Source organism: Salmo trutta, chromosome 40 (assembly GCF_901001165.1).
Source record: "Salmo trutta chromosome 40, fSalTru1.1, whole genome shotgun sequence".
NCBI lineage: Eukaryota > Metazoa > Chordata > Actinopteri > Salmoniformes > Salmonidae > Salmo > Salmo trutta.
Window position 1 is genome coordinate 4,124,884 of NC_042996.1, and position 72,089 is coordinate 4,196,972.

The following is a 72,089-nucleotide window of genomic DNA, read 5'->3' on the forward strand; positions in this document are numbered from 1 at the left end:
GATAAAACATGAACAAAGGATCCAAAACCCAAATAAGTCATTTTGGAAACGGCAAAGCTCTGTGATCCACGTCTTACACATCACACATGAAAGTGTGTCATTTCAAAGTTCATCAGCAACCTTCTATTCCATTTTGTTGGATTTGAGCAATACTTTTCCATGTGCGCATGCACAGGCTATTTATGAGCCATTTTCATCCAAAATACAGATTAGGATTTTTTTTTTTTAAGTGCACTTGTCCTTTAAGGTGGCCTGTTACGCATGATAAATGAAAAACATGGCTGTATTTAGGCTAAATATGAATTTTTTATTTTTAAAAACCATACACATTACTCGACAAGTTTCAAATGTAAATCCAATCACGATAATCATTTAAATTACTCAAGAAAAGACATGAAGTAGTTTTTATTTCCAAATGTTAAGATAAAAAAATAATAATCCATAAAACAGATGGATAAACATTCATTCCCATTATAGGAAGAATCTACAGAACAAAAACATATGGATTCTTTTTTCTTCCCATTTTACATTTTTGCAATTTCAAGCTGCTTTTTTATTTGTAAAACAAGAAACTCATTCCCAAAATATAATTGTCATTGAGCAACTACTGAACATATCCCTTTCCCCCCCTCTCGGACCCCTACACCCAGCTACGTTTGGGTGAGAGGTCTAAACAGGTGAGGGATTTAACAGAATCTGCACTCTGCTGCCGAAACAAAAACCACCCAACATGGCTGATAAGCTACTTCACAACATTAAAAATGTGGTAGTATTTTGACCACAGGCCTATATAAAAGCCTAGTCTCTATTTCATACCATTTGCCACCCTGAGAAAAATATTCTTATCAGAACCAATCACAACCCTTTTTAGTGAGTGCCCCACCCCACCCCCACCCCACCCCCACCCCAAAAGTTCCAATGTGTAATTTGTGTCAAACCCCAAAACTCTGGTTCAGTAGGTTGAAAGTTATCGTCTGCGTTTCCATAAAAATACAAAGGTACAATTTGTATGTTGTCTGTATAAAAATGTTCCCAAGGGAGGTGTTATGAAACAAAGTACCCCCTGTGCAGTTACCAGTGTATGCCTAGTCTTTTTATTCTTAAAAAAATGTGTCAATTCTTAACTTTTTCCAGTATATCAGGTGTCAAAAATATTCTACAAACAAATCAAATGCAGCAACATTTATGACTGTAAAATGAGTCTTATTGGGGGGGGGGGGGGGGGGTGATTTTTCAAACGTGAACAAACCATAACTTAAATTTCCCCCAATTTTTCATAAAAATAAATGAAAATAATTGAATGAAATATGAAAATAATCCACTTGCTTTTATTTTTACCAATACAACATTTTACTACCTAAAGACCAAAAATGTGAAGTTAAAATGTTTTAATTTATAGAATCCGTTTAATTCAACCCTTTTCTATGCCTGAGTAAACAAATGTCAATATTGTACATTGGCAGGGACTGAAGTTTTGCTGAGTGAAAAAAAAGACAAGAAAAAACAGAACTGATTCTCAATGTGATGACCAACTGCCAAACTCCCTTTATGAACTCTTAAACGTGAAAAAAAATGACTAGGATTTTAATACCCCTCCACTTAACCCACAATTAAATGACGAACAGGACTTTTGAGCTTCCCTGTGAACGAGAAAAACGGAACATTGAAACTGCTAAAGCAATGAACGTAGTAAATATTTATAGAAATGTGAATGAATAGTCCCTGGTGATTCTTACTCCTTCCCTCTCCTGTTGAAACTCTCCACCCCCCAATGGACCTCTTCGCTATACAAGCCTTAGTGTTTATCTGTTTGGCTAGAAGGTTTCTATTTATCTACAAATATATAACAAATAAAAATTGCAGGCAAAAATAGTTAAGTTTCAATAGAAACACCCTTTTTTTCCTGAAAATACAGCAGTATCTGAAATAGTCCTCTAATTCAATGTTTAACTCTGTCCCTTGTTTTTCTGCATCGTACGTCAGGAAGCTCTTTCGTCTACAAACAGAAAAAAAGTATCTACAAACTTTGTAAACAGACCTGCTTTTTCCAAAAACATAAATAATTAAAAATATTAACAGCCAATGGAGCAGAAAAAACGTTTCTGAATGAGCAAGGGCCTAATACATAAATATACAACACCATTCAGATAAAGAGAAGCTAAAGGTCATCTTTCATTTCTTACAGCTGATCTTCAAGCCAGGAGGAGGACCCCTCCCTCATTAAAATAATATGAATAAAAAAACAGGTCACTTTCAATCTGAGTCTATATTCACCCCTCTTGCACCAAGAACAACCTAAAAGTTATCAATGAGGGAGGGGTGGAGACAAAAGAAGCCCTCGCGTTGCCAGAGGGGTATTTTTAACAAAAATAATAATTTCTAATTAAATAAAAAAAATCAAAACCAAACCCTATATTCGAGAATGTTTGCTCGTTTCAGTCCAGCACAAGCTCGAAGCTTACAGAAGACTATCCGCTCTCCCTTCTACCTCTTCTTTCCTCTTCTCCTCTGCCGTCTCCCCTCTTCCTCAGAGGTGAGCTCCTCGTCGTGGGTAGAAAAGTGGCTGTGGTGGTAGTAGTAGTGGCTGAGGGTGGGGGCTGGCTCAGAATCAGAGGGAGGTCTCCAGGCTGTGTAAGGGGCTCCCTGGGGCCGAGGGGGTCCCTGCTGCCTTGTTGCCCTCCACGTAGAGGTGGTTGTTGCCGCTATCCACTGCATTATTGTTCTGGTTGGGCGAGGGCGTCGGCGAGAGTGACGGGGAAGGAGGGGTAGGCGTGGCGTTGCGGGGGGAGGCGGAGTTGCGCTTGGTGGGGGCATCGTCCTCGGCGTCGGTGTCGTCGATGAGGGGGATGGAGGGCTCCGAGTCCTCTATCCTGAACTCTGGGTGGGTCATGAAGTTGTGGATGGAGCTGCGTGACTCTGGCTTCTCCAGCCCCTCATAGGGGGACAGGGAGCTGCGGAATGCATTCACCACCCTAATCTGTTGGGGGAGGGAGGGTAAGGGGGACACAGTCAGTCTCAACATAAAATCATACACACATACATTTTGCATTTTCAATTGTAGTTCAAACCATGGACACACAAAAAAAAAAAAAAAAAAATGGGTCAATTGCGGTGAGTTTGGGATGGGGGACATGAAAAAACACCATTGATTTTGTTGTGAAATTCTCAACAAGACGTGCAAGTATGCAGTGAGGACTAGTCCCGGAGGCTACAGTCAATCGGTGTGTCATCAAACCCTGATCACTTTTGTTACCATCTTTCCTCGGACTGAGACTGAGCACTCAGTGGTGGAAGAAACCAGTCAAAAGCTAGTGGGTCGTGGGACATGTCTCTTACCGTCGGCTTTCACACCTCAAGAAAACTCCTCTTGGCATTCAACAAACCATTCAACAAATCCAGCTCCAACCCTCAGTCCAAGTTATTCAAAATGCAAGAAAAATGGAGACATGTTCTGGGGCAATGTTCTGGATGAGAACACATCCATAGAGGACAGAAGCTTAGACACAGAGAGGTTACTTGTTTTGGTCATGCTCAGGGTGAGGGAGGTGAGGAGGGTCAGTCACTGATATTGTTGTGGAGAAAACAAAAACTGCAGCAGCCAAGCAGGTCTAAAGCTTATATATAGCTAGATACGCAACAGCACAAGAAACACTCAAACGGACTATAGAGACTGAACCCATGCAGAGCAGTGCTACCTTGTGTTCAACAGTAGTAAACCTTTGAGTATAGCCCATGACACATTTCACAGAATCTAAGGAGGAATATGGTTGGAGTCAGTAAGATTTGGGGGCTTTTTGGCTTCATTTTTGGGGGGGAAACAGTGGATACTACACACTGGCTATGAAAGAGGAATATTGAAATAAAAAGTACATCAAATTATATCAATCCTAAATGTTAAGCGTTCTCATCAGCGAAGCACCTGGAAAGAGGGTTCATCATTTAGTAAGGAGATGTGGCTTATAACCAAAGAGAGAAATTGAAATTAAAACATGGTCAAAACACTACTCCCTAGTCTCAAAGCCTCTGAAGAAACATCACATCAGTTAATACAATCAATGTCTGCAACTGCAGGTCAGCCAGTCTGAAAGAGACCAGTTGAGTTCACACAGACACACTCCCTGGTAGAGAACAGTTAATACACTCAGAACACATCACAAAGCTCTTCATCTGGGTCTCAGGAAAGAAGGTTCATTTGGGAAGGGACAGCCTTGGTTATTTGCGGGATGCCGAAATTCCATTCCGCAGAGGACACAGACATTCCAGGAGCCTCCTGCACACAGTACAGCAGCCCCCGCAATGTTCCACTGATTGTCTATTAGTGGAGCGACAAGGTGGCTAGAATACCCAGACCGACTTAACACTCTGGACTGAACTTCACCCTGGAAAGACCCTGAGAAAGAACCAGTCCGGTCTAAAAATGGGAAAGGTCATGCATTATTGGTTAGGCGGCGAACGTTGACCAACGTAACCAAAACATGGACAATATGTTTACATTTGGAGAGAGAAATAACTTGTTTATGCTCAGTTGGAGACAACCTCTGTTTTGGGGGGATTTTAAGCACTACCATCTACCGTGACCATGGGCTTATACTCAAAACATTTACACAGCTACTATAGAGGGGCCAGAGCAGCGACAAGGCCCACAAGAGCAGGGGGGGGGGCAGCCAGGGGGGAGGGGGGGGGCACAGCAGCAGACGTGACCAGACAATGTCAATCCAACGTTCCTCTAGCTCCTCCCTCAACCTCTATCTTCAGAGAATGAAGCAGAAGCAGGAACAGAAAACAAGATGTGACACAGGAAAAGCCCTTAGAACTCGTGGTGACCTTGTGGGTGTTACAGTACATCCATATACAGCAGTTATGTTACCAAGCAACATGGAAGATGTGGTTGTTTTTTGTATTTTTTGTTTTTTGAAGAAAAGGAGGGACAAGTAGGAGTGAATGAATTCAACGTTAGGCAAGAGAGTAGAAGAGGAAGATGTTAGATTTTCATGCACTAAGGAAACACACACTCACACCCCACAGTGGAAGAAGCGGTGTTGGCGTCAGTGGCAGTGGTAGAAAAGGCTACATGTGTAGGGCTAGAAACATTGGTTACATCGTGCTGTTGTTGGCTGGAGGTGGAGGGCTGCCGCCTTAGCTGGCGCTCCTGAAAGGAGCTTCCGCTCTGGAAGGCACTCACTACATCCATCTGCAAGGAATCAGAGAGGGTGACAGGAGAGGATAGAGCCCAGAAACCACAGCAAGAGGAGAGGCGAGAGAGAAAGGGCGAGAGAGGCGAGAGAAATGGCGAGAGAGGCAGAGCGAAAGAGGCGAGCGAGAAAAGGGCGAGAGAACAAAAGACCAAGAGTGGAAGAAACCAGAGAAAGGTGAAAGAAAAGGCAACAAAATATAATAGAAATGTATATTTCCCCCCACTCAGAGAGATATAGCAGTTGAGAGAGAAAGGGGGTGAAAGGCACTGATCTGAAGGTTTCTCCCCGAGCCTGATCTGACGCTTTACATTTCCTCATTAAAAAAATCATCCCATATTCAAATACCTTTCACACCTGGCCCTTTAAGATACCTGTACCTGTATTTGCGCTGCATTATGTGGTCTTCTCAGTATCACAAAAAAGGGGCTTTTCTTCATTGACCATCACATTATCATGTTCAACTTAGCTTGTTAGAAAGCCAGAAATAGAACTGGCAAAAAGGACCTTGCTTGAGCTTTCCAAAGCAAACAGAAAATCAAAGTCAAAAGAAGGCTTTTGAGGGGAACATGCCAGCTGTTCTCTCAAAGTGCTGAGAGAAAGGGAAAGGGGATGAGAAGTGCATAGAGTTAACCTCATGGCTTGTGATTCCTCTTTGGTTCGACATCGGTGGAGAAGCGGTCAAGGAGGACATTACCTGAGTCTGGATGCGGTTGAGGCCCCTGAACCAGAGGATCTGTCCACGGCGCAGCTCGCGCTCGGCGTGGTCGATCTCCTCCATTTCCTCCATGTCCTCCAGCTCCTCGTCAGGGATCTCCTGCCTCTGGGTGCCGTGGCCGGCAGACTTCAGGAACCTCAGACTTTTGGTGGGGATGGATGAGATCAGCTGGAGGGAGGAGAGGGGCAGAGGGGTTAAGGGCTTATCACAGTCCAAACCGTGTCTGCAATATTGGACCACGAATCCCATCTCTACCACAGAGGACTGACTACTAACATACAGACAGCAAAGACCCAGGTTACTGGTATATATGTAATGACAGGCTGGACTGCAACAGGTGCACAACAGGCACCCTCACACAATGTGCATCTGTTAACCAAACAACCAGTTTCCACAGGAAGTCAGCTCGGAAAAGAAATGCGACTGATGCAAAAGTAATGGGTTGTTGTCTGGTGACTAGGGTTCCAAAGGGTCGGAAACTTTTTACGGAAATTTTCCATGGGAAGTTACGCCCAGGAATTTTGCTTAAATTCATTTTTAAAAAAGTTAGCTTTATTACAGTGAACTTTTTTTGTGGGATACACAAGGCAATTCTAGGTCTTGTGGCATATTTTGGTTAAACTATCCCTAATTCAAATGGAATTGCAACCCTCTGCATGCACAGTGCATTCTTCATCACATGTACAGCTGATTCTCAAGATCTTGCATACTAATGAGATGCTATTGAGCCCACACTACTACACTGTCTGAGCCAAGGACTACATGCTTTCTGGTAAGTCTTGATTACAATACTAGTTGGGGGGAATATATTTTATATGACATTTTTGTTAACGAGTAAAATAGAAGCCTACAGCAAAGTGTGTTTAAATAATTTCTAACCTGTTAACAATTTCTGCTAGTTAGTTTTTGCTACCAGGTGGGTTTTAGCTTGCTTAAGCCTGCTAACGGAGGAGTGTTAATTCACCTGTTTCCATACAGGTTTCATTTGAAAAACATTTATCTTACAAATGAGTTTGTTTTAATTTTACCTTTATTTAACTTGGCAAGTCAGTTAAGGACAAATTCTTATTTACAATGACGGCCTGGGAACAGTGCCTTGTTCAGGGGCAGAACAACAGATTTATTACCTTGTCAGCTCGGATTCGATCTAGCAACCTTTCAGTAACTGGCCAACACTCTAACCACTAGGCTACCTGGTGCCCCATGTTTAATCTAACTTCTTAACTATTTATCTGTACATGGAATTGTATTTTTTTACAATTTTTTCCCCCCCTAATCTTTACAGGAAAATGCCACAGGCACCATCTGATGTGTGGAGACATTTCACTGCAGCTAATGTTGAAGGAAAAGCTGTGTACATTTGCAAATACTGTGCCAAATCATATGTGAAGAATGCAACAAAGATGGAGAATCATCTGGCCAAGTGCATAAAGTTCCCTCAGTGCTCACAACAAACAAGCTCTGACAAAAGTCACTCTACTTCTATTCGAGGTGAAAATGACGAATCAGACACCTTATCGATAGCAACAGCTCATGGTCCTCCTGGAATCAAAAGTTTTTTTTTTACTCAATGGAGGAACGTAGACAGATAAATGCTGATGAATGTCTTGCCCGAACTGTGTATGTAACTGGTTCACCTCTGATGCTCACAGGCAATGTGTATTGGAAGAGATTGCTGAATGTTCTTCGCCCAGCATACACCACTCCAACCAGACATGCTTTATCTACTCATTTGCTGGGTGCAGAGTTCAACAGAGTTCAAGTGAAGGTCAAGCAAATCATCGAGAAAGCAGACTGTATTGCAATCATCTCTGATGGGTGGTCGAATGTTCGTGGGAAAGGTCATCAATGACCTTGGACCACAGAAGATATTTGCACTGGTGACAGACAATGCTGTGAACATGAAGGCTGCTTGGTCTAAAGTGGAGGAGTCCTACCCTCACATTACACCCATTGGCTGTGCTCCTCATGCATTGAATCTGCTCCTCAAGGACATCATGGCACTGAAAACAATGGACACACTCTACAAGAGAGCCAAGGAAATGGTTAGGTATGTGAATGGTCATCAAGTTATGGCAGCAATCTACCTCACCAAGCAAAGTGAGAAGAATAAGAGCACCTCATTGAAGCAGCCCAGCAACACCCGTTGGGGTGGTGATGTCATGTTTGACAGTCTCCTGGAGAGGAAGTCTGCTGATATGGACAGCCCCATCAAGAGGATCCTCCTGGATGATGTATTTTGGGAGAGAGTGGTAAGCAGCCTGAAACCGATAGCAGTAGCCATTGCACGGATTGAGGGAGACAATGCCATCCTGTCTGATGTTCAGACTGCTTGCAGATGTAAGAGAAGAAATCCGTACTGCCCTGCCCACTTTACTGTTGCTCCAAGCAGAGGAAATTGCAGTTCTGAAATATATCAAAAAGGGTGAAGACTTCTGCCTGAAGCCCATTCACACTGCAGAGTACATGTTGGACCCCAAGTATGCTGGTAAGAGCATCCTGTCTGGTGCAGAGATCAACAACGCCTATGGTGTCATCACTACCGTGTCTCGCCACCTTGGTCTGGATGAGGGCAAGGTTCTTGGCAGTCTGGCGAAGCACACTTCCAAGCAAGGGCTTTGGGATGGAGATGCAATATGGCAGTCGTGCCAACATATCTCATCAGCCACCTGGTGGAAGGGACTTTGTGGATCTGAGGCTCTTTCTCCTGTTGCTTCCATCATCCTCCAAATCCCACCAACATCTGCCACCTCAGAGCACAACTGGTCCTTGTTTGGGAACACACACACCAAAGCACGTAACAGGCTGACCAATACAAGAGTTGAAATATTGGTGGCCATCCGGGCAAATTTTGGCCTTTTTGAGGCTGACAACGAGCCATCCTCAACAAGGTTGGAAAGTGACAGTGAAGATGAGGCTTCAGAGTCTGATGTTCAAGCGGTGGACATTGAGGAGGTCCAGGAAGAAGACATGGAAGCCTGAGAGGAAGACAACCAAAGATTTAGTTTCTAGACTATCATTTTACAGATGTATGTTAAAACCATTTTTGGGAGATGCGATGGATCATTGAATACTCCCTTTATTTTGTTGTTCAGTGAAATCATCCCATGTGAAGAGTCAACTCATTTAATTAAAGTTCAATTTGTAACTAAATCGTTTTCTTTATTTATATTGGAAGGATTTAATCATTTGCAATTATGCCTACTTATAATAAGGAAAAAGGTTTATGTTTCTGTCTCCATATGATATGGTAAATATATCCAATGCAAAAATATCTACATTTAAATGGTATTAATATTAATTTGCCTATATTCCCATTAATTCCCACAGAAAGTTTCCACCTCTGAATATTCCCCAAAATGTTCAACCCTACTGGTGACAAAGCCATGTTTGATCTGTGGTCATGTCCGGCCATTTACTTGCTAGGTCAGCATCACAATCAACAACATAAAAAAAACAGGAGAAGGTCAACAGGAAATTGTAATACAATAGATATCTCAGAAATAACATGACAGCGCTCAAATCAGGAATTCTAGATCCATCTGTAAAAATCATCATCCAACTAGCCATTTCAATACAGTGTGGCAATTCAGCTACCCAACACAGCCACATTGGGGCAGTAGTGTATCCCTGACGGATGGAGCCTTGTTGGAAAGTTACAGGTGACGCACTTGCAACTCACTGTGTGTGTGTGTGTGGGTCTTCTTACCTGACCCCAGAGGAGACTGCTAAAGCCCAGAAAGGTGCACCATAGCCACTGGTCGATGCTCAGGCCCACGCAGCTGAATGGTTTGCCTCCCCACTGCACTATGACTATCTGAGAGGCCGGAGAGGAAAGAAACATATTTAGAGGTCAAGCTCATTTTCATTCATGGTTTCTTGGCTTGCTGGTAATTCCATTTGACAGATATGCGTGTTACAGCGGGTTTCATGTGAACAATGTATGAATATGGTTTGGGTTTCGTTTTTCTTCATTCTTTATTTATCCAGTCGAGAGCCATTGAGATGACTCATTTAAGGGAGCCCTGGCCTTCTTATATATGGGGAAGAATCTATATTCTTCCAGAAATGGACTCCTATACAAGCGTACTACTTTTGTAGACTGCAGTCAGGCCAAATGTAGTGACCTATATAAGGAATAGGGTGCCATTTCAGACAGACCCATCTTCCCTAAACATCTGAAACCCTCTTCTAAGAGTATCTTAAATTAACCCCTAGCGCTGGCTTTGCTGATCACTACTTTAATGAGGGAAAATGTACTCACTACGACTGTGATGTGGTTGTCTCACCTAGCTATTTGAAGACAAATCCACTAATTGTAAGTCGCTCTAGACAAGAGCATCTGCTAAATGACCAAAACATAAAAATTCAAAAATGGTGTCTGTTTAAAGCAGTGAGCAACTCCAGCAAGCAGACATGCTACAGTCTGAAGACACTAGACACTAAGTGATACCTGGATGATAAAGGTGCCAAAGACGATAGAGCAGAAGATGAGGTTGTTGAAGATGCCGTCGAAGACGTTGCGCTCGCCGTGGATCTTTCTGGCGTTGATCTCGTTGAAAAGCTGCAGGAGGACGAAGGTGTTGAAAATAATGGTGTAGTGCTCTGAGGGAGGCGAGTGGAGGGGTGCGTACCGTCCGCTGTCGATGTCAAAGATCTGCTCACCTGGGGGGGGGGGAGAAAGAGAAACAGGGGGAGGTGAAGTGTTGACCCACTACCTTTTTAAAAAATCTTTATTTTATCTAGATCACGTGTCAAACTCATTTCACAGAGGGTGTCTGCAGGTTTTTGCTCCTCCCTTGTACTTGACTGACGAATTAAGGTCACTAATTAGTAAAGAACTCCCCTCACCTGGTTGTTTAGGTCTTAATTGAAAGGAAAAAACTAAAACCTGCAGAGACTAGGCCCTCTGTGGAATGATTTAAATGTCGACTCAGCGTTATGATCCAAATCAGTCAGGTTTCAAGATTGGTCATTCAACTGAGACTGCTCTTCTCTGTGTCACGGAGGCTCTCCGCACTGCTAAAGCTAACTCTCTCTCCTCTGCTCTCATCCTTCTAGACCTATCTGCTGCCTTTGATACTGTGAACCATCAGATCCTCCTCGCCACCCTCTCCGAGTTGGGCATCTCCGGCGCGGCTCACTCTTGGATTGCGTCCTACCTGACAGGTCGCTCCTACCAGGTGGCGTGGCAAGAATCCATCTCCGCACCACATGCTCTCACCACTGGTGTCCCCAAGGGCTCAGTTCTAGGCCCTCTCCTATTCTCACTATACACCAAGTCGCTTGGCTGTCATATCCTCACATGGTCTCTCCTATCATTGCTACGCAGACGACACACAATTAATCTTCTCCTTTCCCCCTTCTGATAACCAGGTGGCGAATCGCATCTCTGCATGTCTGGCAGACATATCAGTGTGGATGACGGATCACCACCTCAAGCTGAACCTCGGCAAGACGGAGCTGCTCTTCCTCCCGGGGAAGGACTGCCCGTTCCATGATCTCGCCATCACGGTTGACAACTCCAATGTGTCCTCCTCCCAGAGTGCTAAGAGCCTTGGCGTGACCCTGGACAACACCCTGTCGTTCTCCGCTAACATCAAGGCGGTGACCCGATCCTGTAGGTTCATGCTCTACAACATTCGCAGAGTACGACCCTGCCTTACACAGGAAGCGGCGCAGGTCCTAATCCAGGCACTTGTCATCTCCCGTCTGGATTACTGCAACTCGCTGTTGGCGGGGCTCCCTGCCTGTGCCATTAAACCCCTACAACTCATCCAGAACGCCGCAGCCCGTCTGGTGTTCAACCTTCCCAAGTTCTCTCATGTCACCCCGCTCCTCCGCTCTCTCCACTGGCTTCCAGTTGAAGCTCGCATCTGCTACAAGACCATGGTGCTTGCCTACGGAGCTGTGAGGGGAACGGCACCTCCGTACCTTCAGGCTCTGATCAGTCCCTACACCCAAAGAAGGGCACTGCGTTCATCCACCTCTGGCCTGCTCGCCTCCCTACCTCTGCGGAAGCACAGTTCCCGCTCAGCCCAGTCAAAACTGTTCGCTGCTCTGGCACCCCAATGGTGGAACAAGCTCCCTCACGACGCCAGGACAGCGGAGTCAATCACCACCTTCCGGAGACACCTGAAACCCCACCTCTTTAAGGAACACCTGGGATAGGATAAAGTAATCCCCCCCCCCCCAAAAAAAAGATATAGATGTACTATTGTAAAGTGGTTGTTCCACTGGATATCATAAGGTGAATGCACCAATTTGTAAGTCGCTCTGGATAAGAGCGTCTGCTAAATGACTTAAATGTAAATGTTACGATGTAGATGCAGAAAGGAAACAGTATAGTGGGTCAATTTCCACAACTACTAAGAACGTTGAAGCATAAGGCTCAACTTCACCGCTGTTTTGGTCCGGTGGCTACCACGCACTAACAGTGTTAAATCGAACCCTTGCACATGTGCAGATACTGTGTGAGAGCGAAGTGCTGCTTCGTGCTCATCAAAATATCTGTGCCACTGCTCGTGGCAGTCCCATTGAGATCAGAACACCTCTTACACATGAAATGATCAGCAAATTTCACTTAAACTTTCATATGTTCTCAGCCTTCTGCCGACTGAGGTTAATCTCACATTGGACAGTGAAATGTGTTGTTTTGCAGGGTCAACCATAGTAGTACGCGCCCCTGGAGCAAATTAAGGTTAAGTGCCTTGCTCAAGGGCACAGCGTCAGGTTCTTCACCTTGTCGGCTCGGGTATTTGAACAAGCGACCTTTCGGTTACTGGCTCAACGCTCTAAACGCTAGCCTACCTGCCGCCCTAGTTAAGGTGGTAGTAAAGGTGACACCATCAGAGAGCCAGTCGATCAAGACCGCCTCATACCCATGTGAAATTCCATGGCATATGGTAAGCCGTTTCAGCTCAGTGTGCAATTAGAGTGAGATGCAGAGAATGGAAAACACACATGCTTCTACACAGACACACTCTAGTACTTTACCTACGAAGAGCAGGGTGAAGATGATGATGAGCTGGTAGACTCCGTGGCCAAGGATGTTCTTCATCATGGTGCGGGAGATGAGGGGCTTGTTGCGGCCATACGGCTTCCTCAGCAGTAGAGACTCAGTGGGGGGCTCAGTGGCCAGGGCCAGGGAGGCAAAGGTGTCCATGATCAGGTTCACCCATAGCATCTGGACAGCTTTCAGAGGAGAGTCCTGGAGGGAGAGAGGGAGGTAGGAAAAGGATAGGGGGAGACATAGGGAAGGGAGTGGAAAGAGGAGAGATACAGAAAGGGGGGAGAGCAGGACAGAGTGAGAAAGGGAAAAAAGAAAAGGATTACTCATGCAGTCAGTACTACTTACATAACATCCTCCACACTATCCCAACGTCAGACTGTAGACACACTGCACAAATCCAACCAACGCATTCAAAGAAGTGCAGGCCATAACACGAAGAGCAAATGGTGCCTGAGCAGTGATCATTGAAAGCCAAAAGACTTCAGTAGCCCACACACTGCTCAGAAATGACACACAAGCAGCTATACAGGTGTCCACTTGCTGACTCACCAGAGCTATTCAGGCTCCAGTAAAGAGAGGCAAACCACTTCATGCCAGCAGAGGAGCTAGCGAGCTACATACACATTAGCTGCTTAGCATGCTAGCAGAGCCGCTACCTACATACATTGTGCAGCTTAGCATGCTAGCAGAGTGCCTAGCTACACACAGGTAAACACATTAGCATCTACACTAGCATTCAGTGTGTGTGTGTGTGTGTGTGTGTGTGTGTGTGTTTGTGTGTGTGTGTGTGTCTCTTGACCCGTGTGGCCCTCTAGTAAATGCTCAGCCACTCATCATCTCAAAATTACAGCACTGTTGGATAATGCACACAGCTCAGGCCCGGAGCTTTAAATAGCTGTTTGTTCCGTTTCTATTGCAGGCTCATTTACCATCGTTTTACACCTGGATGAGCACTAATTTGGTGGCTGCTGTGATCAACAGGTCAAATAGGGGCGGATGATTGCTACCTCTAGTCAGAGAGAACCTGAAAAGCAGCTCTGATCCACGGGAATACATTAGAATAAATTGGTTGCTCCATTTTGTACTGCCTTAGTCATTGTGGATACACACACAGATCATAGACTTCAGTCATAGGTGACCAATCTTGCCATTCAAGCTAAGGGAGGATAGATCCTGATCCTAAGAACCAAACCCTCTATTCCCTCTACAATGTTCCCTCTGAATGCAAATCAAATCCAAGAGCACAGTGCTTCGCTTTTCTCCACATCACATACTATGAGTCATATCAACGCGCAACAGAGCTGGTGTGCTGTGCTCTGCTTGTTTCAGCAGAAGGTGGGGGAGGGGCAGGAGAGGAGAGGAGCAGGTGTGTGTGACAGTCTGTGTGAGGCATGGAGGGAGAGAAAGTAGCCAAACCGACACGCGCTAGTTAGACAAACTTGTTGCTGCCATAGTTTATCTATCATACCATCTGGTAGTGCCCGACTTGAATGCATCAAATTGTTGTAAAGAATCTAGATAGCTAACATAGTCAGGCTGATTGAGACTGTTTTGCTGCGCTCCCCGTACTGGTCTACAACACCATTCATATTAAACAGCCTACCAGTTGGTTGATCATTGTAGCCTACTCCTTCTCATTTGGCCATCTTCATTCAGTCATTTTAATTCCATTTGGCATTGATTAGAAATGTCCAACTTCACTTGAACTTTGATTGACTAGAAGCTACACGTGAAACGGATGTGTAGGCTACATGTGAGTCGTTTTTACGGGGCACACTCATAACTGTCATAAAACTGTTTTATTAAAAAATAAATAATGCATTTTTTTTCTCATTTAACCTTTATTTAACCAGGCAAATCAGTTAAGAACAAATTCTTATTTACAATGACAGCCTAGGAACAGTGGGTTAACTGCCTTGTTCAGGGGCAGAACAACAGATTTTTACCTTGTCAGCTCAGAGATTCGATCTAGCAACCTTTCGGTTACTGGCCCAACGCTCTAACCACTAGGCTACCTGCCGCCCCAATGGTCTATCTTGTAGGCTATGTAGCAATGTCACAGACAATTTTATTTAATTTCAGACATATCTTTTTCATTATTAAAATAGGCCTATATTCTTCTTACAAATGAATACTCTCCCAAGTAACAGAATACTATCATCCGGTGGGATATCTGCATAACCATGCCCATCCCTAGTTTGTGTGTGTGTTACCTGCGTGATGCAGGCGCCGGTGAAGGCCACGATGACGGCCACTACGTTAACGGTGAGCTGGAACTGGAGGAACTTGGAGATGCTGTCGTAGACGTTGCGGCCCCACATCACCGCCTTGACGATGCTGCTGAAATTGTCGTCCGTCAGGATGATGTCAGAGGCCTCCTTGGCCACGTCTGTGCCGGCGATACCCTGCAGGTGACACACACACATTAAGTTCTATATTGAAGTTGTGCAAAGCCGTGGTCTAGTGTTAAAGCTCTCCGCTCTGGACACACATACTTCTCTCCCAGGAGACAAGGGTTCAATCCCCACTCCAAACCTTCATACCATTCTTCATATCCCCATCTACCCCTCTGTCAACTCATAACGGTCTCATTAAGAGAAACAAGAGTTCGATATTCAAGTAGTCGTAGCCCTATACACATGTAATTGCGGTGCAGTACGTTTGTTGTTACTGTTGATATGTGCCGATATGTGATGGCCATTGGTCACTACAGAGTGTGATGTTATCAGTCAACTTGATTGAACTTTAGTTTCACATCTTTCTCTCTTTTTTACGCATGATACATTCATTGTGTTGCTTTGTAAACATGCAGTAAATTACATCCATAAAGTTTACAATGCCAACATCCTTTTTGACTCCCCATATAAAAGTGCAGATTAAAGTTCCATCATGATCGTTATCTGGACTTGTGACGATATGCCTCATGGTTATCTGGACAGTATGAGATGGCATACAGTATGGGCAATCATTTACAGCCAACTAGTATCAACATGTTACTTTCTGATACGACTGGCAGAGAAATGAGACTCACCATGGCGAAGCCGACATCAGCTTTCTTCAAGGCGGGCCCGTCGTTGGTGCCGTCTCCTGTGACTGCTACTACCTGCCTCTGTTCTAAGACCGTACTGTCGATGATACCTGGGGGGAGAGAAAAGAAAATGACCAAATAACAGATTTGAAATGACAGATTTCAGGACACTGTGACTTGTGAAAATGACATTTTTCATGTTCATCCTGAAAGAGCAAAGCGAAGTACCTTTGACTAATGTGTGCTTGTCGGTGGGTGAGGATCGTGCAAGTACTCGGAGTTTGGGCCAGATCTTATCAATGCGCTCTTGTTCAATCTAGAAGGGAAAAATGAGACTAATTAGCCTACAATCCCTATTCTTCATCTATCTACCATGTTGTTAGCTTGTTCCATTAGTCCATCAGGGCCAACTAACCCTACTAGGTTTATTAACACTGAAGTACAATGTCAAACAGGGTCGTGTTCATTAGGGCACGCAATGGAAAAAGGTCTCAAACCTTTTGCAATGGGAAATAAAAATAAGTCTTTCTTATTGGACAAGCCCAGGTAGTCTCTCCCTGTTTCAATCCATTTTCTTCCGTTTGGTGATAATGAACACGACCTAGTTGTGTTTTGGTGTAAAGGCACGACAATATATTTAACCCACCTCTCCCTTCTCGTTGCGGATCCGTCGGTTGAACTCCTTGCCTTCCATGCACAGGAACTCGTCTCCGGGCTGCAGGATGCCGCACTTGGTGGCGATGGCGCGGGCCGTGTTGATGTTGTCCCCGGTTACCATGCGTACCGTGATCCCGGCACGCTGACATTTCTTGATGGCGTCCGGGACCTGGAGGGGCAGAGAGGGAGAGGTGTTAGTGTGACTGACTGGCTGCGAAATCCAGGTTTCCTGACAGCTGCAGGACTGTCCCAGCTTGCAGAGCTCAAGCCTAGGCATCAGCTCAGGGAGTGTACACAAGTCTTCAGGTCTCGGGCAAGGTCACTGTACGAGCAAACCACTTCTGTTCCATAGGGAACAAGTCATCCTCAATACGCCATCTGGTTGCAATGGGTCTTTAACCATCACAGGAGCTGTTGATAGACCATGTGTGAGGCTGACAGAGATGAACCATTAACTAGGACCCAGAGTTGTTCCTAGTCAGAGGCCTCTCTGAATGTCACATATCTATACTGATAAGAACACACTTCGGGGTCAATGGAAATGTCAATAACACAATAACTCTGACATTTGCATACAACTGTGTGCAGAGGCTTGCTTCCTTTTCACTAGCATTTTTACATTTTTGTCATTTAGCAGCCGCTCTTATCCAGAGCGACTTACAGTAGTGAATGCATACATTTCATTTCATGCATTTTTTTTTTGTACTGGCCCCCCGTGGGAATCGAACCCACAACCCTGGCGTTGCAAACACCATGCTCTACCAACTGAGCCACAGGGAAGACTAGGGCCTCATGCCCTAGAAGCCATGTGTGTGTGGTAGGTAAAGTATATCAGATTACTCCACTCTTTCTTTGCTAATGTCAGTCTGCTTGTTTTGTTTGACTGTTGTCCATAAACTGACCTCGGGTCTGACTGGGTCCTCGATGCCCACCACACATACACAGGTCAGGCTGGTGAGGATGTCATTCTCCTGGTCCCAGTCAGGCTCGCCCTCCGAGACAGGGAAGTCGCGGTAGGCCAGGCAGATGGTGCGCAGGCCCTCTGAGGCCATGGGCTCAATCACCTTCTTCACCATGTCCTCTCTGTCCCGGGGACGAAACACCTTGGTCTCGCCACTCGCCGTCAGAAGCTTAGAACACCTGGTGGTGGGGGACAGAGTGAGAGGGACAGACAGAGAGCGACAGAGACGGGTGTGATGTGGTTAGACCCAGCGATATGATAACACACAGCAGGAAGCCTGTTTCTCTGACTTCGTCCCAAACGGCACCCTAATCCCTACATAGTGCATTACATTTGACCAGACCCTATAGGTGGGTAAAAAGGAGGCGTGTTTAGAGCCATTTGGGAAGGCTTAGACTCATTTCTCCGGGCCTGTTTTTAAGAAGCTATGTTAAGGGGCTTGGTGGGATGCACTTGAACTACTTAGCGCCTAAGCCGAAAACAATTCCTTTGCAAGCCTGCCTGGCCACCTAGAACCCATGTTAAGCTCTTTGAATGCTAATTGTGTGCCATCCACTACAAAACCAAAGTTGTTCCATGTTTGTATGAGGTGATAACTTGTACACTATCGGTATATACAGTGAGGGAAAAAAATATTTGATCCCCTGCTGATTTTGTACGTTGGCCCACTGACAAAGAAATGATCAGTCTATAATTTTAATGGTAGGTTTATTTGAACAGTGAGAGACAGAATAACAACAAAAAAATCCAGAAAAACACATGTCAAAAATGTTGTAAATTGATTTGCAATTTAATGAGGGTAATAAGTATTTGACCCCCTCTCAATCAGAAAGATTTCTGGCTCCCAGGTGTCTTTTATACAGGTAACGAGCTGAGATTAGGAGCACACTCTTAAAGGGAGTGCTCCTAATCTCAGTTTGTTACCTGTATAAAAGACACCTGTCCACAGAAGCAATCAATAAATCAGATTCCAAACTCTCCACCATGTCCAAGACCAAAGAGCTCTCCAAGGATGTCAGGGACAAGATTGTAGACCTACACAAGGCTGGAATGGGCTACAAGACCATCGCCAAGCAGCTTGGTGAGAAGGTGACAATAGTTGGTGCGATTATTCGCAAATGGAAGAAACACAAAATAACTGTCAATCTCCCTCGGCCTGGGGCTCCATGCAAGATCTCACCTCGTGGAGTTGCAATGATCATGAGAACGGTGAGGAATCAGCCCAGAACTACACGGGAGGATCTTGTCAATGATCTCAAGGCAGCTGGGACCTTAGTCACCAAGAAAACAATTGGTAACACACTACGCCGTGAAGGACTGAAATCCTGCAGCGCCCGCAAGGTCCCCCTGCTCAAGAAAGCACATATACATGCCCGTCTGAAGTTTGCCAATGAACATCTGAATGATTCAGAGGACAACTGGGTGAAAGTGTTGTGGTCAGATGAGACCAAAATGGAGCTCTTTGGCATCAACTCAACGTGTTTGGAGGAGGAGGAATGCTGCCTATGACCCCAAGAACACCATCCCCACCGTCAAACATGGAGGTGGCAACATTATGCTTTGGGGGTGTTTTTCTGCTAAGGGGACAGGACAACTTCACCGCATCAAAAGGATGATGGATGTGGCCATGTACCGTCAAATCTTGGTTGAGAACCTCCTTCCCTCAGCCAGGGCATTGAAAATGGGTCGTGGATGGGTATTCCAGCATGACAACGACCCAAAACACACGGCCAAGGCAACACAGGAGTGGCTGAAGAAGAAGCACATTAAGGTCCTGGAGTGGCCTAGCCAGTCTCCAGACCTTAATCCCATAGAAAATCTGTGGAGGGAGCTGAAGGTTCGAGTTGCCAAACATCAGCCTCGAAACCTTAATGACTTGGAGAAGATCTGCAAAGAGGAGTGGGACAAAATCCCTCCTGAGATGTGTGCAAACCTGGTGGCCAACTACAAGAAACATCTGACCTCTGTGATTGCCAACAAGGGTTTTGCCACCAAGTACTAAGTCATGTTTTGCAAAGGGGTCAAATACTTTTTTCCCTCATTAAAATGCAAATCATTTTATAACATTGTTGACGTGCGTTTTTCTGAATTTGTTTGTTATTCTGTCTCTCACTGTTCAAATAAACCTACCATTAAAATTATAGACTGATCATTTCTTTGTCAGTGGGCAAACGTACAAAATCAGCAGGGGATCAAACACTTTTTTCCCTCACTGTAATATCATTGGCTATATATGCCACTTAGCAGACCCGGTTGTCCAAACTAACTTACTGAATGCATACATTTTAGTATGTGTGTGATCCATGTGGAAATTGAACCAACAACCTTGGCATTGCTAGCACAACGCTCTTTCCAACTGAGCCCCACAGGACCATAGAATCCATACCGGGACATAGATGTACACCAATTTACACTTAGTTTACCATTGATATCAATGTCTGACTAGTTAAGATTCACCCCATACTGAATACTGAGAGCAGCTTGATTTAGCTTGAAACCCAAACCTACTTCTTGAGGAGGATCTCGGAGGCTCCCTTGCTGAACATGCGGAAGCTCCCGTCGGCGTTCTTCAGCACGGTGCTCATGGACTTCCTGCAGGAGTTGAAGGTGTAGACCTTGTAGAGCTTCTCCTCAGGGATCTCGTTGCGGATGGCCTGGTAGTCACGCTTCAGGTCATTAGCGAAGCCCAGCAAGGCACATTCGGTTTTGTTGCCCACCTGGCGCGGCAGACCACCTTCCTTCTCCGGAGACTGGTTACAGAGAGAGACACACCAAGTATCACGTAAGGGTCGTGTTCAGTTGGCACAAAACGGAAGAAACCGGTACCAAAGGGAGTGCAATGAGGAGGTACCATCTGAACTTGCCCAATTATAAAAGCTTGTCTTCCGTTGTAAAATGTTTTGCTACGGCATGGCCTAATGATTAGGACCCAGGTCACGTTGGAAGCTATTAACATTCAGTCATCTCATACTAGTGATTTGTTACTGACATGACATTTACAAGCAAAACTCCTACCCCCACATTTAATCAATTAAATCGTCAACAACGTTACTCTAAACCCATCAGTGACTGCACATCGATAGTGCACACACACACACACACACACACGCCTGTGCAGTACTCCTGGACAGACCATTTCTCGAAGCAACCTCCCTCACCATAATGTTGGTGGTGTAGGCGCTGTTGACGCTGATGCCCAGGACAAGGATGTCCATGATGGCGGCGGGGATGAGCTGGGGCTCAGGCACGTTGCGGTAGTGCTTGTCGGCCACGTAGGCCTGCACCACCGTCATGCGGTTCATGGTCAGCGTGCCCGTCTTGTCCGAGCAGATGGCCGTAGCGTTGCCCATGGTCTCACAGGCGTCCAGGTGACGCACCAGGTTGTTGTCTTTCATCATTTTCTGTTAGGAAGAAGACGGGGGGGGGGGGGACATCATGAAAAAGGTAATTGAATTAAATATGAGCTGCAGAAGGTAAATATGAGCTGCTGAAGGGGGTCAAAGCCTAATGAAATAGAAAGGGACGGTTTAACTAAGCTTTTCCATTCAACAGTACTGCAGTGGCATCCTCGCATCTCTGCATCAAAAGCTGCTGTAGCTTCTAAGTCTACAGTGGTGTGAGTGGGCTGGATAACACCTTAAACACTGGTCTTCCAGGGCTAGGGTCTACTACTGATATTACTAATCAACCTGTTGGCCCAACAACTCCAGTTAGAAGGATCATGACACAGCCAACTGGCTTTAATGTATCATGGAAGGCTCTTAAAGCTACAGTTTTGGCTAAGTGAAGGGTTAACAAGCCGATGGCTAATCTACTTTGTAAGCGAATAAAGCTTGAGTTAACAAGTAAAGCTCGTTGGCAGTGCGGGTCTTTTCACACTGCTCGTGGTAAAAAGCTACACCAGGAAGTTAATGATGAATTGTAACCTTGCACAGCCACAATGGCTGGGCGATATGGCCTATGTTTTCAAACTTATTGGTGAATCATGATATGCACTATATATACACACACAAATGTGGACACCCCTTCACATTTGTGTATTCTGCTATTTCAGCCACACATGTTGCTGACAGGTGTATAAAATTGAGCACACCACCATGCAATCTCCATAGACAAACATTGACAGTAGAATGGCCTTACTGAAGAGCTCATTGACGTTCAACGTGGCACCGTCATTGGATGCCACCTTTCCAACAAGTCAGTTCATCAAATTTCTGCCCTGCTAGAGCTGCCCCGGTCAACTGTAAGTGCTGTTATTGAGGTGGAAACGTCTAAGAGCAACAACGGCACAGCCGCAAAGTGGTAGGCCACACAAGTTCACAAAACGGGACCGCCGAGTGCTAAAGCGCGTAACAAAATCAGCTGTCCTCGGTTGCAACACTCACTTACTAAGTTCCAAACTACCTCTGGAAGCAACGTCAGCATAAGAACTGTTAGTCGGGAGCTTCATGAAATGGGTTTCCATGGCCGAGCAGCCACACACATGCCTAAGATCACCATGCGCAATGCCAAGCGTCGGCTGGAGTGGTGTAAAGCTCGCCGCCATTGTACTCCGGAGCAGTATAAACACGTTCTCTGGAGTGATGAATCACGCTTCACCATCTAGCAGTCCGACGGATGAACCTGGGTTTGGCGGATGGCAGGAGAACGCTACCTGCCCCAATACATAGTGCCAACTGTAAAGTTTGGTGGAGGAAGAATAATGGTCTGGTGCTGTTTTTCATGGTTCAGGCTACGCCACTTCGTTCCAGTGAAGGGAAATCTTAATGTGACAGCATACAATGACATTCGATATGATTCTGTGCTTCCAACAATTTGGGGAAGGCCCTTTCCGGTTTCAGCATTACAACACCCCCGTGCAAAGCGGGGTCCATACAGAAATGGTTTGTTGAGATCGGTGTGGAAGAACTTAACTGGCCTGCACAGGGCCCTGATCTAACACATTTGGGATGAATTGGAATGCCAACTGTGAGCCAGGCCTAATCGCCCAACATCAGAGCCAGACCTCACTAATGCTCTTGAGGCTGAATGGAAGCAGGTCCCCGCAGCAATGTTCCAACATCTAGTGGAAAGCCTTCCCAGAAGAGTGGAGGCTGTTGTAGCAGCAAAGGGGGGGACCAACTCCATATTAATGACCATGATTTTGGAATGAGATGTTTCGAGAAAATTGTATTTTTTTCATCAAATAAGCTTTGTTGTCAATACACTGCATTTCAAACCGTCAGGAATAATCTAATGATACCTAAACTAAATATAAGCCTTCCACAACCATAACACCCACTAATTATTTAACTTGCTTTTTTGTAATAATCACTGATCTGGCTTTCAAGTCTATGAAAATGCCATTTTTGTAACAAATGTAACCAGAACCATGCATAATGCACATCCACTAATAATGACTAACTTCTTACAACAGGCATTATAGAAACCCAACAGGTCTCATAAATAATCTCTCAAGCACAAGCCTACGTGCTAGTGAGTAGCCAGCTAATCTTTATATTTACTCCATATATCGTCCAACCCTAACAGACACTCCATATTCGGACAACTACAACCATTAAAATGGCTTATTGTCTGGTGTAGTGTTTTTGCCGCAGACCCTGAGGCGGAAGGGGAACCTACTTTGACGGAGTAGGCCAGGGAGATGGTGACGGCCAGGGGAAGACCCTCGGGGACGGCCACCACCAGCACGGTGACGCCGATGATGAAGAACTTGACGAAGAACTGGACGTAGATGGGCGTGCAGTCCTTGTGCCAGGGCAGGCCCTGCACCCAGAAGGTGTCCACCACGAACAGCACCACCAAGATGATGACCGTGATGGCAGACATCACCAGGCCTAGAGAGAACACAGTAGTGAGACTCACTCTTCATCTACAATATAATCAACAGGAGTGTAATCATTACGCCCATTCTGTTGCCAAAACTTTTACTGTCAACGGAAAATGTTTTGCAACCAAAACTAAAGTTTCTGTTGGACAAATTAAGGTACAACCCTCCCGGTTTGGCTCTGTTTGTTTCCGTTTGGTTCTTAAACAGTTTCCGATGCAAGAGGTAATGAATACACCCCAGGTCTTCCTACTAGACTACAGAGTACTGACCAGAACCTCAGAGAGACAGGAAGCGAGAGAAAGAGAGCGTGAGAGCGCGCGACAGGGAGCGAGAGAGAGCGTGAGAGCGCGCGACAGGGAGCGAGAGAGAGAGCGCGCGACAGGGAGCGAGAGAGAGCGTGAGAGCGCGCGACAGGGAGCGAGAGAGAGCGCGACAGGGAGCGAGAGAGAGCGCGACAGGGAGCGAGAGAGAGCGCGACAGGGAGCGAGAGAGAGAGAGCGTGAGAGCGCGCGACGGAGAGAGAAAGGGAGCGCGTGAGAGCGCGTGACAGGGAGCGAGAGAGAGCGCGACAGGGAGCGAGAGAGCGAGCGCGCGACAGGGAGCGAGAGAGAGAGAGAGAGAGAGAGAGAGAGAGAGAGAGAGAGAGGGGGCGGGGGAGCGAGCGCGCGACAGGGAGCGAGCGCGCGACAGGGAGCGAGAGAGAGAGGGGGCGGGGGAGCGAGCGCGCAACAGAGAGGCGAGAGAGCACGACAGCGAGAGAGCGACAGTGCGAGAGAGCGACAGTGCGAGAGAGCGACAGTGCGAGAGAGCGACAGTGCGAGAGAGCGACAGCGACAGCAAAAGCGAGAGAGCAAGCAAAAGCGAGAGAGTAAGAGAGCGACAGCGAGAGAAAAGGTAAGTTCACTGACCGGCTTTGCCAATTTGTACTGCTAATTTGGTTAGCTTCCCCTGGAGAACGGACTTCTCCTTCTTCTCCTTCAAGTTGGATTTCCTCTTCTCATCGATGTCGACTTCGTCGCTGTTGAGCGGCTGCATCTCCATGGCGGCTCCGTCCGCGGCTTTAGCTGAGGGGGAGAGAAGAGAGGGGGCGTTGACTTAAAGGTTGGACTGACTCAGAATGGAGGTACTCCTACTGCAGTTTCAATTACCAGCCCTCAAGGGTGAGAAGGCTTCTGGTTTTCATGTTTTAGTTCTAATCAACTGGACTGTTTTGCCAACCAATTAGCTGATGAATGAACTACCAGTTAGGAAGGAAACCAGCACTAGTAGCCTTGCCTTTCTGCCTACCTGGCTCATGCTTAGCAGGCAACAAGCACAAACAAAGATTTTGAAACAGGATTTACTGGTACAACTTACAATCAAATGGCCCATTGTAATTTTTCTATTTCAAAACTTCCTTGTTTCATGCCTACTGACCATAACCTGATTACTGTTCATTCTTGCACGTTCATTTAAAAAAGCAAGTCACTGCACAACTGTTAAAGCAAACAAACTTTGGACATAGAAGTTGAGGGGGGGGGCGGGGTTGAGATAAGCAAGTTGGAAAATCAATGACAAGTAGTTCCATCTCTCCAGTCCTTTAGTGTGATTCAATAAGGAGTCATTGTCAAAGAGACTTGAGACTGACTCAGAATGGAGGTACTCCTACTGCAGTTTCAATTACCAGCCCTCAAGGGTGAGAAGGCTTCTTTCTGGTTTTCATGTTTTAGTTCTAATCAACTGCCATATTTTTGCAAACCTTTTCTTTTGGCTTCGATTCACAGAGAAGTGCTTTTGGAAGGGAACTTGGGGTAAAAGTCACTGCAATTTTGAGTACAGTCCAAAATGTAATTTGGTAGGAATCTAATTACCATATTCCCACTCAGAGAGCAGCAGCCCTGGGATCTGTGGAATCTGCTGGTACAGTGGCCAGACAGACACCATTTCAATTCCTCTAAAGCCCCCTTTCCCTCCCTCCCGGGTTTGAAAATGCCAACAGACACCTTGACTCATCTGACCAAGTAACATAGAAGACGCTGAGCCCCTGGTCTGACGGCGGGCGGGCGGGCTAGGCAGGCCAGCAGGGCTGATCCATAACCCATCTCTCCCAATGATAACATCATTATCTCTGGCCCTGCCAGGGCTAGATCAATGTGTCGGCTTCACCCGTCTCTCTCCCAGCCCTGGACTGACTGAACAGTCATTATATACTGTCCCTCTCTCTCCCAGCACCGGACTGACTGAACAGTCATTATATACTGTCTCTCTCTCTCCCAGCACCGGACTGACTGAACAGTCATTATATACTGTCTCTCTCCCAGCCCTGGACTGACTGAACAGTCATTATTTATACACTGTCTGTCTCTCTCCCAGCCCTGGACTGACTGAACAGTCATTATTTATACACTGTCTGTCTCTCTCCCAGCCCTGGACTGACTGAACAGTCATTATTTATACACTGTCTGTCTCTCTCCCAGCCCTGGACTGACTGAACAGTCATTATTTATACACTGTCTGTCTCTCTCCCAGCCCTGGACTGACTGAACAGTCATTATTTATACACTGTCTGTCTCTCTCCCAGCCCTGGACTGACTGAACAGTCATTATTTATACACTGTCTGTCTCTCTCCCAGCCCTGGACTGACTGAACAGTCATTATTTATACACTGTCTGTCTCTCTCCCAGCCCTGGACTGACTGAACAGTCATAACATTTTACATTGACATTTTTTTTTGTCATTTAGCAGACGTTCTTATCCAGAGCGACTTACAGTGGTGAGTGCATACATTTCATACAATTTCATACATATCATACTTTTTTTTTTTTTTTTCTGTGCTGGCCCCCCGTGGGAATTGAACCCACAACCCTGGTGTTGCAAGCACCATGCTCTACCAACTGAGCTACAGGGAAGGCCATAATATACACTGTCTGTCTCTCTCCCAGCCCTGGACTGACTGAACAGTCATTATATATCACCAGTCGATTCTATCCCCAGGCTCCTCCCTTGCTGATGCCAGGAGCCACACAGACAGCATCTGCAGGATGGGTGCCACGATATTCCCAGGTGGTGTGTTCTGCATTTACACAGCCTGTAATCCCAGACTGAAGGATTATTCTGCTCACAAAGGAGCTCCGCCAGGACCTCAATGAACAGGCTCCCGCTAGCGAACTGCACAGCTGCCGCTCTGTAGACACTGGGTGACTCAATGAACTTTAGAGAGCTGGGTCTCACGGTCGTACAATAGCATGACGCTGAACAGTTGACATGGTCTATGAGTACTATAGAATGAAGGGTTCAGATTGGACAGCTACGTCCTCAATCAATAAGAGAGAGAAAGAGGGAGCGAGAAGGCCAAAAAGAAGATGCTCTTCCCCAGGATTGTTACAGGGCTGTAATCTCCTCGCTAAATCGCCATAGCTGAATTCAACAGCACCTGCCGCTAATTTCTTGGAGAGGCATGGGAGAGAGGGCGAGAGAGAGAACATGCTGGCCCAGACTAGACAATGAATGGACCAGTCACGGGCACACACACTCTGACCCACAAGGCCACAGAGCAGCATGGGGAAACAACCTGACCCAACACAGATTAAGCTACTCCTACTGACACCAGGCTAAGCGACAGATCAAGGTTGAACTAAAATCCAATACTGTTAACTGGGCTGAGGAGAAGGCAATAATGTAGAGCGAAACAGATCAAGGTTGAACTAAAATCCAATACTGTTAACTGGGCTGAGGAGAAGGCAATAATGTAGAGCGAAACAGATCAAGGTTGAACTAAAATCCAATACTGTTAACTGGGCTGAGGAGAAGGCAATAATGTAGAGCGAAACAGATCAAGGTTGAACTAAAATCCAATACTGTTAACTGGGCTGAGGAGAAGGCAATAATGTAGAGCGAAACAGATCAAGGTTGAACTAAAATCCAATACTGTTAACTGGGCTGAGGAGAAGGCAATAATATAGTGCGAAACAGATCAAGGTTGAATTAAAATCCAATACTGTTAACTGGGCTGAGGAGAAGGCAATAATATAGAGCGAAACAGATCAAGGTACTGTAGCAGCGTGCAACCAAGTCAAAAGGAAATGAAAACGCACTCCGGTCTGTTACACTCACCTTTCTTGCGGTTTTCGGCTGCTCCATCTTGCTCTGTGGATGGAAAGTAAAATCCAGAGAAATAGAGTCAGTCACTTATTGGGGAGCAATTTGCAAACGGCTGCAATTCTGACCACCAACTTAATATATTTCCAATTATGTAAATCTGCCATTTTGATTTGATACCGTGAGAGACGTCAATCATTTTTATGAGAAGCCAAACAGATGAATGCTGGGATTGCATTATGACACGCACATTCTAAATCAGCTCCTCCAGCCAATAGGCCATTCTTACCCCCTAGCCTCATACAAAACAAGTCCACACACACACACACACACACACACACACACACACACACACACGATAGAACTACAGCCAGCCACTTTCATCATACACAAACACACTGAAAGCCTTAAACTGATCTACATCCTACTAAAGTATATCAACTTGTTTCAAAACCCTGAAACGTACGCACACATACACTATACATACAAAAGTATGTGGACACCCCTTCAAATTTGTGGATTTGGATATTTCAGCCACACCAGTTGCTGACAGGTGTATAAAATCAGGCACACAGCCATTCAATCTCCATACATAGACAAACATTGGCAGTAGAATGGCCTTACTGAAGAGCTCAGTGACTTTCAACGTAGCACTGTCATAGGATGCCACCTTTCCAACAAGTCCGTTCAAATTTCTGCCTTGCTAGAGCTGCCCCGGGCAACTGTAAGTGCTCTTATTGAAGTGGAAACGTCTAGGAGCAACAACGGCTCAGCCGTGAAGTGGTAGGCCACACAAGCTCACAGAACGGGACCGCCGAAGCGAGTAAAAATGATCTGTCCTCGGTTGCAACAGTCACTACCAAGTTCCAAACTGCCTCTGAAAGCAACGTCAACACAATAACTGGTTTCCATGGCAGAGCAGCCGCACACAAGCCTAAGATCACCATGCGTAATGCCAAGCGTCGGCTGGACAGGTGTAAAGCTCTCGCCGCCATTGGACTCTGGAGCAGTGGAAACACATTCTCTGGAGTGGCGAGTCACACTTCATCATCTGGTAGCCCGACAGATGAATCTGGGTTTGGTGGATGCTAGAACAACACTACCTGCTCCAATGCATTGTACCAACTGTAAAGTTAGGTAGAGGAGGAATAATGGTCTGGGGCTGTTTTTCATGGTTCGGGCTAGGCCCCTTAGTTTCTGTGAAGGAAAATCTTAACGCTACAGCATACAATGACATTCTAGACGATTCTGTGTTTCCAACTTTGTAGCAACAGTTTGGGGAAGGCCCTTTCCTGTTTCAGCAGGACAATGCCCCCATGCACAAAGCGAGGTCCATACAGAAATGGTTTGTCGAGATCTGTATTGAAGAACTTGACTGGCTCCACAGAGCCCTGACCTCAACCCCCATCAAACACCTTTTGGATGAATTAGAACGCCGACTGCGAGCCAGGCCCCACAGCAATGTTCCAACATCTAGTGGAAAGCCTTCCCAGAAGAGTGGAGGCTGTTATAGCAGCAAAGGGGGGGACCAACTCCATATTAATGACCATTTTGGAATGAGATGTTCGACCAGCAGGTGTCCACATACACTACATGACCAAAAGTATACACACACGGCCTTGATTGAACAGAACTACAATTGCTGAACAAAGAATGGCAGAAGGCACTGGGCTATATGTAGAACAAACACTAACAGCATATATCCCATCGTGAGCTGAAAGCACTCAATACAAGGCTGTCGACTGCACAGGCACAGCAGCATTGAACACAGCAACAAGTGCTAAAGGTAAAGCCTTGTCAACTATTCCCATTGACGCAGCAGCTCTCCCAAAATAAGTCCCACCACAGCTGAGACCTGATCTGTGCTCAGCTTAGCTCTAGTTCAAACCTCTCTCCTCTGTCAGCTCAGTGCCGTCTGCTCTGCTGTGTGAGTAAGTGATTAGTGTTGCTGCAGCGTACAGCCCAGACAGAGGCCACTGATTCTCTACCTGTCTGACTCTGCTTCCTCATACTTCTCTGCACATCAACTGCATCTATAGAAATTCAACAAAAGACTGTTGAGAGGAAAACTTCATTCCTTGTGATAAAATGATATAAAGCGTGGGTAGAGAAAACTGAATCATGAATCGATTCCGCCGCGCTCTGAAATGTCAACGTACTTTTCTTCTCCTTCTTCTCCTTCTTCTCCTTCTTCTTAGCCTCCTTCTCCTCCTCGTCATCGTCGTCTTCCTCCGAGGCGCCCAGTAAAGCGAAGATTATTCCAGTTTGAGAGTTCTCACCCACGGCGGTGACCAGCATTTTACCGGAACCCTCCATGACGTGGGTGCCTGCAGAGGGAAAACAGATAGGAGGGGGGGGTGAGGTAGTGCCGCCATAGACATACAACTGATGCTTACACTGTATAGGCCTCTGCCAGGTCTTTTCCTTACTATTACTTAGCTAAAGCCATGTAGACTAGGACTATGCTAACATTTTCCATTACAGTACAATTCTATGGGGAGAAGGGAATGTGGGTGTTCGCAGTCCTAGATGCTGATTCCTGTGGTAAAGTGAGTAAACCTGGGGGATACAGATAAGCATGATGTTTGTGCCTGCCTGCAGATAGAGAGGAGAGGTAGGGCCTAGCTAATGCTACAGTGTAAATGCTAGGTGTTCCCCTGACTATCACTGATCTAATGCTACAGTGTAAATGCCAGGTGTTTCCCTGACTATTACTTAGCTAATGCTACAGGCACCAACATTCCCCCTTACAATTACATGGACAGTGCAGTGTGACCTGCCTAGCTCTGTTGCACCCGGCTTCATGTATCTGCTATAAATGGGACTGATAGTAAGGAATATTTTGGATGTTTCCAGTCCTGGGTCTGGATTTGGGAGCTTGTGGTCATTGTGAGTAAATCTGAGCAGAAAAACTGTAGGCCTATTTTGACAGCTAAATATGAAAAACCGTAGGCCTATTTTGACAGCTAAATATGAAAAACTGTAGGCCTATTTTGACAGCTAAATATGAAAAACCGTAGGCCTATTTTGACAGCTAAATATGAAAAACCGTAGGCCTATTTTGACAGCTAAATATGAGCACATACAAACGTAATAAAGTGTATCACATTTTGGAATGACATTTCAAAAGCAGAGTCAAGCCTCAAATACTCGTCTTGGATGATAGCACACAAACACATTCGCACACTCCCAGCCTTTAATTAAAAGCCAATTGTGAGCCTCAGTGAATTAATGGAAACATGAGTCTCACAACACAACAGTAGCTTTCTCCAGAGTTTAATGCCCACAACTGAGACACAGAGAGAGAAATGCATTAAGAGCTCCCCATGCCTGTGTTAATTAATTAGGCAGGGGCTGGTCTGAACTGGGTGGGATGATGATGATGATAATACAGACTAAAGGCAGACAGTCTCTCTTGGAGGTGAGACCAAAGGGGCCTGGAAGAGGCAAACAAGCACTTTTAAAATCCCCTCCTTGGTGATCTGACCATAAAAAGCCCTTTTATTAAAGGGTCAACGTGCCTTCATAAAATGGGATTAGGGACAAGACGAGCAATACCCTCAGACGGCAAAATAAAACAGGGTTTAGAGGTAGGTAGGTAGAGATATATATATATTTCACAGCGCTCAAGTAGTCCTGGACCTACACCATCAAGTCCACAATCAGGGGTCCTACTGGAGTTCAGAAATATGCATTTTCAAAACACAGACCATCAACAAAATGTGTTTTAAACCATTTCACCTGCGTTTTATATTGAAAGTCAGTGTTGTTTTGCTTCAATAGTCACAGAAAATACATTAGTGCAACACATTGGAGAAAAAATAAATAAATAAATAAAATAAAAATCGCTTCATTTTCAGATGATAACAGAAGAAGTGCAACGCTATTTGGCTAGCACCCACATAAGTAAATTAGTTTACAATTATATTTTTTTTGTTGCAAAAACAATACATGGCCATCATATTTCTAATATTTATCATAGAATGTAGCCAGCTACATTTCCTAATGTTTTTCTTGACGTTAATATAGCATTTTACCTGAGGCTAGACCAAGAAAAGTCAGAGCACTGTCTGCTGATTGAATTCACCAATGTCATTCTCATCAGAGTGGAGAAGTGCAACCGAAGCACACCAGTCTGATGCAGAGCAGAGATTACAATAAGCAGCATTTCAGATCTGCCTTCACAAAACACAGCAAGATATTTCTTATGAGTTTTATCTTTATTTTTGTGGAAAAACGCCGAACTCCCTGACAGTACTTCTGGACTCTAGCTCAGAATATTGCTGGATACTGCCTGCATACCCCATTCCATGACAAAGTCAGATCATCTATCAAGGGCCTGGCCTTCTATTCCAGTTGCAAAAGTGATTTATTCCACCATTAGGGGTGGGGTACCTGGCCTTCTATTCCAGTTGCAAAAATGGTTTATTGGACTATTAGGGGTTGGGTACCTGGCCTTCTATTCCAGTTGCAAAAATGGTTTATTCCACTATTAGGGGTGGGGTCAAATCTAGGCCGGGAAACTGATCTACAACCACATGAGCTTCATAGTATAAGAAAACATGCCAAGGCAGAAGAACAAGAATAGAACAGCTACCTGACAACAGCATGGGGTCTCTATCCAGCGTTTTCTTGACGTGGTCCGACTCCCCCGTGAGGGAGCTCTCGTCGATTTTGAGATCATTTCCTTGAATAAGAATACCATCCGAGGGCAGGAGATCACCTGGGAGACACAAACAGAATAAATATTCCTTTATGAATTCACAAGACGTGTGGCTGAAAACAGAATACATTACACACTCTGGTCAACTCATCCTCGCCAATAACAGATAACTGGGTCCTAAAATGTCTTCCTATGTAGTGGACTACTTATTATTTTTTCTCCCCAATTTCAATCTTGTCTCATCGCTGCAACTCCCCAACGGGCTCGAGAGGCAAAGATCGAGTCGTACGTCCTCCGAAACATGACCCGCCAAACCACGCTTCTTAACACCCGCCCACTTAACCCAGCCGCACCAATGTGTTAGAGGAAACAACGTTCAACAGACGACCGAAGTCAGCCTGCAGGCGCCCGGCCCGCCACAAGGAGTCGCTAGAGCGCGATGGGCCAAAGCAAGCACCCCCAGCCAAACCCTCCCCTAACACGGACGACGGTGGGCCAATTGTGCACCGCCCTATGGGACTCCCAGTCACGGCCGGTTGTGACACAGCCTGGGGTCGAACCCGGGTCTGTAGTGATGCCCCGGGTGGCCATAGTGGACTACTTTTGACCAGGGCACATGGGGCTCGGGTCAAAAGTAGTGCACTTATATAGGGAATAGGGTGCCATTTGGGACGCAGAAAGAGATGCCTCTTACCGTATTTTATTTGTGCAACGTCGCCGACCACAATCTCAGCCACGGGGATTTGGATGACTTGGCCGCCGCGGACAACGGCAAACTTCTGCTCTTGTTCGATGCGGCTCTGCAAGCCGCGGAATTGCTTCTCTTTGCTCCAGTCATTGAACGCTGTCACCAGCACCACGCAGACGACCGACAGCAGGATGGCGGCACCTTCGATCCAGCCCGCCTCTGCCTCACCATCATCCTCCACCCCTCCAGCTGCGCTCCCACAGTCTGCATAAGGATCAAAGCACACAGTTACAGGGATACACTGCCAGGTGTCTAACAGACAAAATCTGAACACATATCATTAAATGTTGGTAATTAAATAGTAAACGGGTGACAACCAGGCCCAGACGGAATTGCCGTCCGCAGAATTTATTTTCAATAAATTCACTGCAGAGGGATAGTTTAAGTCAAAATACAAATAAAATGTACACAGTGCAGTACAATGGACACCTGCAGTGCCTTCAGAAAGTATTCACACCCCTTGACTTGATCCACATTTGGTTGTGTTGCAGCCTGAATTTAAAAAATATATTTAATTGAGATTCTGTCATTGGCCTAAACACAATACTCCATAACGTCGAAGTGAAAATATGTTTTTAGAAATGAATTCAAAAATGTCTTGAGTCAATAAGTATTCAACCCCTTGTTATGGCAAGCCAAAATAAGTTCAGGAGTAAAGATTTGCTTAAAAAGTCACATAAAAAGTTCCATGGACTCACTGTGTGCAATAGTGTTAAATATGATATTTGAATTACTACCTCATCTCTGTACCCCACACATACAGATAATTGTAAGGTCCCTCAGTCAAGCAGTGAATTTCAAACACAGATTCAACCACAAAGACCAGGGAGGTTTTCCAATGCCTCGCAAAGAAGTGTACCTATTGGTAGATGGGTACAAATAAAATAAAAAGCAGCCATTGAATATCACTGAGTATGGTGAAGTTATCTATTACACCCACTCACTACAAAGATACATGTGTTCTTCCTAACTCAGTTTTCAGAGAGCAAGGAAAATCACTCAGGAGTTTCACCATGAGGCCAATGGTGACTTCATTTGTATTTAACTAGGCTAGTCAGTTAAGAACAAATTCTTATTTACAATGATGGCCTACCCCGGCCAAACCAGGACAACTGTGCGCCGCCCTATTGGACTCCCAATCACGGCCAGATGTGATGCAGCCTGGATTCGAACCAGGGACTGCAGTGACGCCTCTTGCACTGAGATGCAGTGCCTTAGACCGCTGCACCACTCGGGAGCCCAAAGTCTCAGGAGCCTTAAACCAGTGACAGAGTTTAATGGCTGTGATAGGAGAAAACTGAGGATGGATCAACATTGTAGTTACTCCACAATACTAACCTAAATGACAGAGTGAAAAGAAGGAAGCCTGTACAGAATAAAACATATTCCAAAACATGCATCCTGTTTGCAATAAGGCACTAAAATTAAACGTGGCAAAGAAATTAACTTCATGTTCTGAATACAAATCGGTATGTTTGGGACATTTTGTTCAGATCGTTGACAACAACAAAAAAGACAATTAAATCCATTTTAATCCCACCTTGTAACAAAATGTGGAAAAAGTCAAGGGTGTGAATACTTTCTGAAGTCACTGTAGGTGGTTTACAAACTATCAGGGTGATCCAAAGTGCTCCGATTTAAAAAGAAAACATCTGAGTGAGCACAGGATGGTCAGACAACCAGAGTTAACTCCACTACTGCCTTGGCATCAAGTAGAAGACGTAAATAGAGGTGTTGCTTACGTTCTCTTTCGGCATCTGGAGGTCTATAGAAAGAAAGGCCTAATGAAACTATGGCTGCCACTTCCAGGATAATCAGTGTTACATCTTGCAATGCTTCCCAAACTAATTGAAGAAATGTTTTGGGCTTTTTCGGAGGTATTAAGTTCTGCCCGAACACTTCTTTTCTTTTGTCGATGTCTGCGGGCTGCCCACTTAAACCTGGGGGAAAGAGAGAGATAGATTAATCTAAGCCAGTACATTTGTGTTTCTACATTTTCTTAGTTTACCATTGAGATTTATATTTGACAACCATTACCATACCCACAGACAACAAGTCTGGGGGAAAATAACGGCAATATCCAATGCCTCATTAACCTCAACAACCATGCATGTAAACATTTGGTGAATGAATTAAATGAAAAATGGCCAGGATCAGAAAGATGGAATAGATTCAGTGAATACCAACCCAAATGGTCAGAGAGCCGTATTCTGTGGCAGGGCTCCTGAAAACAAGCACCCACAGGGCATCAGCATTTCTGACAGGTCGTGCAGTGCCAAATAAAAACAATAGAAAGCAACAATGCCACCCGGCGACAATACACGTTCTACTTCTGCAAAATAACAAGTCACGCTCTCAGATTTATCAAGGGTAGAATTCTAGGATATAAAAATCAAGGAGTCATGATATTAAGATAAATCACACAAGTGACTTTCCCCTGTCAATGATTGAATACAGATTGATAACGGGAGATGCAGTGATCATTTTTACATTCAGACAGTCACAGCAAGGCCCGATCATTGTCTCACATTCAACATGACAAGGCCCGACTGCTCTGCAGACCCATTCATTTGTGTACAGAGAGCATTCCACTTGCCGTACAGCTCACTCAAATGGCTGCTCTCCACAGTCAGAGGGCAGTCAGATTCAAAATACTTTTATACATTTGATGTGGCTTTTGGACCTTTATTTAAGCATACTGAACTGTGGAGGTAGATGGAGAGAAAGACAGAGAGAAGAGACTAATCAAAAGTGATCTGGGAGATATATTGGGAGGTTTTAAGCAGGCTCTAAGAGCGCAACAGAGAGACTAGAAAGAGAGATAGCTAGAGACAGACAGACATGGACTAATGAAGAGTGGGAGACTAGACTGGAAGGCTGTAGGGAGTCAGTCGGGAGGATGAGGCTCCCAGTCTAATGAATGGAGACCGAACAGCAGCAGAAGGGTCAGCAAGTGCTCAGAGTCGGCAGGCAAGCACTGAGCAATGACATCCCGTGTAGCAGTGGGTAATTAGCCAGCATTGCAGAGCAGCAGTGGGGTAGAGGAGGAGAGGAGTGAGGAGAGTAAAAGATAGAATGGAGGAGAAGGGGCATGCACACCTGCTGAGATACGATTCTCTGCCAGAAGGAGCTGTCAGAAGCAACTTTTGAACATGCTACTGCAACATCCAGTTTAATGTTTCAAGCACAGGAGACGGGGCAATTTGGCCACGTCAAGACCACTCTATTCACAGTATTACATCAAACCCCTGGTGGATAGCATGCTGGAATTCACCCCACAGAACAACAAGTAGTGAGCAATAGAGTAGAATATTGCGCTGCTGCTCAAAGCCTACTTACAGCAATTAGCCTATAATGTAAACCCCATGATATTAGTCATTTGACTGATCGTTTCCAGATCCAAAAAAAAGGAAGTTTTAAAGCTGCTGTGTATGTGTGCGTCAAACTGTATCTCGTAATAAATTAATATTTCTGTGTGTGTTTACATGTTAAAGTAGTGTGGGTCGAGGGGCAGCAATGCAGTCCCCCCCCCCCCCCCCCCCCCCCGTGTGTGTGTGGATGAGGTGCTGCCACTGCTGATGACTCACCGTTTACAGCTTGATCATTCCACCCCCCCATGCGTGAAATAAACATTAGTGACAAGAGAATGATTTAGGCAAGAGGACGTATGACAAAACAAAAGGTTCAAATCATGTTAGCGTTCTAATCATTTAGCTATTTGAAAGTCCATCACCAGTCACCCGCGCGGCTATTCATTAACTCTTTAATAATCGACTTGTACCCGCTTAACCCCTCCAAGTACTGTCCTATTCTGCCGACACTGTGGTTTAAAATTAGCCCTCTGGACTTCACTCGTGGTGCAGGTGGTAAAATGATTTGGGCAAAACAGCTGTGGCTACATGATCTCTGAAGACAGAGAGAGGACACATCTAGAATAGCTTCCCCTAGCAGGCGTCCATCTTTATACCAAACCTGCTACTTCTAGTTCAGTAGAAGTCCTTCAGCAGCCCCAACAGCACACATTTTAGTTGTAGACCGGCACAAACATACCTCATTCAACTCATTGAGCGCTTGCCGATTATTTGACAAGTTGAATCAGGTGTGCTTGTCCAGGGCTACAATAAAAATGATTACTGTTTGGGGTCTGGAGGAATGGAGTCGTATTAGACTATAGACCAGGGTTCTCCAACCCCGTTCCTGGAGAGCTACCCTCCTGTAGGTTGACTCCAACCCCAGTTGTAACTAACCTGATTCAGCTTATCAACCAGCTAATTACTAGAATCAAGTGCACCGTGCACTAGATTAGGGTTGGAGTGAAAACCTACAGGACCGTAGCACTGCACAGCTTATTCAAATAACCAACTCATCATCCAGCTTTGATTATTTGAAATTAGCTGTGTAGCGCTATGGCAAAAAACCCAAACATGTACCCGGGGGCCCAGGACCAAGTTTGGGAAGCCCTGCTATAGACAGTAGCTGATGGGAGCAAGAAAAGTTCTCATTCTGACAATCTTGCCCCAACAATTAGGAAACATACTTTTGTTCCATCAGCATCCTGCGCAAAGTCTCCCAGAGATTCTGTGTCAGACATAGCCTTGGTTTCAAAAGAGAACGATACTAGCAAGACTGACACAGCTTAAAAAGTACAGGTAGGTTCAAAAACAAAACCCCATGAAATCACCAATAACCAGAGACAAACCCAGAAGTGATCAATCAACTACCCTGCTGAAGGGACTTTAAAGCCAGAGATAACAGGTAAATCAATCTGCAGGCAGACGGGTATTGCAGCACTCCCACGAGATTTATCACCAGATAAATGTAGTAGCACCCAAAATATGTCGACTCTGAAGAGTTTGAACAATAGTGAAAGAATGAGCGGGCAATCTGAGAAGATTCAGGGATTGCATTAGCTTTCAGAAATCAAAACACAGACCATCAATCTGCAATTTAAACCGTTTCACCTGTGTTTTATATTGAAATTGTCCGTGTTTTTTTGCTTCGATAGTGATTAGGGGTGAGAAACAATAGTTGCATTCAGCAGAAAATGGCTACAATTTGATCAGATGACAACCGAAGTGCAATGCTATTTTGGCTAGCAGCCGCACGAGTATATTAGCTTTTTTGCAAAAATGATGCATGGCCATCATATTTCAAATGTTTATAAAAGAAAGAAGCCAGTTAATATTACATTTTACCGGAAAAAAGTAGCTACACATCAGTCTGAGCGCTGTCTGCTGATAGAATGGCCGTTCCTGAATGCAGAAAATTGATTGGTCTGACGATGAATCAAGATTTCTCATCCGAGTGGAGAAGTGCAACTAAAGCACAAAATGAATATAAAGATGAGCAGAAATGACAATAAGAAGTATTTCAGAGCTGCGTTTTACAAAACACAAGATATTTCTTACATTTTTTATCTTTTGTTTCCTGCGTGAAAAACAACTCTACATTAACGCATCCCTTAAGATTGACAATAATATTGTTGCTCAGGAGCAAAGCTTTTAAAATTCAGCTTATACAGAAGAATATGGTTAAGGGACAGAAGAACAGTCTGTTCAGTGCTGAAATAATAGTGGGAAACATCCTTGGGAATTATGTTACTGGCTCTAGTAAGAGGAGCAAGATTGTGGTTACAGTGTAGAAATTAGCCTTGTGTGTCATTCAAGGGTCTGGCGAGTACATATAGTATTCTGGCCTAAATATAGTGTGACATTCAAGGGTTATAGGAAGGCCTGCTCCCTTTAAAATAAAAATGTCAATGATGTCCCTAGTAATACTGTAACCAGTAAAGAAAGCATATTTTCCAAATAAAAACTGGAAGTGGACAAAAGATTAGTTTAAGTACTGGGCTTTAGAATGGAGAAATGGCCTACTAACTAATTAGCAATCCTCTTTCGATTGTCAAGCTGGCAGTAATCTTAAATGGCGGCTTAATTTCCTGGGCCAATAGTGAATGAGCAAATTGAAATACATGTGTCAAAAACTCTGGGGCACCCAGCCAAGTAGTGGAGCTGCTGCACTGCACACGCTGTGGAGGAAACAATGTGGAGCTATTCTGGTTTATCAGGGGCAGGGTGTCATGTGAAAATGCCCCCAATTTTCACATTCTGATTGTTTTGACTGTGTTCTGATCGATTGTGACATGTACATTTCTCTGAGCCTGAAAATGATCACAGTTCAATAATTGCACGCGCGTCTGCTTAGGTGGATGGCTGTGCTTGTGCGGATGTCTCGCCACACCCTCAATTAGCTAGCTAGCATAATTCGTGGTCGAGATGGCTTTTTCTCAGAGGTGTGCAGTTGTAGCTCGTTTGTATAGCTAAATAAACCCTTAGCTAGCTAATTAAGGCCGAGGGGGTGGGAGAGACAGCTGCACGAGCTCAGCCATCCACATAAGCAGATGTGCATGCAATTATTGAACTGTGACAATTTTCAGGCTGTGAGAAATTTTACAAAATGACGTCACAATTGATCAGAACAGTCAGAAAGAGAAAAGGAGAATTGGGAAAATTTTTACATGACACAGGGAAGGGCACTACTACAACAGTAGTTTCTGAACATGCACAAGGCCTAACTCAAACGGACAGATAACCCTACCTGATCTGATCCTCACTTATCCTTAATAAAACACCAACTGTCATGACTACTTACACTAAATTGTCTCTAGCTAGCATACAGTACCAGTCAAAAGTTGACACCTACTGGTTTGGTTACTACATGATTCCATATGTGTTATTTCATAGTGCTGATGTCTTCACTATTATTCTACAATGTAGAACATAGTAAAAATAAAGAAAAACCCTTAGAGTAGGTGTGTCCAACCTTTTGACTGGTACTGTAGATCAAGACAAAATAAAATCGACCAACCTCAATATCATACAAGGCATGGCCCTGTACAGATCCCCTGCTTTGTCATTACAAGTTCTACAAATCTTACAATTCACCAAAAATGCCCAAATACAAAGTGCTCAACAAATCCTTGCAATTGACACATATACATCAAAACCCCAGTTGGAGCCTTACTCTGGCACTTTTACACTGAGCTGGCAGAACAGAATCCAGCTATGACTAGGCCTATATACTTCTGTCTGTTAATCGTCTTGTTTCAATACTCACTGAATAAAGGGCAGGAGAGGACAAGTACCATAACTGACTGATCTAGGACATTTGGGATCATTCAAGCCTCAAGTATTAGCAGCCTTTCTGTTTGGCATTTCAACCGGTTGACACAGATGCTCAGTTTAGACGATGATCATTGTAAATTTGCTACTGGCACCGATTCTGTATATAGATCACATTCTCTTTTTTCTTACTTCTCACATTTATTTTTTAGTTGAACTATTTTGATATTGAATACTGCAATGCTGGGAAGGTACAATATTTTAACTTGAATAAAACAAAGAGTTTTTAAATAGTGAGCGAGTGAGGCTTTTCCTTTTTAAAGAATGTCAGCTATGAATATGATAAAATAAATAAAAATTGGATGAAATGGGGCAACCATTGTCCAAATCATTTAAATATTGTATATACTATAACATCATGGTATGTTAACTCTAATACAAACCTATCTGATGTTCAAACCTACAAACCCCTGTGCCACATCTGAAGTTCAAACCAACAAATGAATGTGGCACAGGGTTTGTAGAACCTACAAACAGATGTGGTACAGGCCATTCACTACGAGTACTGAAACAGTGCAGAGCACTGACTGTGGTGGATATGCAGTGCCATTTTAATCTTGGATCAAACAGAAAATCCCCTCCCCCAAGAGTTCACTCCAGGTCATGCCGGCGATTAGGCACAACAACTTCTATGTGGAGACTGGAGAGAGAGCAGTAAACCAATGTATGCAGGAGCGGCTCTACACAGGCAAGTCCCTGATGTAAAGTGACTCTGCACTTTTTCCACACACTTGGCATGGCCAGATCTGCTGAGTGAACAGAGGATCAGCGCCTACACACACACAGGCAGGATATAAAGCAGACAACATAGAACGTCCCTGAGGAACGGAACAGTGGTGCTGCTTACCCGCCTTTTAAAAATAGGATAAATATTGCATTGGTGGTAGGGACTAATATACACACACTTTAAAAAGCAGTGGCATTTTTCTAGATTAGCTGCTACATGGAGCGAGACATTGCTGGGGAGAGCCCTGAGAGACCTGAGCCCCGGCTACAGCAGGAAGGAATACTCTCGGACAGACTCTGGTAACGTGTTTTTAACCCTCGTCTCCAGGGCATGGAGAAAGGGGGATAAATGCATGCCATGCTGCTGGAGAGAGGCAGAGCAAAACGGAACAGGCCAGCAGACCAGTTCCGGAGATGAGCTCATGTCTTGCCCACACCACAACGTTAAACCAGTTACTAGCCGCACACACCATCCTGTCCTGTCCCCACATGTGGAACATTGACCTGCAGAGTCTGGTACTGTGCCCAGGCAGACAGCTGGTCTGTCTGAAGCCTCCCTCCACACACCAGAGGTGAAAAAAAGAGAGAGAAAGAGACACAAACCCAGGAATAGCTCAAGGCCTGGACCGGGTCAGTGCCACCCTCCCCCAGGCCACCTGTCTACTAGGACACCAGCTTTCCAAGGAAGTGATGTCAAGGTGCTGTGGATGACACGGCCCAATGACATGCTTGCTAAGCAATGCATTTTTGCCATGAAACACTTTCAGAACCACACGTGTCACTAGCACTCACAACTAGCATTCACCACTAGCATTCACCACTAGCATTCACCACTAGCATTCACAACTAGCATTCAAGAACAACAGATCTAATCCAAATGAAGAGTGATGAAGGTGAATTGGTTGAGAAATAGAATGAGGCGGTATCTACCGTCTACAGGTGACGTTTTCAATCGGGTGCAGAGTCCTTGAACGTCCCCATAACTTTCCCCGATTTTGCCTATTGCCTCTGCCCCCCGCAGTTCCATGAGAGACCGCAGGTCCTTTAGCGAGCAGCCAAAGTCCCCATGGTGGTTGGCCGTGGAGTTCTTCACTCCGCTGTAGGAGTTGTTTGCCATAATGTCCCTCTGCGTGCGCTCCGTCGGCTACGGTGAAAAATGGCGTCCCAAAGGGAGAGCTAAAATCCTCAGCAAGCGAGCCCAGCAGTAGTTCCCATAAACAGCTACAAGTCCTTCAGAGGATGATGGTGGTGAAATGAGGAGACTCCAGGTAGAAGGACTTCGACAGATCAAAAGCCATTTCCCTCAGACCGTGGCCCTATTCTTTCATGTTGACCGAGGTTCACACACAGACTCAGAGAGAAGACAGCATTCGAGGATCTGAAAGGAGAGAAAACGTAAATCTGGTCATTCAGAATTCAAATGGCATGTTTAATTTCAATAATATACTAGCACTTATGAAAAAGTCACAAGGCAACACACTAATGATATAATACAAACTATCAGGTAAAGACGCTTGTAGTCGTTCACTTCACAGCACCACTGAAAATAGATTGTAGGAACCACAGGTCACTGGCAAAGACTCAACTTGATACGCTATCCTTTTGAAGAGAAAATATTATACTTATTTGAGGCACACCACCGTGGGAAGCAGTCAGCCATTTAAACTCATGGACAGACAGGGCTGACATGTTATTCAACATTAGTATTATCCTTGAGCCCTATGACAAATGTGCATAAAGGCGGCAGAATTCAGTTATGACATCGTTTTTGCACTATCCACTAAGTTTGAACCATATCGCCTGCCGTAGTTAAAGTGCTAATAAATCAGAACAAATGCCCTTTCAATTTTTTCAAATTACCAGCAACTTGAAGCAACAATTTGGATTATGTCTACTCTGCTAATATCCATAAAAACGACAGACCTTAAAAAGACTGACTTCGCACTATTGAGCCATGTACAATAGTGCGAACTTAGCAAAACGAGTAATTTGTGGTAAGTGCATGAGGGCCGCCATCTTTATGAACCTCCGCTATTCAGTAATTGCCTTACTGTTAGGGATCAATTTGGCTGCCGACTAACTGACCCTCATTAACTGGTTAACAAACGGTTACATTTTTCACAAATAGTCAAATGTGACAGAAAATACTATCAGATCTGTATAGAATGACGAGATGCTTATTTCGGCACCCTAACAAAAAGGCAGTCGTCACAAGGCTGCAAGGCAGGCGACAGAAATGCATTGGGCTTGTTTTGATAAGATTCTGGCGAGAGCTGAACCTCTCACTTAGCCTCTTCCTCTGATACTATGCATGCATACAAGGACTGGATATTTTTCATTAAGAGCTTAATGGAAACATGTATATAGCAAGCTCATTGTGTTAGTCAAAATGCTATAGCCTTTTATTGAACATGCAACTCCTGCAATGAAGCAGCTAATAAGTCATTTTAAAACATTTGCCAAAATGCAATTAGCTGGAAAGCAGCGTTCTAAACAGCACGCCTAATGCGAGAGTTTCCATATGTGACAGAGATCAACATCTCAGAAACTGAGAAAGAGGGGGACAATCTATAACAACGACGAGGATGAGTTGCTTTTACGATTGTGCCTTCGGCTTCCGGACTTCGAAAGAAAGTCGATATGAAAACCAATAGAACAGGAGAGAAATGCTGGTTAATGGCATCAGGAAGTCTTTATAAACTAATTGCCTCCACGTTTCTATGGATGGATTTTTGCAAGGCTACTTTGAAGCAAGGTAAGACATGCCTCATTATTTGAAGTAAAATGTTAACTTTCAGATAATTACTGCCTCGAGTTCACATTGCAAAGAGGTGGGTGACGCACTGATAGCCTGCCTACGGTTGACGATAGCCTATGCACTCAAATGGCAAATGGGAGACGTACTTTAATTACGAGTTGAAATTGAGAAATAAAGTCATTTTTAAATCGTGGCCATCAAAGTTTAACCACGCGATTGAATGTAGAATATTTATTTGTTGCGCTTTGTTGATTGGGCTTACAAAAGCACGTTTCACTCCAGTGAGGAGCTACTCTGGCGCTCTCTGACAGGTGGCAAGATATCCTGCTCCTCAAACTAGGCTCAAACTATGCTGTGCACGTTTGATAAATAAGATGCATGACGACTAACAAAAATACACGTGCTAATTTAATTTCACACAATTATGCAAATGAGCCTATAGACCGATAAGCATGACCGATCAAATGTATTTTCAGGGGCTAGATTAACGGTTAACATCCCTACTTACTGCATATTTCTCTCTATACTATAAACCCCACGAGAAGCACAGGCAAACAGATGTAGGTGGTCACTACAGTAAAAGCAGAGCCAGACAAAATGTATTGTAGTTAATGTATGATAATTTATGTACTAACGCACATGTAGAGTTCTAAAGTCCATTCAACTGGTATACAAGTCAAAATATGAGCATTTCACTTAGCCTAACTGGAATTACTGCAATAATTATAACTCATGAAACTCCCAGCTTCCTCCCACATAGTGTTTGGTGCTTAATGTGAAGTAGCAATATAGGCGAACACCCTTCCTACCTCCAGAGGAATCTCCATATCCACAGAGTCCATCATCAAAATGTCCCTGCTACACTTATTTCAGTTGTGCAATTAAAAACCGTTTGACATTCAGTGTCCCCACAATGGCTAGTGGCGATTCATTGGGAGATGGGGCTGGCGCTCACTGAATGATCATCTCAGAAAATACTCCTTTTTAATCTAATTAGACAATCTCTGGCATCATCTGGGAGATCCAGTCTCTGCTCTGCTGACCAAAGTGAAGAATAAAGCACAGCAGTCGTCAGCCTGTTTTAAGGACGATTCCATTTTGACTAATTTCTTAGAATCACCACAAGGAAATGTGCCATGTTCAAAGCGGGGAGAGGGATGCACCGGAATTAGGAAGTCAAAAAACATCAGGAAAGATGACATGTAAAAGGCAGCTTGTATGGAAAGACCATTCAAATGGGCAATGATGAAAATGAAGTTGGAATCAGGTGTGCTCGCTCTGGAATAGATCAAATACATGGAAAGGCTGGGGGTCCCAAAGGAGAGGTTTTAGAGTCACTGCTCTAGAGGAATTTACCACTGTAGGGCAGGCGGGGTACGCACTTCCTACTCCCTCTCTGAGGTCACCAGCTGGGCAGTCGGTTTTATTCACTGTCTACATTCATGTCTGGGTGTAACAATGAACTGAATGAGAGAAAAAGTAGTGAGCACGCTTCCCTTTTTCAAGTCAGATCAGGAACATAATATTCATAATTGCATCTGCATTAGGCCAAAACCCCTGAATACTCTAAGATTCCCAGAAAAGAGTGCTTTAATGAGGGCGCGAATGTGGTACAATCACACAAGTGAAAAATGTAATTTCAGTAACTGGACAAATGAGAGCAACCCAATGAACCCACTACTTTCACACTTGTTTTTGAGAAACTATTTGGTCACGTGTCAATTCTATTTGGAGCCATCTGCCATGGAAAAAGGACAGGATTTATTATTCTTTACACAACATAATTGCAGGGCTGGTTGCAATTCTGAGGTGACATAAAATCTCATTTGAGAGGGAAATACCCCTTTTGTTGGCCACAAGTTTGGGGTGAGGTTGAAACGTACACAGAGGTTTCCACCAAAATATTTCACGTGGTAGTGTTTTTTTATAGTTGTGAGATGTGCCAAAACACAAAGTGAAACTTTTTACCGTTGCCTAAATAGAATTTGTGCTCTAATTTTAGTGTGGCCCATTTAAACAAGGAGGGTTGTAGTTCCTTATTGAAACTGTGGCAACTTGCATTCTGCCTGACAGGAACGGCATCTTTCCACAACTTAGATAAATTCAAGTGAATTTCGACTGTGGCCCAGATGACTTACCATGTTAACTTGCCTATTGCGGTGTGTGACGCGCTCAATGTGTTTTTTTCCCCCCTAAAAATGGTCCTCTAAAAATGGTTGGCATATTTGAGTTGCCCTTAGCACCCAGCGAACACACATGTTCAACCCCAAAGTAATGGCGGCGGTCAGGCTCCATTTCCCTTGTCCTCACATCTCATGCTCTGAGCCTGTCCCCCTGCGAGCGGCTGCACCGCCAAGATGAAGGGAGTGCAAACATTTGCTGAGCGGTGACAGTTTCAGGTTGCGGAACAGATCACATGTCACAACAGTGGAAAATCATTGTGATTGGATCACCAAGCTAACAGCTGGCATGGTATGGTTGAACAAGGATAGGAGCCAGGTTAACCCTTTGTGCACAACACCAGCAAAACCCTTACTAAGTAAGAGAAGACCAAAGAAATCTATTGGTGTTTCACTTACAACCGTATACGAAGACATTTGTCATAAAAAAGCCCAGCAGTTATTCCTTTCCAGGGAGCAGAAAATGAGATGTAACAGATCTCTATGGCCAAACAGTGCAAATGTTATCTGTTGCTGGACTTCCAAGCAATTCTCTTGGTCATGGTTGGCACTTTGAACCCCTCTCCATGCCAACTTACTTGTTGTGAGTCAAGGACAGCCATTCCAGGGATCCCTCTGCTATGGTCTTGCTGGTGCCGATGGGGGTATTTTTAGCATCCTACAGACTACCCCTACCTGTCCCCATTCCCCACTCTGGCCCTTGCTGAAGTGGGTCAGGGCGTGTAAATGTGGAGGGTACAAAGCAGAGGCACGCACCCAGCCTTACTCATGTCATGCAGCATGGCTCAGTGCTATCAGAGGGCCACTTCACACCAGAGACTGGGCACTTCTCTACTGTGTTCTACATGACCAGCCTGCCAATTCACGACACCATGCAGAGGTGTCCCAGCCCGGCGTCAACTCTACGACACACTTCCTCTTCCCAGTGCTCTTCTGCTCATTTAAATCGAGATTTGTGATGGTCTCTTGGGGGACATTTAAAAATTGTCCTTTGCGTCTCCACTTTCCCTTCTGTACAAGCAAATGGAATAAATTGAGCCTCTTGAGGGTTTTTAAAGGGGATAGAAGTATATTTATGGAGGCTAGGGTTTTATTTAACTTGTATGTCCTTCATTTTCAAGAGCAGGCCATCTTTGAAGTTGAGAGCCCTTGCGCTCCTTTTAACTGGGGTATAACATTTTACGATATACCGATATTGATGCATGGACCAGTTTGGGTTTTGACTTTACCTTCTATAAACGGGATTTGAATGTTTGATTTGTTAAATGTGATATGCCGTGTGTAATGTCCATTTTGATAGTTTACTCCGCTACTTGAGTCATCTCTCTCCGGCATCACTTTCCACACAGACATAGCACCACCCCGTCACTCATGGAGCGCATTTGTTGTTGCTTGACCAGAGACACTAGCAACCTAGAATTACACTTAGTTTGTGTGTCTTACATTTGCAAAATGGCTAGTTTGTCTTTTCTTAGCAAGTTGGGCCTAAATCATGTTAGCTGGCTAGCCAATAAATGTACTGAGTCAAAGCAAACGTAACTAGCTTTACAGCCTGATAATACCAGTGATGGTGTAGACCTAAATCCTCATGTTTGTGCAACAGTATCTTCTAAATCAGAGGTATACGTGAAGCATGAATATGTTAGCTACGTGAAGTAGCTAAGAGAAATCATTCAACGTAGCCAAAGAATACAGGGTCCCCTAGGAAACACTTATCAACACTTGGTTCCAACCCTATTTAAATAACTCCTACCTGGCATTTCCATACTAAACACTGTATTCAAAGTGCCCACTATTATATTCTAACTATAGAATTATATAAATCATTCTATTTCCATGATTCCAACTGCTCACCGAAGTGTTTTACTCTAAATAGCATGTGAAATCGCAATTGTAACATATGGTTAAAAATAAGGCCTACATGTTTTGCCCATGTCGTGCAGCCCTACGTGGCAGTGTGGAAATGATCTCAAATGAGTGCAAGAAATGCAACAAAAATATTTTTGTTGAATTGAACTGTATAAAACAATCAGAATGGAGAAAGACCCATTGAAATATCTTAGAATGTTTGTTTCCACCATAGGGGCACGCACTACTCAGAGCAAATTCAGAACTTGTATAATTCTAAAACATTAAATACCGTCAAAAATATGATATTTTGCCATATCGCCCAGCCCTAGACTAAGGTCATGCTGCCCTGACATTTACTATCATTGTGTGTCCTGCTGCCCCCACTATTTCTGATTCATCATGGGGTTTCCTCCTATCTAGGTAAAATGTTGTGCTCCTTGATTGGGTTTAAGCAAATATGCTGGGTGGTCAATTGAGATTGTAGCCTACAGATTAAAAATGCATTTACCAGGCTAATTTCAAACAAAATAAGATTGTATGCATGTCTCTCTAGGCTATCCAACAGGACTGTTCTTATATGCAGACTGACACAGGCCTACTAACTATGACACAAATACATACAGTACCAGTCAAAAGTTAACACACTTACTATTTTCTACATTGTAAAATAATAATGAAAACAAACTATGAACACATGGAATCAAGTAGTATCCCAAAAAGTTAAACAAATGAAATATTTTATATTTAAGATTCTTCAAAGTAGCCACCCTTTGCCTTGACAGTTTTGCACACTCTTGCATTCTTTCAACCAGCTTCATGAGGTAGTCACCTGGAATGCATTTCAATGAACAGGTGTGCCTTGTTAAAATAAATTCCACAAATTAACTTTCCTTCTTAATGCATCAGAGCCAATTAGTTGTGTTGTGACAAAGTAGGGGTGGTATACAGAAGATAGTCCTATTTGGTAAAAGACCATGTCCATATGTCAAGAACAGCTCAAATAAGCAAAGGGAAACGACAGTCCATCATTACTTTAAGACATGAAGGTCAGTCAATACGGAACATTTCAAGAACTTTGAAAGTACAGTCGCAAAAACCATCAAGCGCTATGATGAAACAGGCTCTCGTGAGGACCGCCACAGGAAAAGAAGACCCAGAGTTACCTCTGCTGAAGAGGATAAATTCATTAGTTACCAGCCTCAGAAATTGCAGCCTAAATAAGTGTTTCAGTGTTGAAGTAAGATATCTCAACATCAACTTTTCAGAGGAGACTATGTGAATCAGGCCTTCCTTTAATTGTATTATTATATATATTTTTTTATGTAACCTTTATTTAACTAGGCCAGTCAGTTAACCTCTTATGCTAGGGGGCAGTATTTTCACATCCGGGTGCCCAAAGTAAACTGCCTGCTACTCAGGCCCAGAAGCTAGGATATGCATATCATTAGTAGATGTGGATAGAAAACACTAAAGTTTCCAAAACTGTTAAAATAATGTTTGTAAGTATAACAGAACTCATATGGCAGGCAAAAACCTGAGAAAAATCCAACCAGGAAGTGGGAAATCTGAGGTTTGCAGTTTAAGTGATTGCCTATCCAATATCCAGTGTAAATGGGGTCAGATTGCACTTCCTAAGGCTTCCAGTAGATGCCAACAGTCTTTAGAAAGTTGTTTCAGGCTTCTATTGTGAAAGGGGAGCAAATAAGAGCCGTTTCAACAATTGGTCAGGCTGAAAGCCTTTAGTTTAGTCTCGCATGTGGTCGTTCCCTTTCCTTTCTAATGACAACAGAATTGTCTGGTTGGAATATCATTGAAGATTTGATAAAATCACCCTAAAGATTGATTATATACATCGTGACATGTTTCTACGAACTTTAATGGAACTTTTACTTTTTGTCTGGACTTAGTGCCCGCGCTTTGTGCATTTGGATTAGTGAACTAAACGCGCAAACAAAAAGGAGGTATTTGGAAATAAATGGACATTATCGAACATTTGTGGAACTGGGATTCCTGGGAGTGCATTCCGATGAAGATCAAAGGTAAGTGAATATTTAACGCTATTTCTGACTTTTGTTGACTCCACAACTTGGCGGGTATCTGTATGGCTTGTATTAACACAGTGGTTGCATTAAGGAGAAGTTTCTCTAATCCTATGTATAACACTTGTATTTTTCAAAGTTTATGATGAGTATTTCTGTAAATTGATGTGGTTACCTGCAAATTCACCGGATGTTTTGGAGGCAAAACATTACTGAACATAACAATGACGGCCTACCCTGGCCAAATTGTGGTCCGCCCTGTGGAACTCCCAATCACGGCCTGATGTGATACAGCCTGGATTCGAACCAGGGACTGTAGTGATGCCTCTTGCCTTGAGATGCAAAGCCTTAGACCGCTGCACCACTCGGGAGCGGTCTAAGGCACTGGTCAGATTGCTGCAAGAAACCACTACTAAAAAACACCAATAAGAAGATGACACTTGCTTGGGCCAAGAAACACGAGCAATGGACATTAGACTGATGGAAATTGTAAATGTCTTTGAGACGCAGAGTAGGTGAACGGATGATCTCTGCACGTGTGGTTCCCACCGTGAAGCATAGAGAAGGAGGTGTGATGGCACTTTGCTGGTAACACTGTCAGTGATTTATTTAGAATTCAAAGTAGGGCTGGGCGATATGGCCAAAATCTTATATCCCGATTATAGGTAATTTCATATCCCGATAATGACACATCACGATATAGCACATTCTGTAAATTCAATGAATAAATAGTGTATTTAAAGTGACCACATGTAAAGGCCTATTTCTTATTACATTTTGAATTATACTCAACAAATAAAATGCATTTGATACCTTGGGTCGAGTGTTTGCACTAACTCACGAAACCCCTGTTTCTCGACCGTGTAAATTGGGGCCATGTCTTTGCAGATGTAAGTTGTAACGGCAGCCGTTACCTCCTTCCATCTTCGTGATTCTTTGCAATATGGTGTGCCGTGGGCAAAAGCCTCTTGCAACGTCTGAGTCACGGGTTTGTTTTGAGCACCCGACTGTACTTTTTGGGGTCTCATCCGTAGACTCTCTCCGTACTGTTTCACATGATTCTTGCGAAGGTGTTAGAGGTTAGTGGTGTTTGAGCCTGTGGTCGGGACCAGCCTGCGGCATATTTTGCAGGGGACGGTTTTCTGGTTGTTGTCAAACCGTGCCACGTTCACTCTCCTCCATGTTTGTTTGTGTGGCGAATTTCCTTCCACACGTGTCCAATTGATAATATGAAATGATAGACGTTTTTCTATCGTCACACGATATATATCGTCATATCGCCCAGCCCTAATTCAAAGCACACAAAACCAGCATGGCTACCACAGCATTCTGCAGCGATACACCATCCCATCTGGTTTGCGCTTAGTGGGACTATCATTTGTTTTTCAACAGGACAATGACCCAACACACCTCCAGGCTGTGGAAGGCCTATTTGACCAAGGAGAGCTGCATCAGATGACCTGGCCTCCACAATCACCCAACCTCCACCCAGTTGAGATGGGTTGGACCGCAGAATGAAGGAAAAGCAGCCAACGAGCGCTCAGCATATGTGGGAACTCCTTCAAGACTGTTGGAAAAGCATTCCTCATGAAGCTGGTTGAGAGAATGCCAAGAGTGTGCAAAGCTGTCAAGGCAAAGGGTGGCTACTTTGAAGAAACTAAAATATATTTTCATTTGTTTAACACTTTTTTGGTTACTACATGATTCCATGTGTTATTTCATAGTGAAGACATCAAAACTATTATTCGACAATGTAAAAAAATAGTAAAACCCTAAATTAAGAAAATGCTCTTTTAATATCTCTATGCCAATTTGATTAAAAAGAGAACACTTGTGTTCGATAGAGAAGGAAATATGAGCTTATGTGTTTGTTTAGACTCGAGCCTAATTGAGGCAGCATGAGTCAGACTCAACTTGCCTTCAAACCGCAGTGTGGAATATCCTTGCCCTTACAATATTGAGGAGATACGCATCACACCAGCGTGAGTAAAAAGCAGCATTATACAATGTAGGCCTACTTAATAGTACAGCAGACTATATTGAGCTGTCCATGATAGCCTACATGGGGTTGAATGTCACCTGAGATTAATGTGACAACGGCTCCATTGCCTTTTACATAACCAATTGTGCCTTTTGCAGTAGGAGTCTCCGTTAGTAAGTTTTTATAGTAGGTCTTACAATAGTAAGACAAAATGAGGATTATGGTAGTCATTTCATAGATTTGATGCAGAATGTTAGATTTCCTGACAATTATAGACAATGTTCAACATGAGTGGGAAATATGGTTTAGCAGGTAGCCAGTTGAGTGAACACGCATCAGGCAGCCCCGCCAGGGTCCATGTCCACGATGAGTCTGGGATGCAGGGTCGACAGGGCCAAATCATTACCTGGAATAGACAGCCCGTTTTCCGAAACTTTGTTTAACAGGATAATTATGTTACATCATAGTACCTATTCGCTAATAAACAAGCCTATTACGTGTTATACTTTGACACCTGTCTATTCTAAATGCCATTAATATTAACTACAAAACCTACTGCTGCTCAATAATCCTAATTTACCAAGAAATGTGTTACAACGAGAAAACTGAAATCCTATAGCTATTGTACTGAGGTGGTGTTGGCCTGCTGATTTAATTAGGTTAAAACCTCTGACTGAACCACAACCACTCAAAGGCCTGCTTTCCAAAACAACGTAAGACCACAGACAGACTTAAAATCCTATTCAGTACTAGTATCCGACTAATAATTAGTCAGCCGATCATGAAACTCCTCATGAATCATTGGCATAGAAATCCTATGCAATACACAGAACATACACCTGTTTTAATAATTGAACAGGGACAAAAGCTGACCAATACCATGCAAGTGAGAAGGTTTATATTACTGTATTCTCAGTTTAGTCTGCTGCACTGCTTCCTTCCTGAGTGATAGACAGTTTTGGTTAAAACTACAGCCTCAGACACACAGTCAAAGGTTGTTTTTTTTTTATGGCCAAAATGTATGGATCTATAAAAGGCAAATGTCTAGAAGATAGAAATCCCACTCCTATTGAATTCCATGAATATATTCAGAATGAAACAAAATCTTGATCAAATTGACAGCAGTCAGCAGAGAGAACAATGATATTTCACATATCAGAACACCCTGACACCAAAAAAGCTTAAAATCATATCCTACACCGATATGGGTTGTTAACGTTATTTTATACAACTTGTCCAATGATCACCATACCTCTCTTACATGACTACAGCATTGGAGATTCTTCAAATATTATACCATGTGTATTGTGGATGCATATTAATGCACATTACTAGACTTCAATACAAGCGTTGCACAGATCAATGGAATCCCCAATGTTTGCAATTTGATGACAGATTCACAAACGATAAGTGATCGTAATCCACATGGTCAACAATCAGCGTTCATTCGAAGCTCAGGATTCAGCAGAGACTAGAATGCATTGCTGGCAAAGTGCAGCACGCCGGGTGCCATTTAATAGGATAAGGACTGATCCCTTCTCTTAGACACCAAAACGTGATAGCTCGTCGCCTATCACACTGGGACCAGTATATAAGCTCTGCAATAGAAAAAGATGTAGAAAATTGCCTTTGGACTATCTGTAGTCAAGGTCAAATGATTGGTTACGTTGCCTTGTCATAACGTGAACAAATAATCGCGCTCGAGGTTGGTAGCTAATGGTGGCACACTGAGCGAAAAGAAAGCATGACAGGATAATGGATCTGTCGTACCTAGTTAGATGGATCAGCTATGGACAGTGCTACAACTAAATAGATATACCGGCGGTTATGTAACTTGTTAACGTTAGCTGTACTAAGTTGACATTTCGGCATCTCAGCTGGCATCCAGAGTGCCAGGACAGGTTCCAAATACGGAGTTCAGACAGAAGTGCTAGTAGCTAATTTAACGATGTGTTGCGTCTTAGCTACCGTTGCAAAACATGTAACGTTAAAGGTAGGTTGGCCAATGTTAGCAGCTGGTTCACTAACGCTTCACCTAGCTAGCTATCCTTCGTTTAACTGGGTAACGTTAGCTGTCAGTTAGCTAACTTGCTAGCTAGGTAACAGTCCTATGTCACAAGTCAACCACTGGTTACTACTCTCTAGCTAGCTAACGTTAGCGTTGGCTAAACAACTGGGCACCTGACATTAGAACCGACCAGTACAGTGGAATAACACCATGGAATAATTTCAAGTGGAGTACGTCGTCGTCAAGGCTTAACGTTAGGTAGCTAACCGGCAAAATTGCCAATGTAACCAAGCAAAACGTAAGACAACTAACGTTGATTTTCAATTGAGAAATTGTCACTTATGTATAAAATGTAACAGTACCATAAAGCAACGGACGTGGTCCTTGTGCGGCAAGAAAGCTAACCAAAGTTACGCTAACCTAACTGTTACAGGTTATTGACTCATTATGGAGTGAGCACACTGCATGTGTCAAGTCAACTATTAGCCAACTAACGTTACGTTAATAACAAGTTCAGGCTGAATAAAAATAACCCAGCAATTAAGATTCTGAATTAATTAAATTGGAGTCCGAGTCGACCAGCATGGCTGGACTCATAACGTTCACATAGCTAACTACTCTCACAAATAATTCAACAAGCTATGAGGCACTTGGTTATTTGAAGTTGTTTTCACTACGACTTTTGCTTCTTCTTCACTCCTTAGTACAGTAGAGGTTAGGCGTCAACCTCCACCCCCTGTCCACGAGCTCCTCCAAACCTAGTGTGTGCAGTCGAACCCATTTCAAAATAACGTTACACCGCTAACGTTATTTAGCTACACAACTTTTCAAACACCAAGTCACCCGCGAGTTAGTATTTTCGCACGTTACAATACGTTGTAAATTCCATGAACTTGTCAATAAGATCCTGTTCTGGAAAACGTTAGGTAGGTTAATGTCCGAAACAAATTGTGGTGTAAAGAACAAGAAGCTCAATGTCAGTTGTTCCATCTTCTTACCCAAGTAGAAGCTAGCTTGCAAGGTAGACATGAACTCACGAGCAGCTGCACTGAGCTAGCTAACGTTAAGCTAAAACTGTAGTAAGGAGATAAAACCAAACCTGTTCGCTATTGCTTACCAGAATCAAAGCTTGGCTTATGTCCATGTTACTTATGGAAATATATATTTGTGTGCAAAAAAAAAAAAAATCAAACAAAGTACTTACTCCGTTATCCGAATATTACCTCTGAGTCCTTCCTCTCTTTCCCTCTCCTCAGTATCTCACTACAGACTGCCCCTGTTTCCCGATCTGTAGTAAAATCCCGCCCACTACACTGTCACAACATCGCAAGGGACATGTGATTCACGTCAGGGGGATGGGCAATAAGGCCAATGTAGATCCCCATTGGCTTAACCAACATATCAGTCGCCCGTGGAAACGGTTACGTCATCAACTCCGTTCACGGATGGAGATCCTCGCACTCACTCTTTGCCCGGTCTTACTTTATAAAAATCTGTTGCATGCAAAGATCAGTTCTTACATCGTATGATTTAACCAGCGTTAAATTATCACTGACATCTGTTTATTTGTGTGTGCATCTCCCTGGCCCTGTCGGTTGTGTTAGCTCCACCCACTTTCCCGGCGGCTAATCAAACCTGACGTCATTCTTTCCATGACGTCGCGATTTTTCTATGTATTCAATGCTTCAGTGTTTGATTCTTCAGCACATAAGGGTGAAGGAGCGACACATTCGTTTGTAATGGGCTACAGAATCTGCCTATTATATTGCAGTGAAAAAAAAAAAATATATATAGCACAAATCAAGTCTGAATCACAAGTACTGACTATCTGAATAGCCTACCAACACACACACACACACACACACACACTGAGCATGCATTGCATTATACACCAAAAGCTGTTCTGAAATAGTGGCACCTTGTTCTCTTCCAACACTGCAGGACTTACTCATATTATACATAAGGCTAAAATTTCAATGTACAGAGTACATAACATCTTGCACTAAACTTCAGCATATTACATTTTCGCACCCTGGCTCGCCAGGTTTAAGTGTCATTAATCTGAGTTTAACAATGAAGCTCTACATTACCTCTGAGTCAATCCATTTATAGTTGTTAACTTCAGATAGTGGGGTTGTTCCTTGAATGAGGGTGTGATATCAGGTTGTTAAGTGGTTGATGTCACATTTCCAGAGGCACACAGGAGATGCCATGAGAGGTGCAAGAGAGCTGTGTGTGTGAGCCTCGGTGGACAAGGTCGCCCTTGAATGTGTGTGTGTGTGTACAGTACATGCACTTCTGTGTGTGTGGGAGTGTGTGTGTGTTTGCAAGTGTGTGCACTTGTCATTGTGTGCATGCGTGTGTGTCGGAGTGTGTGTGTGTGTGTGTGTGCGTGTGACGTCTAGCTAGCATTGATCTGTGTATTCTCTGCACCCATTATCTGACCCATATTGATCTGAGCATACATAATGCTGCATAATCTCTGCCAGACTGGCTCTATGATTATTACATCAAAGCAATGCATGCAGACCTTCAACTGTGTAAAGAAGGCACATATTATTTGACCAGGATCCATAGCCATATATTAGCTACTCTTCACTAATTTTTTAACACAAAAAACATTGCTGCACTTCTTCAATTTACCGCTCTGGATTCATAAACAGGAGAAAGAAGTTGTTTAAACGTTGTGTAATTTGGACCTAAATGTGGTAATGTTCAATCGGTAGCTCTGAATCACAAACCAGTGTTGGGGAGGAACAGAACAGAGAGAGGGGAAGGAAATGAACACAACATAAATATCTCCAGTCCTCCATTTTCAGTGTCCCTCTTAGCCGTCTCTGGGACTGGGTGTCAATGACCGCTGTTGACTCGAAGTTCAAACCAGAAGCATTTCACCACAGGAGTTATGCAGCTGATATCTTTTCAAAAGTAATATGTAGGCCTCTCATGAGCCACATGAGGCAAGCAAACAAGTTTCCTTGCAGGCCTTCCAAATCTTGTGGAGCTGTGGGAAAACGCGTATCCTATTTTTATGTGTGCCAGTTTAAAGTTCTCTCTCCCCCTCTTTCATACACACGCAGTTCAGCTTTAGAGGCTCTCATTTTGGGTCTCTCCAATTGGAGGCCTGTAGCATTGTGCCCGGGCCCTCGAGCAGATGTCCCTCTAACACGGACAGCAGAGCAATTTTGCTTGGGTACGTCCAAAATAGCACCCGATTCCCTATATAGTGCACTACTTTTGTCCAGGGCCCATAAGGATCTAGTCAAAAGTAGTGCACTATGTATGGAATAGGGAGCCATTTGGGATACAGCCCTTCCCTTTCCACCACAGGGCCTAGCTGTTTCATGCTATGGGTGATGATGTCGCTGGCTGCCATGGAAAAAAGAGATCCACGCTTCAAATTTGATGAGGTTGAGTGCACACACACACACACACACACACACACACACACACATACATACATACATACATACATACATACATACATACATACATACATACATACATACATACATACATACATACATACATACATACATACATACATACATACACATATATATATACTGCAGAGACAAAATTAAGCATGCCCACACACACATGCTTGCCCGCCCGCCCGCCTTCCCTCACACACACACACACACAGGTGTTTTGGGACTATGAGAAAGTCATTAGGAATAGTTCATTAAAAGTTGGGTGGGTAAATCAAATAAGAGCATGATTTATTGCAGTGGAGGATGCCATCCATTCTCTGAGCGTCTTTCCGTAACATGATTTGTTCTCCCATTACTAGCAAGCTAAACAATGTTTGTAGTCGCTATTGTTTATCTAAGTATGACAGCCAATGAATTTGAATTATGCTCTGTGCTAACATTCGGCATGTTTGCTCAGTTGAGCTCAGTTTAACAGCGGTTAAATCCATTTAAAGACTTTGGTCTGGTCATTAGAGCAATGGATAAAGACAACAAATTATTTACTTTATGAAGGGACACTTTCAGCCCGTGTATGCTATGGGCACTTTAAAATACCTTGGCTTAATTTCCTTACAATACAACATATGTTACTAAATCAACTATTTAATCATTGTTGAAATAAAAAAAATAAAACCTTAAACCAGGGTTGATATTTTCAAAGGTGTTTTGGGACTTCAAGTCATAGAAATACAATTACCCATCTAACCACCACAGAACATTGACTTGAATTATAAGGTGTCTGGTTAGACTGTAAACTCTCCTTCCAGACTCACATTACGGATCTCCAATCCAAAATTAAATCTAGAATCGACTTCTTATTTCGCAACAAAGCCTCCTTCACTCATGCTGCCATCCATACCCTCATAAAACTGACTATCCTACCGATCCTTGTCTTCGGCGATGTAATTTACAAAATAGCCCCCAACACTCTACTCAGCAAACTGGATGTTGTCTATCACAGTGCCATCCGTTTTATCACCAAAGCCCCATATGCTACCCACCACTGCGACCTGCATGCTCTCGTTGGCTGGCCCTCACTACATATCCGTCGCCAAACCCACTGGCTCCAGGTCATCTATAAGTCTCTGCTAGGTAAAGCCCCGCCTTATCTCAGCTCACTGGTCACCATAGCAACACCCACCCGTAGCATGCGCTCCAGCAGGTATATTTCACTGGTCATCCCCAAAGTCAACACTTCCTTTAGCTGCCTTTCCTTCCAGTTCTCTGCTGCCAATGACTGGAACGAATTGCAAAAATCTCTGAAGCTGGAGTCTTATATCTCCCTCTCAAACTTTAAGCATCAGCTGTCAGAGCAGCTTACTGATCACTGTACCTGTATATAGCCCATCTGTAAATAGCACACCCGACTACCTCATCCCCATATTATTACTTACCCTCTTGCTCTTTGCACCCCAGTATCTCCACTTGCACATCATCATCTGCACATCTATCACTCCAGTATTAATACTAAATTGTAATTATTTTCGCCTCTAGGGCCTATTTATTGCCTACCTCCCTACTCTTCTACATTTGCACACACTGTACATAGATTTTCTTTTGTGTTATGACGGTACATTTGTTTACGTGTAACTGTGTTGTTGTTTTTGTGGCACTGCTTTGCTTTATCTTGGCCAGGTCGCAGTTGTAAATGAGAACTTGTTCTAAACTGGCCTACCTGGTTAAATAAAGGTGAAATAAATAAAAACAAATATAAAAAAATCAGAATGTCCATTCTAGTGATTTGATCCTTGTGGTTTATCTTGGGGAAACCAAACGTTTCCCAACAGCTGAAGGCTGTATCAACCCGGTTTGGTTGATTCAGTCCCTCTGTGGAAATAGTTCTTACGTTTTTCAGCCTGGCATGACACTTTAAATGTCAAGTGTCATTATAAACCACTGTGCATGTTAATGTGTTCACACCCTGTGGCTAAAGATAGTGACAAACCACGCCAATCTATAAAAAGAGGAAATTCTTATAAGATACATTCCGCATTGTATAAAGTTTGACATAATCAAATGATCTAGCAGTGAGAGAATAATCCCCAAAAGACCAAAAGCTATGAGAGTCATCTACTCTAAGGTTGATATTTCAGAGAAGCCAAGCAAATATACCCAAGATGGCCGCCGTCTAGGGTTTATCCTAACACAGACCAGTAATTATGGGGCTCCACAGACAGACATTGGAGTGAGAAAGCAGATGAATAGCCTAATTATGGGTTAAAAAGAACAATGTGTAGCAGGTGGCATTGTGCGTTTTTGGTTCCAGGCACATGGAGAGAGTGAACTTGGTAGCAGACCTCTTAGAGTCTTATCACATTTTGTGATACTACTGGCCTACAGATAAGGGGAAAGGGGATACCTAGTCAGTTGCACAACTGAATGCATTCAACCAAAATGTGTCTTCCGCATTTAACCCAACCCCTCTGAAACAGATCTACTGGGATCTACTGTAGGACTACACAGGTAACAATACACTTAGGGAAATGTGAAAGTATGATAGCAAATCAGGGAGAGAGAAAGAAAATGTAGGCTTGACTACTACCATCATGTAAAAGATAGATCAACCTCCCGTTTGCTGTGCTGAACGTTTCACTGAAACACGTGACAGTGGCTCATTATCCCATCCATTCATGTACAGTAACGCTCTCCAGTCATGTGACCCTTGATCAATGTTGAGAAAGCGGAAAGTGTGAACGTGGAAATTGCCAGGGTTCCTATCTGTCAGAACATGCTGTGTTATGACTTCCTGTGGTCACCAATCTTTCTCCATGACTTTTGTTTCTTGAAACAGACCTTTGTTTCCGTTCGCTCAGCACATTGGCAGGGCAACTTCCTTCTTTTAGAGTGACCCGAGCGAGAGAGAGAGAGAGAGAGAGGGAGAGGGAGAGGGAGAGAGAGGGAGGGGATCCGGTGTGAGGAAATAAGAAAAATCTGTGAAAAATGAAATAGACACAAACATTTGAATAGATACCCTACTTTTGTGTGTTTATATACTGGCATTAACACAAAGCATGAATGTGGCTTTGGCCCCATCACACCCAAGGTTAGTATAAGGAAAGTGTAAACAGAAATGTTGCAAATGTGATGTAGAAGAGAAGCAGATATTTCGTTTTTTGTAAAAACATCCATTGATATAAACATAGATGGCACTGATAAGGTCCAAGTTGATGTGTTGAATTTCATCGCAGAATAAAGTCGTGTTCAACAACAGAGTGGGTGCAGTTACATTTCACACCTACACCTCCCGTTCTAAAGGACATAGAGGATTTGGTATTAAGAGGGTAGTGGTTATTAGCGTAGGACTGACTGTGCCTCAGCCCCGGCCAGTACCTAAGACAGTGTCTATATTATCAGACGTTGTCTGAGTCCCAAATGGCTCCCTATTCCCAACATAGTGCACTTCTTTTCACCAGAGCCCTATGCACGCTGTTCCCTATATAGTGTACTATGTTTGACAGATAAGTTAGAGTAATATGTAGGGAATAGGGTGCCATTTAAGGTGCTGTCAAGGTTTATATCAAGGCATGTTGTTTGGGGCCCACAGATCTTAATGAGAAACACTCATTCCATCAAGCATATCATCAGCCTGCCATAATTACCGTAATCACATTTTCCTAAAATCCGAGAAGGGGCAAACATGGGTTAGTGTGGTCTAGAGCTCCCAATTACCTCCACAATAAACACACATACACTGCTGACACGGCAAAAGACGAGCAATGACAGCCCCCATATTTTCCACCAAGAGAAGTAGCAGTGGCCAAAACAGACACAGACACAGACACGTACGTACACACACACAAGGGCGACCTTGTCCCACGAGGCTCACACACACCACGACCCTCAGAGCCCAGAGCCGTTGTGAGGTGTTAACAGAAGGGTGAGTGTAACAGTTTAGCTTCCGTCCCTCTCCTCGCCCCTACCTGGGCTCGAACCAGGGACCCTCTGCACACATCAACAACAGCCACCCTCGAAGCATCGTTACTCATCGCTCCACAAAAGCCGCGGCCCTTGCAGAGCAAGGGGAACAACTACTTCAAGGTCTCAGAGCGAGGGACGTCACCGATTGAAACGCTATTAGCGCGCACCCCGCTAACTAGCTAGCCATTTCACATCGGTTACATGAGCACAGGGTTAGGGGAGACAAAAGTGAAACGAGAGGTAGAGAGAGAGAAAGAGAGGGATAGAGAGGGGGAAAGGGAGGGGGGGTTCTGTCCTGGTTATGTTTATGTTTCCAACTACTCCTGGAATTTACAGCAGCAGGCATTGACCAGGGCAATACAGCAACAGAGATGTTAACAGCCCTGCTAGACCCTGAGCTGCAGTGGAGAGGGGGAGAGAGAAAGAAAGGGAAAGGGAAAGAGAGAGAGAGACAGAGGGAGAAAGAGGGAGAGGGGAGGTGTACAGAAAGAGAGAGGGGGCGGGGATATACAGAGAAGGAGAGTAGAGAGAGAGAGAGAGTGGGGGTGTACAGAAAGAGAGAGATAGGGATGGGGGTGAGCAGAGAGAGAGAGCAGAGAGAGAGAAAGGGTCGTACAGAGAGAGATAGAGACACACAAAGAAACTATGTGAACTGGAAAGAGAGGAAGAGGGAGGGAGGGAGGGAGGAGACAGTGGTCTTACTCAGTCCTGAGACAGCAGCACTAGGGTTATCTGGCCAAGTTTCCACTCACAAACAATAATTCACCTCAAGTGCCCACTCTGGCTGAGTAAGTAAGGACACCGGCCCAGCCCCACCTGTTACATTACGTCAGCTTCCCAAATGGCACCCTATTCCCTACTTAGTGCACAATTTTTTAACCAGAGCCCTATGGGGACTCCCTATGGAGTAGGGTGCTATTAGGGACACAGCCTTCAACAATGGTTGAGGGGTTAGTCAGCCGAAGGGGACAACATTTGACTCTGGACTCCGCCTTTCTCTGAACTTCTCCTTTTTTCCGCGATCTGTTTTCCATTGATATCTTACGGATTTATATTTGCACTGGCTCCAGTCTGCGGTGGGGCTGGAAAGTGTATTTCATTCAGGTCAGTGAGCATTTTTACGTACCATAAAATATAGGACATATAAATAGTCTTGACTTGATTACCAACCGGGCAGCGAGGCAGAAAAGAAACCACCTGAGAGTCCGAAATTCCGACTTTCACAAAATGATTTCCCATAAGCTCAACTTGATTATTTTTACCCAGCAACAGCCTCTTTGCACTCTATGAACTAACATGGTTTGGTACACAGTAGGTACACTATTCAAGTATGCACAGTGTCAATTAAATTAAATAGTTGTTTACACTGACATAGTTATTCAGATACTGAAACGTCACAGATATCACTGTGTGTACTTATTATTTAAAGGAGGAGTCGGGGGCGGCTGGGCAGCTTCCTGGCAGAGGTGACATAGGGATACATTGGCAGTAAGTGGCGTAATTACAGATCGTTTTCACCGTGTTTAGCTGTTCATTTAGGCGTGGAGCTTGGCCCAATAAAAACCTGCCCCCCACTGCCTCTGCCCACTCAACCCCTCGGCAGCACACCGTCACAGCCCCTGAAAAATAATTAACGACTTCCAAATGAATTATATTCCCGAAAACCACCGAAATCCCATGTTTACTTGACACACAGCGTGAGCGAGCAGTGGAGCGGACATCACAGAAAAAATAACTTAATTATGAGAGCAGTCTGATCTAGACCTGTATTCATAAAGTGTCTCAGAGTAGGAGTGCTGATCTCAGCTCAGTTTGGCCTCATGGATCATAATGAATAAGATTACATGGACCTGATCCTAGATCAGCACTCAGACAGATGGTTTATGAATACAGGCCCTGGCTCTATTGCCCAGAACAGAGGCACGTAGGGGGGCACAGCATAGGGCACAGAGGAGAGGATCCAGTGGGAACTAGGTGGCCTTTCCCCCCCATCTCTTCCCTTTCACACAGGGGTCATTCCCCCGGAGAGAGGGCTGGAGGCTGGATGGCATGGAGAGGAAGAGAAACAGGCTAATACTGCCAGGCCCTGGGGCCCTGCTTCCTGACCGGCTGGGAGGCCCTTGATGCACACAACACACACCTCGCCCTCATACAGGTAATGGTCCTGACCACGCTGTATCAATGAACACAGACCTAAAGAACAGTAGCAGTAAAAAAAGAGAGAGAGAGAGGAAGGGAAAAGGGTTAAAATAATTAGTTGGGGGAGGGTGATGGGTAGAAATAGACAGTCCATATAATCTACCCCTTAGCTGTAAGTATAATACATTGTAATTTCAGTGGCCTTAAGCAAATATACTATTCAACCAATCCTATGGCCAAATGAGACTAACGTTATACCAGATATAAAATGTGGGTTTAACTAACCCTTATCATCATCCAACATCAGATCAACTTTTGTTATCCTCCAAGGTAACAGTAAATACAGGTAATTGCTCAGTTGAGCAAATTAAATTCTCAGCTGAGAGAGAGCGAGAGAGGCAGATACGGTCTGCATGATCCAGAACAGATGGATATGTCAGATATGCCCAGCCAGGCTTGCTCAAATGCTTAGTGGTGAAGTAATGACCCCTGTGTGAGTCTCCCCCCTTTGCTCAGTGCTCCAATTATCCCTGGTCTTCTCCGCCTGGGGATAAGCAAGAGCCATGCACCCGTTATAGACGGACGGACGGACAGAACCATTACCAAGCCATCACAAGAGGAAGGAATTTATAAAATAAGCTAAGAAGAAGCAGTGAGTCTTCACTGTAATGAAATAATCAAAACTAGCTATGACGCACAGTAGCCCTTTATAACAACATTGTAGGGGCTTACTGAGTCAATCCACTCCCTGGTCATTGAGACTGCTCCTGGCTTTGATACAATACAGTAGCTATATCTCCTGGGATTATGGAGCAAAACAAATATAGTTTCAGTGTTGACCTCCTCTCTATTACTAGTTTATTGTTTACAATAATCCCAGGGAAGATGAAAGGGGCATACACTCTTAGAAAAGAAGGTGCTGTCTAGAACCTAAAATGGTTATCTGGCTGTCCCCATGGGAGAACCCTTTAAAGAACCCTTTTTGATTCCATGTAGAACCCTTTATATAGATGGTTCTACATGGAACGCAAAGTAGTTCTACCTGAAACCAAAAAGGGTTATCCTATGGGGACAACCAAAGAACCCTTTTGGAACCCTTTTTTCTAAGAGTGTATAAGGACATGGATTGTCACCCCATATTACACAATAATATAGACACAGACATCCCAATGTTTATGAAAGTATTTTCCTGCTACTGACTTGTCCTCACCTCTGTTTGTTCAGTTGTGAAACTCTGCAAATGCAAATTCCATCAAGTCAGAGGTTGTCAAATGACAGTCCAAATGTCTGTTATGCAATTCACTTCCTGGTGACTGTCAGTGACCTCAGTGATTGGTCAGGATAAAGGGAATAGATGGAGTTGATTGGTGAAAACAGGAAATGACACAATTGAATTGGTGGTGAAGGTGCTTTGCTTTGAGCAATTAACTAGTGACATCATGAAATGGTCCCATAAACAACTAACTGAATCACTGATACAGTCAGAACACAATCAGATCAAGTGTATTTTTGCTCAGAGGATAAATGCCAAGCCTTGAACCAAAGGCCACTAAACAAGGGAGGGTAATAGGCCTGAAAACTGAAAAAACTCATTTCCAGGATGACCAATGTTGAACTGTTTTCCAATGCTTTCACTTTCTTTCCACTATTCCTGGAATAAAAAAAAATCTAAAATCTAATTGATTTATAAAGCCCTTCCTACATCAGCTGATATCTCAAAGTGCTGTACAGAATCCCAGCCTAAAACCCCAAACAGCAAGTAATGCAGGTGTAGAAGCACGGTGGCTAGGAACAACTCCCTAGAAAGGCCAGAACCTAGGAAGAAACCTAGAGAGGAACCAGGCTATGAGGGGTGGCCAATCCTCTTCTGGCTGTGCCGGGTGGAGATTATAACAGAACATGGCCAAGATGTTCAAATGTTCGTAGATGACCAGCAGGGTCAAATAATAATAATCACAGTGGTTGTCGAGGGTGGTCAGCACCTCAGGAGTAAATGTCAGTTGGCTTTTCAAAGCCGATCATTCTGAGTATCTCTCCCGCTCCTGCTGTCTCTAGAGAGTTGAAAACAGCAGGTCTGGGACAGGTAGCACGACCGGTGAACAGGTCAGGGTACCATAGCCTCAGGCAGAACAGTTGAAACTGGAGCAGCAGCACGGCCAGGTGGACTGGGGACAGCAAGGAGTCATCGGGCCAGGTAGTACTAAGGCATGGTCCTCCGAGAGAGAGAAAGAAAGAAAGAATTAGAGAGAACATACTTAAATTCACACAGGACACCGGAAAACACAAGAGAAATACTCAAGATATAACAGACTGACCCTAGCCCCCCGACACATAAACTACTGCAGCATAAATACTGTGAATGTATTTCTAATTCCCAACCAGGTCTAAACTGGTGCATGGATTACGGACAAGGAGGATCTTCTCACTGGTTATGGTTTAACTAATCTGGATTAGGTTAAACCTGATAATATGGTTTAGGTTTAACCTGATCATCTGGATTAGGTTTAATTTGATCATCTGGGTTAGGTTAATTTGATAATATGGGTTGGGTTAAAAGGATCACCACACATTGATCCAGACCTGATGTTTACAGGTTACTGGTTATACGAATATAGGGACCTTGTCAAAGGGCAAGACAAGTACAGGGCATATCTTTCAACATGTCAGATTTAGTTTCTCTGCTTTTCAGCACTGGCATATCTCCCTCTCTTCTCTCTCTGTCCCTCTCCCTCCTTTCTCTCTAATGCCTGCCATCCTCTGTGGTGTCTAACGGTTAATGGAAACTTTCCTCTCCCTCAGCATGTCACTTCAAGGGAAGGGTAGGTGTTTCCAGCCTTCCGCCAGCGACAGTAAATCACTCCGCCTTGCATCGTTGTCCACCAGGAAACTAAACCACCCTACCTTGCACTGTTGTCCACCAGGAAACTAAACCCCCCCAGACTTGCATCGTTGTCCACCAGGAAACTAAACCCCCCTGCCTTGCATCGTTGTCCACCAGGAAACTAAACCCCCCTGCCTTGCACCGTTGTCCACCAGGAAACTAAACCCCCCTGCCTTGCACCGTTGTCCACCAGGAAACTAAACCCCCCTGCCTTGCATCGTTGTCCACCAGGAATATAAACCCCCCTGCCTTGCACCGTTGTCCACCAGGAAACTAAACCCCCCAGCCTTGCACCGTTGTCCACCAGGAAACTAAACCACCCTGCCTTGCACCGTTGTCCACCAGGAAACTAAACCCGCCCAGCCTTGCACCGTTGTCCACCAGGAAAGTAAATCACCCTGCCTCACACCATTGTCCACCAGGAAACTAAACCCCCCTGCCTTGCACCGTTGTCCACCAGGAAACTAAACCCCCCTGCCTTGCATTGTTGTCCACCAGGAAACTAAACCCCCCAACCTTGCACCGTTGTCCACCAGGAAACTAAACCCCCCCGCCTTGCACTGTTGTCCACCAGGAAACTAAACCCCCCTGCCTTGCACCGTTGTCCACCAGGAAACTAAACGCCCCAGCCTTGCACCGTTGTCCACCAGGAAAGTAAATCACCCTGCCTCACACCATTGTCCACCAGGAAACTAAACCCCCCTGCCTTACACCGTTGTCCACCAGGAAACTAAACCCCCCTGCCTTGCACCGTTGTCCACCAGGAAACTAAACCCCCCTGCCTTGCACCGTTGTCCACCAGGAAACTAAACCCCCCAACCTTGCACCGTTGTCCACCAGGAAACTAAACCCCCCTGCCTTGCACCGTTGTCCACCAGGAAACTAAACCCCCCTGCCTTGCACCATTGTCCACCAGGAAACTAAACCTCCCTGCCTTGCATCGTTGTCCACCAGGAAACTAAACGCCCCTGCCTTGAATCGTTGTCCACCAGGAAACTAAACCCCCCAGCCTTGCACTGTTGTCCACCAGGAAACTAAACCCCCCTGCCTTGAATCGTTGTCCACCAGGAAACTAAACCCCCCAGCCTTGCACTGTTGTCCACCAGGAAACTAAACCCCCCGCCTTGCACCATTGTCCACCAGGAAACTAAACCTCCCTGCCTCGCAGGGGCTCTCTGGTAATGCATAAGAGAAAAGGCATTCTGGGATGGTACACAAGTCCTTCTCCGTGTCATTAGAGATTTGTCATCTAGACAAGTATTTGTTTTGGTGGTGACAAATACGATGACACACACGGAATTGTGTAAAAAAAAAAATCTACTGACATATACAGATACCTCTGAATTGTCTGTCGCGAAGAACAGGCTACTTTTATTGATTTTCAGTTCCAGTACAGAGTTTTGGTAAATGTCCATAAAGACAGGCTAGCCATTAGCCTTGACTATGTAAAATTCCACCCGGATCTCCAGTATGTGTGAAACCAAAGAAACAGTCTGGTTTTTGTTTCACAAGAGGAGGAAAGTGTCCTGCCAGTGGTACCACATGCCCATTATAGGAGAAATACAGCACTATAAAAAAAACCTGGACCAAGTTAGACAGAGAGAATATACCCTGGACCAAGTTAGACAGAGAGAATATACCCTGGACCAAGTTAGACAGAGAGAATATACCCTGGACCAAGTTAGACAGAGAGAATATACCCTGGACCAAGTTAGACAGAGAGAATACACCCTGGACCAAGTTAGACAGAGAGAATATACCCTGGACCAAGTTAGACAGAGAGAATATACCCTGGACCAAGTTAGACAGAGAGAATATACCCTGGACCAAGTTAGACAGAGAGAATACACCCTGGACCAAGTTAGACAGAGAGAATATACCCTGGACCAAGTTAGACAGAGAGAATATACCCTGGACCAAGTTAGACAGAGAGAATATACCCTGGACCAAGTTAGACAGAGAGAATATACCCTGGACCAAGTTAGACAGAGAGAATATACCCTGGACCAAGTTAGACAGAGAGAATATACCCTGGACCAAGTTAGACAGAGAGAATATACCCTGGACCAAGTTAGACAGAGAGAATATACCCTGGACCAAGTTAGACAGAGAGAATATACCCTGGACCAAGTTAGACAGAGAGAATATACCCTGGACCAAGTTAGACAGAGAGAATATACCCTGGACCAAGTTAGACAGAGAGAATACACCCTGGACCAAGTTAGACAGAGAGAATACACCCTGGACCAAGTTAGACAGAGAGAATATACCCTGGACCAAGTTAGACAGAGAGAATACACCCTGGACCAAGTTAGACAGAGAGAATATACCCTGGACCAAGTTAGACAGAGAGAATATACCCTGGACCAAGTTAGACAGAGAGAATATACCCTGGACCAAGTTAGACAGAGAATATACCCTGGACCAAGTTAGACAGAGAGAATATACCCTGGACCAAGTTAGACAGAGAGGAATATACCCTGGACCAAGTTAGACAGAGAGAATATACCCTGGACCAAGTTAGACAGAGAGAATATTACCCTGGACCAAGTTAGACAGAGAGAATATATCCTGGACCAAGTTAGACAGAGAGAATATACCCTGGACCAAGTTAGACAGAGAGAATATACCCTGGACAAGTTAGACAGAGAGAATATACCCTGGACCAAGTTAGACAGAGAGAATATACCCTGGACCAAGTTAGACAGAGAGAATATATACCCTGGACCAAGTTAGACAGAGAGAATATACCCTGGACCAAGTTAGACAGAGAGAATATACCCTGGACCAAGTTAGACAGAGAGAATATACCCTGGACCAAGTTAGACAGAGAGAATATACCCTGGACCAAGTTAGACAGAGAGAATATACCCTGGACCAAGTTAGACAGAGAGAATATACCCTGGACCAAGTTAGACAGAGAGAATATACCCTGGACCAAGTTAGACAGAGAGAATATACCCTGGACCAAGTTAGACAGAGAGAATATACCCTGGACCAAGTTAGACAGAGAGAATATACCCTGGACCAAGTTAGACAGAGAGAATATACCCTGGACCAAGTTAGACAGAGAGAATATACCCTGGACCAAGTTAGACAGAGAGAATATACCCTGGACCAAGTTAGACAGAGAGAATACTACCCTGGACCAAGTTAGACAGAGAGAATACTACCCTGGACCAAGTTAGACAGAGAGAATATACCCTGGACCAAGTTAGACAGAGAGAATATACCCTGGACCAGTTAGACAGAGAGAATATACCCTGGACCAAGTTAGACAGAGAGAATATACCCTGGACCAAGTTAGACAGAGAGAATATACCCTGGACCAAGTTAGACAGAGAGAATATACCCTGGACCAAGTTAGACAGAGAGAATATACCCTGGACCAAGTTAGACAGAGAGAATATACCCTGGACCAAGTTAGACAGAGAGAATACACCCTGGACCAAGTTAGACAGAGAGAATATACCCTGGATCAAGTTAGACAGAGAGAATACACCCTGGACCAAGTTAGACAGAGAGAATATACCCTGGACCAAGTTAGACAGAGAGAATACACCCTGGACCAAGTTAGACAGAGAATATACCCTGGACCAAGTTAGACAGAGAGAATATACCCTGGACCAAGTTAGACAGAGAGAATATACCCTGGACCAAGTTAGACAGAGAATATACCCTGGACCAAGTTAGACAGAGAGAATATACCCTGGACCAAGTTAGACAGAGAGAATATACCCTGGACCAAGTTAGACAGAGAGAATATACCCTGGACCAAGTTAGACAGAGAGAATACACCCTGGACCAAGTTAGACAGAGAATATACCCTGGACCAAGTTAGACAGAGAGAATATACACCCATTTGGCATTGGTGCTGAGTGGATTTAAAAAAAAATATTTACATCGATTAAAGGTATGACAGTTAAGAGGATTTTCCACTGCTCGTAATTCATTAGTGCAGCTTTCAAATAAACCCTCTATTTCCCGTATTCAGTCTACAGAGTTTCTTTGTCCAGGTTAGACACTTCCGTTTAGTAGGTTTTAGAAGAGGGAGTGTTGTGAATAGTATTGGAACTTGTTTATTGGTGCCTTTCCTGCTATTCATAGCACATTTTAGGAGGGCCGTCACAATGTGTGGATACTAGTGTAGAATTGTGGCTCCTTGCGCCGTCGAAGAATGCCTTTTTTAATAGCGCAAGGTTTAGAACGCTTCAGGAAGCGGTCATGTGTGTTTGCGAGGCAGAGGTCCTGATTTCAAGTCTCGGTATGAGTTGAATCTGGAGGAAGTGGTACTCAGCAAGCAAGAAGCGTGACATCTTTTACACTAGCAATCTAGACTCCCACAGTGAAATGTACAGTAAATGCATGCACGCAAGCACACAGAGTTAATAGAGAGGCCAGCAATGGGTTACTGTGAAGCTTCTAAACAACAAAATGTCCTTCCTGAGCCCAAATGGACCTATAGCTACATTGAGCCAGTTTCAGGCATCTACAAACACAGCCTAGTTAAACAGGCCCAAATTAAATAGTTCAGTTTAGGAAGTGGACACTTGTAGCCCAGTTAGAATGAGTCCAGAATGTAGCCAGAGATAGTGGATATTACTCTGTGCTGTAGCCTAGATAGAGATTTCTCATAGCTTTAGCTCCAGTAGCCCAGTTACAGAGAGACCCAGCACAGTCAGTCTCTCCAAACTGTCAAAATGACAGAGCTTTGTCCAAATAAGTAATGCTAATGTACTAACGTGATAATGTTCACAGCTACTCTAGCGTCGGCGTCTTCCAGTTTAATCCCCGCTGTCAAACAAGAGCCCGATAGCTGTCAAACGTATGCTAGCGGTGACGGAAATACACAGAGCCTTTCGAAACACTCCTTTCATATGAGGAGACGAAGAGGAGTCTTGGAACACCTCCTGGAATAAGGCTGCAAGTCATCAGCTGTGGCTATTAGCTGCAGCTGTGGCTATTAGCTAGCTCAGTGTTGATACTCTTATGCCATTTCAGTGTAGGTGCCACTGTGGAAATGGAATGAACAGTGTACTATAGACTAGGCATGGACTGTATGTTAGATTCATCAAAGGAATGGGAATACAGATAGAAATCCTACATCTGCTCCACCTTTATGAGCTTTCACAGATATAATCATGATGCTGATTGCCATCATTGTCTGTACAGTACAATCACCACCATGCAATGGCTCCAAAGGCTCTGTTGGTTGGATCATGGCAACACCAGGATTGTGGGCTATGTACACGGGGCACATATTATGAATATGTGGCTTTGGACTAAAGCATCTACTAAATTAATACCACCATGACCATAACCATAGTCATCACCATCACCATCATCATCATCATCACCATTATGACCATCAGACCATCATCATCATCACCACCATCACCATTTTGACCATCAGACCATCATCATCATCATCACCACCATTATGACCATCAGACCATCATCATCATCATCACCATTATGACCATCAGATCACCATCATCATCACCACCATTATGACCATCAGACCATTATCATCATCATCATCGTCACCATTATGACCATCAGACCATCATCATCATCATCATCATCATCATCATCATTATGACCATCAGATCACCATCATCATCACCATTATGACCATCAGACCATCATCATCATCATCATCATCATCATCACCATTATGACCATCAGACCATCATCATCATCATCATCATCACCATTATGACCATCAGATCATCATTATCATCATCACCATCATCATCATCACCATTATGACCAGTAGACCATCAGACCATTATCACCATCATCATCATCACCATTATGACCATCAGACCATCACCATCATCACCATTATGACCAGTAGACCATCAGACCATTATCACCATCATCATCACCATTATGACCATCAGACCATCACCATCACCACCATTATGACCATCAGACCATCACCATCACCACCATTATGACCATCAGACCATCATCATCATCACCATTATGACCAGTAGACCATCAGACCATCACCATCATCACCATTATGACCATCAGACCATCATCATCACCATTATGACCA

General features: G+C 44.2%; 1 protein-coding gene across 6 annotated transcripts; it reads right to left on the bottom strand.

The window, feature by feature from the left end:
- Positions 1–1,109: 1,109 nt before the first annotated feature.
- Positions 1,110–54,909, bottom strand: atp2b1a (ATPase plasma membrane Ca2+ transporting 1a). 6 transcript variants are annotated; one of them, XM_029742529.1, is made up of 23 exons: positions 54,816–54,909; positions 41,725–42,172; positions 34,630–34,827; positions 32,834–33,091; positions 32,074–32,199; positions 29,636–29,803; positions 29,465–29,509; positions 27,492–27,524; positions 24,307–24,462; positions 23,191–23,405; positions 20,727–20,969; positions 20,077–20,318; positions 17,510–17,747; positions 16,597–16,776; positions 16,179–16,266; positions 15,954–16,060; positions 15,136–15,327; positions 12,907–13,120; positions 10,364–10,575; positions 9,620–9,727; positions 5,890–6,078; positions 5,099–5,191; positions 1,110–2,977 (listed from the first exon to the last, which is right to left on the bottom strand). In XM_029742529.1, exons 2-23 carry the CDS (start codon positions 41,909–41,911, stop codon positions 2,609–2,611), a joined length of 3,861 nt encoding a protein of 1,286 aa, XP_029598389.1. In that variant the 5' UTR covers positions 41,912–42,172; positions 54,816–54,909; the 3' UTR covers positions 1,110–2,608. The 6 variants fall into 6 exon arrangements, with proteins under 6 accessions (XP_029598389.1, XP_029598390.1, XP_029598391.1 ...); XM_029742530.1 differs by having other exon boundaries at positions 54,835–54,853; XM_029742535.1 differs by having other exon boundaries at positions 2,888–2,977; positions 5,017–5,191.
- Positions 54,910–72,089: the final 17,180 nt, after the last annotated feature.

What these genes read in the sequence shown, in the direction of transcription:
- atp2b1a (XM_029742529.1), bottom strand. Translation starts at nt 41,911, where the DNA reads ATGGCAAACAACTCCTACAGCGGAGTGAAGAACTCCACGGCCAACCAC. An exon ending in GAAAACGTCACCTGTAGACG is followed by an intron (nt 34,828 to 41,724) that starts GTAGATACCGCC and finishes TCTTTCCCCCAG; the next exon opens with GTTTAAGTGGGCAGCCCGCA. An exon ending in CCGGCGCCTGCATCACGCAG is followed by an intron (nt 13,121 to 15,135) that starts GTAACACACACA and finishes CTCTCCCTCCAG; the next exon opens with GACTCTCCTCTGAAAGCTGT.